The 60948-nt window shown below is 41.4% G+C and overlaps 3 protein-coding genes across 3 annotated transcripts; all 3 read right to left on the bottom strand.

The window, feature by feature from the left end:
* Window positions 1-534: 534 nt before the first annotated feature.
* LOC103701576 (probable cation transporter HKT6) lies at window positions 535-4122 on the bottom strand. Its single transcript, XM_008783698.3, has 3 exons — window positions 2890-4122; window positions 1777-2001; window positions 535-956 (listed from the first exon to the last, which is right to left on the bottom strand). The coding sequence occupies exons 1-3, from the start codon at window positions 4053-4055 to the stop codon at window positions 758-760; spliced, it is 1590 nt and encodes a 529-aa protein (XP_008781920.2). The 5' UTR covers window positions 4056-4122; the 3' UTR covers window positions 535-757.
* A 5122-nt stretch (window positions 4123-9244) lies between these two features.
* On the bottom strand, window positions 9245-14968 carry LOC103701575 (probable cation transporter HKT7). The gene is made up of 3 exons (XM_039128421.1): window positions 13566-14968; window positions 10510-10734; window positions 9245-9709 (listed from the first exon to the last, which is right to left on the bottom strand). The coding sequence occupies exons 1-3, from the start codon at window positions 14759-14761 to the stop codon at window positions 9511-9513; spliced, it is 1620 nt and encodes a 539-aa protein (XP_038984349.1). The 5' UTR covers window positions 14762-14968; the 3' UTR covers window positions 9245-9510.
* A 19142-nt stretch (window positions 14969-34110) lies between these two features.
* On the bottom strand, window positions 34111-37476 carry LOC103701574 (cation transporter HKT8-like). Its single transcript, XM_008783695.2, has 3 exons — window positions 36277-37476; window positions 35434-35658; window positions 34111-34525 (listed from the first exon to the last, which is right to left on the bottom strand). Exons 1-3 carry the CDS (start codon window positions 37437-37439, stop codon window positions 34327-34329), a joined length of 1587 nt encoding a protein of 528 aa, XP_008781917.2. The 5' UTR covers window positions 37440-37476; the 3' UTR covers window positions 34111-34326.
* Window positions 37477-60948: the final 23472 nt, after the last annotated feature.

Genomic DNA, 60948 nt, shown 5'->3' with positions numbered 1-60948 from the left:
GAGTCGGCTACCTTATAAAGCATTTGAATAAATACATCCAATTGCATCAATTATCCTAAAGATGTCCTGAAATCATAAAAAAATCTCTTACCGTACCGAACCAATATCCTCAGCTATATAAAAAACTACCCAATCAGTCGTACCATTGGCCTTTCAGGAAATATATAAAATCTCAACTTTGACAAAGAGAAAATGCCCTAACGTTTGCCGAAGGAAGATTTATGCTAGGTGGGTTGGGATTTGATACAATTGGACGGATCTAATTTTAGAAGTATGGTATTATGTCAGGTTTGAATGTTTGATGGACTTCCCCTGTGTATGGATTCCTGTTGGCCGTGGCTGAATTTGTTCGGTCCAAATCCAAAGCCCAAACAACGAGTGGGCCGGTACACGCTCCCATTAACCTGGAAACCTTTGCACCCTAAACAGTAACTCCAAACTGAAATCTAAACCACAAGACCTTTTTTTTTTTTTTGAATGTCTTACTCACCGATCATTCCCATAATCGGCAATCGTAGTCCAGTACCAACAGTGTTTATCTTTGGTTATTGATTGCATTATTTGTGCCAGAAGGAGCTGGTAACCGGTCTTCTTGTTGCGTAACTTAGTACTACCTTGTAATGCTTTGCTCTTTTTTTCTTTCAGGGTTCAAAGCTATTAATTTTATGGCTACATTTCCCCCCTCCATGTTCCTAGAAACAGAGTGGATATATACATAGGCAATTTAAGTAGGATGCTTGAACGTAGCATGGTTTCGCTAGCTAAGTTTCCAAGCTTTTCCTCCCTCCATATTGAACTTTTTAAGCCTTCCAAAAAGCATGACGAAGAGGAGGATCAGCTTTCCTTGGTTGCTCCATCTTCCCACAAACCCATACCATGCATCCTTGCAGGAGTTGTTGGGTTTCAGTAGCCGCTGGCAGCTGTATCCAATCGAGAACCCGACATTTCCATATGCGCTGCAACATCATGCATGAATCAAATTAGAAATCAGAGAAGTTTCACTTCAATAAATAATTCTTCTTTATCTTCTCCTTCTTCTTCGTCTTTGTTGATCTTTGTCTTGTTTAATATTGAGTTGTCAATTAGTTGTGACTCCTTGTCAAACTAGAATGTTGGGTTATGTTGCATAGACCCAGTTTGTGCATCAGGTGCTTAATGCATGAATGATAAGTGTCAGATTCTTTCAATATCCAACAATTTCTTCCTAGAAAACCATTCGGCTCATTTTGGTCAGGGATTCAGGGATCATAAAAGACATTATCCCCATTAGCTACCCAGATGGAGTGTTTACTATCCATGGGGCTGGAACCAAGTGATCCCTGCTATCTTAGCTTCTGTTATCCTCAGGAGCAGGTGGCTATCCTAACAATTCCATTCAATCCTACCAAAGAAGAGTCGTTATCTTGGGGATAAGAGTTTCAAGAACAGTGTTTCTCATCCCTGGGATACAATCCTACAACCATAATGAGTCCAAACGAGAAGTACTCCGTCATGATTGAAGTTATGTAATTGATATATTTACGACATTATAGTTGATATCATGGCAAAGTTGTAGCTTAAAGATGCAACAATGAAGCTTAATAAAAACAAAATGCTATGCAAGTGAGAATGATGACAAACATGCATGGTGCCAGACTTACATGTACAAATGGTAAACTTTAGGTGTTTGTCAGTGTAGATTTGTTATCTAGTTTAGATATCATCTTTCATGAAAGTTTGAAAGCAATTCATAATAAAGCTCAAGAACATTAGGCAGAAAGAAGTGTAAAAACTTGCCTGATCACTTCAAAGACTATATTGAAGACATTAAAGTTTAGTGGATCTTCTATCATTGCTTTCCTTTCGGTAATGCAGATGAGAGTGATGAAGATGACAAGATAAGAAAGCTGAGAGAAAATCAGACTCTTCAGAAGTTTTCCTCTTTCATTTCCTTCCTTTTCATCCACTGAACGCCACTCAACATCTTTAATAGGAAGAAATGAAGTATATGGAGGAAGGTACCTGAAAATAAGAGGAAGAACTATCATTGAAGAAATGAATGACATGATAAATTTGTTAGCTCAGTTGATTGATTGTTTTTGTTTGCTTAAGCAACCATACCTGTTCAGCATGCTTATGACATAATTTTTTTCACTTCAGTTTATGTCAAATTGTGCACTGTTTAATCAATGCTTAATTTCAGATGCAAAACATGGATTTGGATTTATACGTGGATCTTAAGTTTTTTATTTTTTTGATGAATTCATTGTGATGGAATCCAATTGTGGAAAACTCCTGTTCTTTACGTTCATGCAACATAAAACTTCCTGATGTCATCTAATTGATTTAACATAACCGCTTTGATCTTATGTTATATTTTCATAATCTTGATTAAAGTTTCCTTATAAAGATCACTATCCTAATAGTTATTTAGACCTGTTGGGAGGCCAATATTCCTCTAATAAGCACTTAAATCTTGTTTGATGCTGCTGTATTCAATTTACTGAAATAATATTGATGATCTTAGAGCGAAAGAAAGAGCGTTCTGCATGAACGTATAATTCAGAGTGTTGAAGGCCACTAGATATATTGACCAAGGCCAAGGCCAACGTCAAAGAAAAGGTAAAGATGAGTGTGCATGAGAAAGAATGGGATGGCAAATGGCATGTTGTGAGAGTGGGTGGGGAGCATTCATCTGATGTTTTATATAGTAATTGGTAGGCTTGTAGAAGGCCTTTTAAATTGTGAGTTGCTTTCAGGCGTGATGTCTTTAATTCAACCACGTAAAGGTTCTTCAAACAACTATTGTTTGGCATATTCATTTCTGAAGGTAGAAGATTGATTTATTCTGTGTGTATGTGTGTGTGTGTCAGTAAGTGTGTGTGTGTGAGAGAGAGAAAGAGCTCTGACATCATGACCACATATAGCACCAGGATTGCTGGGGATAGTTTGGAGAGATCAATGATGGATTCCCCGGCATGTCTTGAATTTACCGACTGAAACAAAGCACCTACTAGTTTCTGAAAAGAGTTCAGCCCCTGCAAGGCTTCTGAATTCCACTCTAAAGAGCAAAACAATACCATCTGAACCAGAATAAACCCCAAAACTGTGAAAGCCAGGTAACCAGAATGCTCTGGAGGCAACAGATGTTTATATCTGGTGGCCCTTGGATGCTGGATCATATAGTTCAATTCTTCTCTTTTAGTAAGCTTCTTTACAACCCATATCATGAATCTTAGAAACACAGGAAATAGTGTGTTCCCAGCCAGAACCTGAGGAACAATCAGTAGTAAAAGAATGGAATTCTTCTTAAAGATCATCATATTTTCATTTGCTGGAGTAAATCCACAGTTCCCAAGTGAAGATACAGCTGTGAAAAAGGAGAAAGTTGAAATCCGAATACCTTTGCTCTCCAAAACATCCCTAGCATTTGAGACAAAGCTTAGATATAGCAAGATAAATGAAGAGCCAGACAAAGTCGCGACTATAAGATAACACAGCACAACATAGCCTAGGTATTGGATCGCATCATGCTTTAGATGCTCTCCTTCTGGCAGGTGCATTTTGGACAAAGTGCCAGCCAATATAGTGCACTTGAGCTGGCTTTCATCATCAAGGTTGGTGCAAATAGGGACCTCAAGGTCTGTGCTGAGTGACTCAGCTCTTTTCTTGGTTGGCCCCTCACTCTTGAACCTGGCCTTCATGAATTGAAGACCTAGCATTGACGTGAAAACCTCCCCACCAACAAGCATCAGAAGAATTAATACCCAAAGCTGGGAGTCTGAGAAAACCTCCATTTCAACAGTCCCCATGCTTGAAACGGTCGATGCTGAAACGGAGGTGAAAAACAAGTCTAAGTTCTTGAGCCTGTTCACTTCATTTCCTGGCTCAAGAATCTTCAAAGCCAGAAAACCTGCGAAGGAGATGGAGATGAAGTAGAATAACTGAATCAAGAATGGATTGCTGTGGAAGATGATAAAACGATAGGAGCACTTTACAAAACGCCTAATAACAACGGCCAATAACTTCAAATATGCATGCAGTTGTTGAGCTTTTTTGCTAAAACTGCCAAACATCTCCTCTTTGCTGAGAGATGTATCTTTCAAGGTCTCTAGGAAATGCTTTAGAAGAGCTGCGACTTGTTTCTTTGAGATTGAGTTTATACACTTATAAACCTTAACCACCCCCGTTCTGGCTGTCTTCTATGTCACCATAGTGGCGATGTGGGACCATGATCTCCTCTAGATTTGGCTCCAATTAATTGAGAGCATATGCAGGTTCCAGATTAATCATGGAATAAGAAGGATAAAAGAGAAGCAGTACTGTTTAGTGGTGGGTCGTAATCACTCGGTTAGCTATTTAGCATGTCTATTAGTAGTCACAAACAATGGTACAATTTGGGACCTCAGAATAAGTTCTCATCAGAATAAGTTCTCATTGGTTCCACTTGAGGAGGCCCGATACGATGCGCCTTCTTGATTCTTGCCTTTTGTTTCTTCTTGCGAACCTTTCTCTTGCTCTGTTTATTTGCCATAGTCAAACAGACAACGAGCACTTTCTTTAGCTTATTCTGTGAAATCTAATTCGAACAGCACACATTTCTATTGGAATTTGGCATGCCCTTCTTTACATCCAGAAGTTATAACATCTTAGTTGATTCTTTTTCAACATGATTTTGACTAACACCTTATCTTATTTTGAGTATTCCAAGTAGATTGTGGTGCTGCTCTTGCACGGCTGCTCAAGCAGGGATCCATATGACGCCATGTTGTTATGGTGTGATCTTTTAACCTACTCATTCCCATATATTCGTGTTTCCTTACTGCATGGTGATTGTTGTCCTTGTTTTAGGACCTATTTGGAACGGTCCAACACTGTGTGATCTAGAAAACCTGATCCTACGCCTACTGCGGGACTGTGATTAATTGGGTTCTTATTCGTTTAGCCCCAAAACATATGAGATTCTACTTTATTTGTAAAACGGGATTTTTGTAATCCCTGTTTTCTTGGATGTGTGCTATCTTGAGATTCCTTACATGGGACACATGTAAGCAATAACTTACACACACGTGACAAGCCAGCATAAGCAATATTTCAACCATACATCCATTTACGCAGATCACACTCCACTGTAATTCATTTATGCAAATTCTGTTCCACATATCAAGCCTCATTATATATATTTAGATCCTAGAATCATGTTTGTACAGCTAGCCTCCATAATTAGATCCTAGAATTATGCAATTCATTCATACAGATTTTGCTCCACATATCAAGCCTCCATTGTACATATTTAGATCCTAGAATCATGCTTGTACAACTAGCTTCCATAATTAGATCCTAAAATCATGCAATTCATTTATGCAGATTCTGCTCTACATATGAAATCTCCATTGTACATATTTAGATCCTAGAATCATATTTGTACAGTTAGCCTCCATAATTAGATCCTATAATCATGTTTGTACAGCTCAGTTATACCATATATGCAACTATTTAAAGACATCTAATGCAATGAGATCTGTGTGGTATTCTCGCATAACTTCTTTTACATGGTATCAGAGCTTTCTAGCTCCAATGAGCCGATCCTGCATTCTCCAGCCATGTCCTCTACCACCAATTCAATTGTGATGGAACCCCAGAGTTCGACCCCTCTCATTGCTGTGAATGCTACCTCACAGCTTCCTCATAAATTGACTCCAACAAACTTTCCAATAGAATGCCGACCCCTACTCTCAATGAAAAATATCTGCTTCATACCTTCGGGTGCTTATGCTTTCCATGATTGAAACCCTACTCCTCAAATAAACTTAAACCTAAATCCACACCATGCATTTTTCTTGGGTATTCCCTCACTCAAAGTGCCTACCGATGCCTTGACTTTGCCACAAAAAGACTTTATTTTTCATGACATGTCATGTTTGATGAGTCTGTTTTCCCTTTTTTTCCACATCACCCACCCAAGTTACTTTTCAAGACTGGCAGCCTCTTGTTGAATCCACTAGAGATGATCTTTCTCCTACTCATACCACTGGCAATTCGGATCCAATTCTAGCAGTGCCACTAATGCAACATGTCCCATCATCTCTCCCGCTGCCTGAAAATATCTCAGCCACTGGTTCAGCTTCTTCATCACAAAGTATTAACTCCTCTTCCTTCCTCATCGCATGGTATGTCTTCACCTACACTCTTATCATCTCTCTCACCTTCACCACCACCTAACTTACCTCATCGCACACATCCCATGATCGCCCGTGCAATGAACAACATACACAAACCTAAACAGATGTACCTAGCCACTAAACATCCCATACCTAAAACTACTGAGCCTACATGTGTAACACAAGCCTTGACAGACCCCAATTCGCAATAAGCCATGTTCGAAGAATTCACAACATTTGTTAGACATCGAATGTGGCAGTTGGTGCCTCCTAATTTTTGACAAAATTTAGTTGGGTGCAAATGTGTCTTTAGATTGAAGAGGAAACCCGATGGTAGCATAGATCGTTATAAAGCTCGCCTTGTAGCTAAAGGCTTTTAGCAACATCCTGGCATTGACTTCAAGAAAACCTTTAGCCCCATAGTGAAACCAACTACAATCAGGATTATTCTTTCAATTGCCCTGATGAATAATTGGCAGATACGATAGATGGATATTAATAATGCATTTTTGCATGGCACTCTTGAAGAAGATGTTTTTATGTCCCAACCTCAAGGAATTGTTGATCCTTCCTATCCAAGCTATGCTTGCAGGCTAAAAAAGTCCATCTATGGTCTTAAACAAGCCCCGAGAGCTTGGAATAATGAGCTTGAATCATGTTTGCTTTAGCTTCAATTCAAGCAGTCACAATTAGATTCTTCCTTGTTCATCTATCAATCGGATGGTGAAATTATGTATTTCTTGGTGTATATTGTTGACTTGTTGATCACTGGCAAAAATAATCGATTGATTGGTGAAGTGTTTGAGCAATTGAGTAGGCGGTTTTCCTTAAAAGATATGAGGCCTCTACACTACTTTATTGGAGTCGAAGTAATACCTACTTCAAGTGGACTATTTCTTAGCCAACATAAGTACATTTGTAGTCTGCTTGATCGCGCCAAATGGATGGGTCTAAGGATGTTCAGACTCCATTGAGCACAAATGTTGCTTTGAAGTTGGAAGATGACTCCTCTTTTGTGGATGCCATTGAATATAGATGTGTAATTGGGGCTCTCCAATATCTTTTATTTACACGTCCTGATATCGCATTTGCAGTTAATAAGTTGGCTCAATACATGCACAAACCAAATCTCACACATTGGACAACCACCAAACGTATTCTTTGATATCTCAATAATACAATTTTCTATGGATTGCATCTTATTCGAGCTACCCATTTGATGATTCAAGCATATTCGAATGCCAATTGGGCAGGCAAGTATGATGATCGGTCAAGCATTATAGCCTATTTGGTGTTTTTTGGTACGAACCTAATATTATGGAGTACCCATAAGCAAAAATCCATAGCTCGTTCTTTTATTGAAGCAAAGCATAGAGCCCTTGCTGCCAGCACATCCGAGCTTGCATGGATTAAATCACTTTTATCTGAATTGCATTTATAGTCCACGAAACCACCATTACTTCTATGTGACAACATCAATGCTACCTAGTTAAGCCTCAATCCTATTATGCACTCAAAAATGAAACATATTGCTATTGATTTACACTTTGCAAGGGACTATGTGAACAAAAGGCTTCTTGATGTTTGGCTTGTCAATACTCGATCAATTAGCAGACCTCCTTACCAAAGCATTATCCAAGAATCGATTCAAGCTTTTAAGATCCAAGATTGGCATCATAGATGGTGCCTCCATCTTGCGGGGGTGTGTAAGCAATAACTCACATACGCATGACAAGCCAGCATAAGCAAGATTTCAGCCATACATCCATTCGTGCAGATCACTCTCCATCATAATTCATTCATGCAAATTCTGCTTCACATATCAAGTCTCTATTGTACATATTTAGATTCTATAATGATGCTTGTACAACTAGCCGCCATAATTAGATCCTAGAATTATGCACTTTATTCATACAGATTCTACTCCACATATCAAGCCTCCATTGTACATATTTAGATCCTAGAGTCATGCTTGTACAACTAGCCTCCATAATTAGATTCTAAAATTATACAATTCATTTATGCAGATTCTGCTCCACATATCAAACCATCATTGTACATATTTAGATTCTAGAATCATGTTTATACAGTTAGCCTCTATAATTAGATTCTAGAATCATGTTTGTATAGCTCAGCTATACCGTATACATGTAACTATTTAAAGACATCTAATGCAATGAGATCTGTGTAGTATTCTCACATAACTTTCTTTATAACACATATCTCCTGTCCCCTTCTCACCCCGAGGCTTGAGTCCAAGGTGTGGTTTATCCAACAGATATGGTATGCAACCACCAAAGATACCTTTAATTCTATGATACACTTCTGAAATCTTATTGAACATACAACATCCATGTGTTTCTATCAAATTTTACATCATGTAGATCATACATAGGGAACACTCATTTACTATAATCTACTTAATATAAAGCACCTTAGGGTACTTTTAATGACTTTGAACTTGTTTAAAGTTGAAGGGCATATGGAATTTATAGCTAATGGTATATATCTTCTTTAGGTTGCGTAGTTGAACTATGTATACCTTAGCCTGCAAGCCCCGGTCTATTCATACATGATGTATATAAAAACTTGTTTAGAGTTTAATGAAATATAGATGTAGGGAAAAAATTTATATTAGTCCCCTATTGAAATATACAGTTTGATTTCATAGCATCATATAATAATTCTAAGCCTAAAATAGTATAAAGTTAAGATTACTAATTAAAAAGATATTTCAATAAATTTTATGATTTTGTTTCTGATTTTATCATTTGATTAATGCAATCTTCGTACAAACTGAATGGTTTACTTTGAGATCATTGGTCCACATGATTGTTGCTCATCTAGTAAATTGAGTGCCCTACATGCACAACCAACCTTGACCAAACCTTTTATGATAAGGGACATTAATAACTAAAGATAAACCATTAAAACTTACTTATGATTTCTTTGATTCAGAGGGCTGACCACCGGTAAGGTTGTTTTATTTTGACTTTAGTGTTATGGATTTGAAATATGGAAATAATCTCTCTATATATTTGACCTTTCCTAGATCTTGCGGTAGTAGAAGTCTCGTGCACTTGAACAGTTCTTGTTACTATCTGAATATTTCTTTTTGACGTAACATTTGAATATTTCGTATCAACAAGCTGCATCCAGATTATGAATAGTAGCAATTGAGACAGAGATAGGGGGACTGGTAATTTTAGGGTTTCCCTCCAACTTCCTCATTTTCTTGGTTCTCTAGAGGCCTTAACTTTTAAACCTCCTCTCAAATGTGAAATACACTTTAGTCTGCTACATACAGTGGAACCTTCAAAGGTTTCAATCTCCACCGGAGCACATTGTGTACATGAGACATACTCTGCTTCTAATTCAGCTTCCAAGCTTTCCCTCCTCTCATGTTGTATTTCTTTAGCCTTCCGAAAAACATTACAAAGATGAGAATTAGCTTCCCTTCATTGCTCCATCTCCCTGCAAACCCATACCATACATCTTTGCAGACCCCATCATGCTTCAGTTGCCGATCGCAGCTGTAGCCGGTGGAGAAACCGACATTTCCATATGCACTGCATAGTTGGAGTTTTTGTTCAGACCTAGGATTCATATCGATATGATAGTGTTTTTTTGATGAAATCTGCAAGTATGAACTGATAATCTTAGAAAGAAGTACCCACCCTTTTGCTCTCTCTCTCTCTCTCTATACATACATACATATATATATATATATATATATATATATGTATGTATGTATGTATGTATGTATGTATGTATGTATGTATGTATGTATGTATGTATGTATATAATGAAAGAAAGGAGAGATTTGGTTTGACCTACATAAGCTATGGGAGGGTATGGATTAGTTCAGGACTTGTATATCTCTTGTGACTGGTCAATTTTTGGCCTAGTTTTGTTTCAATAATTTGAATCAGGTTTGGGTCCCATGCACCTCGGCGTCTAAATTTGGTTGGTTGGGTATCAATAGAAATCAATGACATGGGCCAAACTCTCTGGCCTGGAAAATGAGACAGCTACAGCCTGGTGTCATGAGGGTTTAAACTGCAAGGCGTCAGTGAGCCATGCATGAGGGCCCTGAGGTATGGCATGTCCCCAAGTTTTAGCCATGAGTTCTATGCTTGTATCTTGAAAGGATAGTGCATGTGTCCCCTCTGTCTTGGTATCCATCAGACGTGGGGACTGGGGCTTAATTCCCAGGCCATGCATGTGAATGGAAGCTAACTCCAGTACCACCTCACATGGTGTGGGGCTAGAACTCTTGTTGCTACATGAGCTCCATATATACGAACACCAGCTACCTTGCATTAAATATACAGTTTTTGGTACATTAGCATAACTAGAGAGCACTTGCCTGACTACTTCGATGACAATGCTAAAGACACTGAAGTTTAGGGGATCTTCTGACATTTTCTTCCTCTCTGAGATGCAGATGAGGATGACAAAGATGGCTAGATGTGTGAGCTGCGAGACTGTGAGAGTCTTGAGCAGTCCCATGTTGTTCTTAGCTTTGTCTTGATTTGCTGGAGTGAATCCCTCATCTTTGAAAGGCATAAATGATGTATGTGATGGTAGATACCTGAAAAAATTATACGGTAAGCCAGATATCATCTTACTGTAAAATTATAATAATAAAAAAATCATTAACTTGGAAATGATAGTTCAAACTCGGGGGAAAAACAAAAGAAAAACTAGAGGTAGGCTCTACCCTTCTCAAGAAGAGAGGTATCTACTCCACTCAGGTACAAAATTAACAATCAAGCATACAAATCGAAAATCTACATCGTTGTACATCGTTGGTCTTAATCTATTATACCACTAAAAATCAAAAGCCACATATTTTTGTGGCTTTCGGTCTATACATGATATGTAGCATCAAAGATAAATTGTTAAAACGATATAAAACCATATTTGCTATGATTTAAACATTAAAATCTATGCATTTTCAATGTATACATATTTTATTATATTTAAATCATGATTAATAAGACGAATTTTTATTTTAAATTATTTATTATGTATTTTAGTATATTAGTGCAGTGAAAATCATTTATTTTTTTGTCTACCTGATGTATAATTTTGGTTTCTATATACTTTTGATGGTGTAAACCATGAGCAATCATGTAGATCTTTGATTCGAGTGTATATGCTTATTAATTTTGGATCCAAGAAAGATAAATACTTTCTCATCCCGTGAGGAGTGCAGTCCATCCCTAAAAAACTATACATCATACAGAATGTAGCCCATATATACTCTCAGCAAATTTATATGGTGAAGCAGGAAGTGGCACATTTTGTGGTGGTTTGAGTCTCTCTTCGAGAGAAAAAAAAAAGAAAGAAAGAAAGAAAAAGGCCCCCACCTCCGCTTCATGCGACGAAGTAATATGACGTTGCCTTGGACCAATAGAAGCACGAGAGCAGTGAGAAGTAGTAGAAATCAATGCAGATTAAACTATTTTTTTTCCTTTCTTTTTTGAAAGAAGAATTTGATGTGTGAAGAACTACTACTCTCTTAGATGGTCTTCCTTTCACATCAGAATGGGGCTGGCCGACTCAAAGACGAAAGGGAAAGTTTCTAGCGGGTGGCAGGAGAAAGGAATACGTGGCAGGAGAGGAATGCTGAGTGGGACTGAAGGGTCTCGCCGAGCAAAACATGGTCACGTATTCTAGCTGAATGATTGAGGTCGGGAAGAACGCGTCCTAAACGCGTTTGGCTCAGCGTCTGCTGCCCGTCGGTCCAGGCCAATCAAAATCGATCAATCATTCAAGCTGGCGGCCGGACCTTGGGACCCGGCACGTTCCTCTAATGATTTCTCATCAAGATTTGTTCCTATCAAAATACCGCAAAGTTCTTTTCTCTTGGCTGGTTGGTGATGATGATTGGAACGATGAGCATCCAATCAGTGAAATAAGAGGGAGGAAAGATAGACACGAGATCTAAGAAATTATATCCTTACACTGTATGCTCTGTGCGACTATGCACCATATCAATCGCCGCATCTCTTTCACGTAGGCTTCATTCATTGTACACTCATTTTGATGATCAGCTCAGTAAAAGAAGATCTGGTGATTGGCGTGGTGCACGACCATACTGGTGCATATAGCTTGTAGTATAAGCTTTTTATAAAACCAGTCATTTTAATTAGAAATAAATCTGTCGGCATCAAAGGAAAGTAACTCATCTCCAATTTCTAAATTAATTCAGTTGTATATGATATGAGATAGAAAGAAAATAAAGAAATAAAGAAAGACCGCCTAGGTTTACCATGTGTCTTTGTGGTCATTGTTTGAGATGCCCAAGACCAAGATTTTTATGGGTCAACAAAATGAGCTGACCCGCCTGAAGGATGACATATGCTGTCACTATAACTTTTTTTTTTTTTAAAAAAGAAAAAAATTTGGGGGCATCTCTGTAGCTTCAAATTGTCTGAGAAGAATAAAAGTATGCAATCACGCGGTATTGGAATCAAAGAGCTATAAAAAAAAAGGACTAGTGCTGCCAACAAGAATATATGATTAGATTTGTATTCTGACATCGATTCTTACCACTAACTTACAAATAAAATCAACACATAAATATTATTTTAACATAACTATTGAATGCTTGCAGCATTCTCTCCATGTAATCGCACATATACATCCATGCAGACACGTGCACATGGATGTGCCTCCAAGTGGATACTCCTACCAACATTATTTATGCCATGGAGAACCAAGAATAAGAGATCTGACAGAGTGTTAATACCAAAAGTGAAATTGCCAATTCATTTTCATCTTTTTCTTAGTTATTGTCTCTCTAGCTAGTTCGTTATGGTATGCAGCTTTGTATGTGTGTATGTATGAAGTACGAGAACTTATCTCAAAAAAGGTATGAATTATGAAGATATGATTAAGGTTTCCTTGAGAATTATAGTATTCAAATGGCTTATTAACAAATACAAAAACCATTCTGGAAAGCACTTGGAGAAGATTGAAAAACTGAAACATTTAACATTTGCACAATCATGCTTCATAGCCCCATGTTACATCTACCATCCCAACTATTGCCAAGCATAACATCCATTTAATTAAGGTTACATTTTACAATAACTTTATGATATAAATATATATTATAATTAATCATCATATTGAAAATTTCATTATTCTATATGGCTCATGTCATCAGCAAGTTTATCCAGGATGATTTCACTCAAGGAGGGACAGGAGTGATTAATTTGTGAAACAGTTTGACATATAATATTCAGATTGTCATACTAAATGAGCGAACTTCCTAATCTACTTAGAAGTTATGACAACTGCAGCTTTATGCGTTGCATATGTAATAGAATAGAATAGAACTTAATTCCTAATCTAGCTCAAACTAGGAGCAGTCTATGATGGAATAGAATGGAATAGGTAGAGAGAACTAACATCATGATGGCAAACAGAACCAAGATTGCAGGGCTAAGTGTGGAGAGATCGGCAATAGATTCACCGGCATGCCTTGAGTTCACGGACAGAAACAATGCTCCAATAAGCTTCTGATAAAAATTCATCCCACTCAAAGCCTCAGAGCGCCACTCTAGAGCGCAACAAAATATGAGCTGAATCGCCACGAATAGAAGAACGGTAACAAGCAGTAGAAGAGAATGAAGGTGCGGCAGCAAGTGATAGTATCCAATCTCTTGCGAATTTTTCAGCATGTACTCAAACTCTGCTTTTCTAGTCGTACTCTTCAGGACCCATAATAGGAATCTCAAACATGACGGGAACATTGTATTCCCAAGGAGAACCTGAGGAATGATCAGCAGCAGAAGACCTGAATTTTTCTTGAAGACCATCATGTTCTCATTCGTCGGAATAAATCCGCAGTTTGAGAATGAAGAAATCGTAGTGAAGAAGGAAAAGATCAGAACTCCAATCCCCTTATCTTTCAACACAGCTCTTGCACTTCTTACGAGATTAATGTAAACTATAACTGATATAAAACCACCCACATGTATCACTAGGAGATAACCCGTAACAACGCGAGCCAGATATGTTACAGCGTGGTATTTCAGATCCTTAGTGTCTATGGGATGAGATTGAGAGCCCACCATACCTGCTTCGATGCAGTCGGGATCAGGAGCTGCTGCTGAGTCCATCTCAAACTGATCATCTTTCATGTCTGGCGAACTACGAGCAACTGATTCGACGCAGCTTTCGGTCATTGCCTGTTGCTTGAGCTGCTCTTTTCTGAACTGAAGACCAATCATGGAGCTAAACAATTCCCCACCAATTAGCATTAGAATGGCAAGCGCAACAAGCTGGGAATTTGAGAAAACCTCCATCTCTACAGTCGACATGCTAGATACGGTTGCAGCGGATACCGACATGAAGAACATATCGATGTCTCTAGGCGTGTTTGAGGGCTTTTTTAGCTTGAATGATTTCAAAACTAGAAAACCCAGAGATGATATGGAGAAGAAGTAAATTATACGGATGCACAGTGGATTGGAATGGGATAGAAGGAATCGATACAAACATGTCGAGTGCCGCCTAAAAGATTTGCTGAACCGAGAGCACAGTCTTTTGACCCAATGCCAGGTTGCATTTGCCATCCAGAGAGAGTAATATAAACACGCCATGGGAGCCTGAAAGGTTTAGCTAAGCGAGCAAAGATCTATGCCTTGAAGCGTTTGCTAGCGGGGTTTATATAGGGAGAGTCCTGGCAGAACTGGCTGTAGTTTTTTCTTCTGGATACGGAACTCTTTGTTTACTCAAAAACAAGAACCAGAACTCTCCAACTTAGCAAGCAGAAACGCCTTTCTCAAGCCATCAATCAAGAGCCCAATGGTCGTTATGGTCATCAAAATAATGCAACCGCGATGTCTTCTTTGGAGGCTTTTGTGAATGGGACCCAATCGCATCAAATAGGCTGTATGACTCGTATTTTTGCCCGAGCAAAAGGGAAATTCCATCCTGCTAATTATGAGACCAGGCACTTAATTCCGTCGGGGAAAAAAAATGAGACCAGATTCTTCGGGTTGGTTTGGAAATAATTGAGGAATGCGGTTGGGAGGGTGAATGGAGTTGGAGGGGCCCAGATGCATTTTGAATGAAAATCCAAATAGACGGAGGTAATAAATCTAGCTTCTGGGCACTCATGAATATAAATCTAACTTAGTCTGTAATCTTATGATTTTCTAGTTATACCAGCTCAATCCATAAATCTAATAGAATTTTCAGCTTAATCATCCGAACAGCCTCGCGAATTATCATGTGTAGTTGATGGCAAGAGGGAGCCTTCTGTTGTGACTCCACCTTTGGATGGGTATCTTGCAATATATGTGGAATCCAGTTTTTTCATTGAGATTCCACCAGCACAACAGTTGCTTGCAAGTCGTTGATCAATGGAGACCGTGATGCACATTGTACATCGAGTGAGGAATGTCATTGAGATATTCTCTTTAGGTATATTAAATTGGGAAACTTGTATACCACTGTGGTAGGTCAGGACATTGGAGAACTTGGACACTGCCACAATGCTGTTTGATAAAATGCCTACGAGAGTTTTATATTGTAACTTCCACAACCCAGGGTTACGTTCAGATTAGGAATTGAATATTAGTTTCAGGGAGTGTTTTGAGATATGATTTACAAAAAAAGCTTGGATTACCTTCGAGCCATATATGGCATTTTCCCCTTAACCTAAAACAATGATTCATCTCTTATTTTAGATAAATTATATTCAACTAACCCTTGAATATTCCAAATACTATCCTCTATTAAGCAGATAACATGCGATCAAATTAATGGAATTTGTTAAGGCGAATATCCTAATGTTTTCTCTTGGCTGTGTCCCCCCAAAGAAATTGCCAGTTTTTATTATGCATGCCCCCACAACTTTAGCCTGTAAGGAGTTTCTAACAGTTCGGACATTTTTTGGGTACAATTTGAGTTGCTTTGGTTTTTGAGGATAGCAGCGAGTCCAAGCATGGGCCTTAAGGTGTGGCCTACTTCTTTTTCTTTCTTCCTTCTTTTTTTTTTTTTGGCTACAACGGTTGCTCACACTATACGTGTATGAGCACATCCGACAAAATTAAAAAAGAGTACAAAGTGAAGGGGAGCAGAAACCGAGTCTTGATTCACCCAAATAAACTCTCCCTCATGATGTGCCACATAGGAAGCGATCCAGTTCGCCTCCCGATAGACATTGGAAGCCCGGAATGTTCCATACTCTCCTACGAGCTTACAAATATCTCGAAAAAGTGGGTGCCGATCGTCACTGATATACTGCCTTCGAATCCACTCTATCACCGTAGTCAAGTCTTCCTCTAGGTGGATGCTGACTGCAGTGGCCTAAAATCTTTGTATGTTTGGTAGACGGAATGTATGCAGAATAGGGGTTTAATCGATCTTGTTTTAGCTAAACACTTTCTTTCGTACTGGCTGAAATAACACATACCATACTCCATATTAGAGATGGAAAATTTTGATTAGGGGGGAGGGGAATGGAATAGCCATACCTCCGATTTTAGGACCTTGCTTCTTTCTCCCTCCCAATCTACCATCCTCACCCATGCCCTCCCCACTTTCTCCTGCTGCTACTACGTTGGTTTCTAACCATCTGCCGGCATGTTGAACTAACTCAGTGACACCATGGTCCACACTACCTCCAAAAATGTTGGGTGCTTTGCTCTCCCAAAAACCCACCCCTATTGCCTGTATTGCTACTCCTTTGTCGACGAGGATTCTATGCTGATCCAGTGCATTGACACCCCGGTCTACTAGCCCTTTGTGTTTGGAAGCTTCGGTCTCTCACCTTCCTCGTTCCTTCTCTTGCTTGTTGAGCATTCTCTTCTTTGAACCCTATCATCCCTCCCCTTTGGCTGCTAGTGAGCCAATTCGGCCTGGTGATGCCAGGTTAGAAACCTATCAAGAGAGGAAGCATCACTTTCCTAAACCTTGCTAGGTTTCGTCCAACTGTCGATGAGACGATCTAGGTTGGTTCTTTACCTCGGTTTGCTGCTCCATTAGGATTAGGAGCATCACTTTTCCGAACACCGACTCCCTTTCTCTTGCTCCTTTGCTGGTTTTGAGTCCCTCCTACATCTCCGATGGCTATTAGTGCTTCTTCGAGGCCTCCTTTAATCTGATGCTGTGTATGAGGCACCCGTTTCCATCTCAACTATGTCTTCTCTTGCACTTTCCTCCAACACCAAGATAAATAGTGGGCTATTATTCATGAGTTGTTGTTTTTTCATGGTTGTATGAGATATAATTGGAATTATTAGACACATGAAGCAGTATTCGTATGCTTTTTCTTTGCTCGGCAGCATGATTTTGCTCATTTTATATTGAAAGTTGGTTGGCTTATATGTTACATCCATGTGCAGGGTTTTCTTAATTGATACATATGTATATCATCAGAGCGAGTGCATAATGCCCTTCTATGCCTACAACACGCTTGATATCATGTCTGTGAGTGCTGCACATGAGCGTATGTCTTGATTTTGCCTTTAATTTTACTCATGGATGCCTCTCCATGATTTTTGTTTCTCAAAAAACTTTTCATATGCAATTGGATAGCTAGGCAACCATTGCATCCGCACTTGCAACACGATGATGGCATATTGGATGCTGGCTTTTGATGGCTTTGCTAGGTTTGGCATGCATCTAGCATTGCTGTGATCTATTGGCCGAAGCTCGACATGGCATACATTGCATGCAGTCGACATTGTCCTGGTTCACTAGTTGTCACTTGGCATTTCATGCATCCTATTTAAACCTAATAATGATGATGGTTCATAATCTAAGCCTTCATCTTAATTGTAAATCAATTTTCCATGTGTTGATGTAGGGTTGTTTTTTCTTCATTGCTGAGGTCAATTTAGTTATTCACCAACAAATGTGAATGTCAGCTTATTCTCATGCCATGGCTAGATGAGTTTGGTAGGAAGAACAATGTGGACACTATTGGTAATGGTACCATATCAAACATAGGTTATTTGTGTTAACATAATCATCTATACAATTATCAATATCATCCTTTGTGTACAATTGACTCGCTGGTCACAAGATGGACCTGTCTTATGGAGAAGAACCATGACTTCTTGAGAATAGTCATCATCCACATTAACAAGAATTTGAAGATCTCCATCCATAGCTGTTTAGGGTTCCCTAGGGATTGATTTAGAGTTGCAACCTAGCTAAGATGCTTGAAGCCTAACTAAAATGGACAAGCTTATAGATAAGGATCTAGTTTGATGATAGAAAGGGCTCATGAGTGCACCCTCATCATCCTCCTGTTAGGAGGTCATAAAGGTAACAGGTCTCCTAATCTATCATTAGAGTTTATAATTGCATGACAAAAAAAAAAAAAGAGAGAAAAGAAAGAGAGGTAGAAGAGGAGTAAAAAAAGGCAGGGGTTTAGCTGCTTGATGCTTCTTTGAAGCTCAATCTTTCTTCCTTATCAAGTGGCTAGCAAAAAGTTTGGGTCTCTAGGGTTCTCGAACTCTTAGCCTAATTATAAGAGATTCATTGTTGTTAAATTTTAGAAGAAAAAGAGATATTTATAGGGAGAGGTGAGGGATCCTAGGGTTAGGATTTAATAGGCAAAAGGTTTGCTTCATATCTAAGGGTTAGGATAAGGTGATTGAGTTGTTTAATCCTATTGATTAATGGGTATGAGGAGAGGTTAAAGAGATGACACAATAGAGGGTCGAGATGATGGGAGAGTGTGTTTCCTCAGGTTGTGTTTCTTTAGAGGCCAAAACTATGTACAAAAGGGAGGACCTGTTTGAGGACAATGATTCAGTCTAAAGGATTTAAATGTTATGATGAATCTGAGGTGGCAAGGATTTATTGGGTAATGGGTATGAAAAGAGGATTGAAGAAGTAGATGGTGGAGATTTAGGGGTTATTAAAGCTAATGTGCTATGCTTGGCCCTCAAATCCAGATAAATTGGGTTAAAAAAGATGAGATAGGCTACAGAAAGGGCTGGATTAGTTGTGATAGGATTTGATCAAGTACGATCAAGCATGATCGAGCATAGTTAAGATAGATTGGGTGTAATCGAATGTAATTAGTGATCTGATCAGGGGAAAGAAAAGATTTCCTTTAATCTACTTAACTTAAGTCTCTCGAATAAAATAATAAACAATATGAATTTTAGAAAATGGGGCTTCAAGTCTTTTTTTTTATCATCCATAATTGTGGTACATATCATGGATAGAATGTAAAATTTATACTCTCTTTCACCCTCTCTATTTCCACCTGTTGGGTTCTAATAGGAGGAAGCAGAGTCTTGCTTTTGCTTTCTCTGTCTCCATCCCATCTTCCAAGATTATAGCACATCCCTGCCTATTTTCTCTAGAAAGAGAGGACTCTATGCCTCTTTTCTGAGTCTCGTCTCCACTTAGAGTATTAAAGAGATAATTTAGAGATAGGAAGAAATAAGCAGCATATGGGCCAATTTCAGCCTACTCATTTTTCTAGCCCAATATCCATAAGAAGCTAAACTAAACAAATATGTCAAATTTGTGTGCACAACATTAGGAGTGTGTGTATGTGTGTGTAGAGAGAGAGAGAGAGACTTGGCTAGACTTGAGTAGATCTTTACTTAGATTTGTTTAGATCTAAATTGGGCAATGGAATTTCTACATCGGTGATCTGAGCTGTCGGATGTAATTTATTATCTCTAAATTGCATGCATACTAAAATTTATAGGATTTGAAGACTCCTAGCCTTTGCATTAAAGGGTCAAAAAATTGTATAGTCTAGATAACATGACACAATACATTTTGCTTTTGATCACTTGATGCATTGGCTAGAGGTATCCAATCCGTACAATTTGTGGTGTGTAAATATTTAACGATAGTAAATCATATTTAATGGCTTGAATCATCGATGTGAGATCCTCAGTTCGATCTAAATTTGATCGTATTTAAATGAAAATCCATTCGAGTGGAAACAAATCATGCTCTCTCTCCCTCTATTTGTGTATCTATCTATCTTGAGAGAGAGGGTACCATGGAAAGAGGAGAAATATGCCAAGGTGACTTTCCTTGAATTATACTCATGGGACACTTATCCTCAAATGGATTCTTCGAGTCCCTGATTGGGAACTAAGAATGGAGTGCAACTGTTGGCGCTAGTTATGGAGTAGACGACACTAGGAGGGAATGCGATGGTTGTTGAAGAGGCCGCAGGCAACGAAATGCACGTTATGTTTCCTGAGCGTGCACCTCCACCTCTTCATCATCCCTTACATCCATCTATCCAATTGGATATAAAACCATTGATAATTTGGAATACTTGCATATCTTCTTTTTCTTAAGTAAATATCTGCATTTTCTTCTAACCAAATTGCACAACACTTTTGATTTCACAATACCATTATTTCTCATTGTTGGGGGAAAAATGGATTCCCCAAAACACGTGGATATATCGCCGGCACGTGATGACGAGCACAACGACGGCAACCCTCAAGGCGCCCGACCTCAGGGCGCCCGACCTCAAGGCGCCCGACCTCGAGACGCCCGACCTCAGAGCTCACAGCCTTGCAGCTTTAGTCTCAAATTAAGCTGAGCCCAATCGACCTCAAGCCCCAAAAGAGACCCAATCAAAGGACGAAACAGATCCCTCCACTCCGCCGGAAATCAAGTCCTTCTCCTCCTCATCCGGAACCTAATCCTGCGATTTCCGCCCCAGCGACCGTCAACAATTAAATGCGCACAATCTCAACGGACTTCCAGCCAGCCCAAAATCTCGGACCATTCACGGCAACTCATTAATTCACACGATTACGTTCAATCATGACGGTAACTCATTACTTCGCACAGTCACGTCCAGTCACAGGTAACACTTGCACCCCTCTTATAAAAGGGGACTCTTCCTTCTGAGAGAAGAGGATTTTTCTCTCACGCATTCTCTCTTTTCTCTACAAAAAATCCCTCTGACTTAAGCATTGGAGGGCCGGTGCCGGAACTCCCGGCTACCGGCTTCTTGCAGGTCCCCCGGAGAGTGCAGCCCACCACCGCGTCCCCTACCAGAGCTCCTCCTCCTTGGTCCGCGGTCACCCCCGGATCCAGTTTCCAGCAACACTCATCATTCTCAACAACCGAGAATTTGCCAAATAGTCCATAAAGATCTAGGTGACATCAGCCATGGCAACTCAGTGGTGGCATCAACTTGCTTGTTTGCAAGAGCTTAGGTGCTCCAGCGAGATGCGACCTTCAAGAAAATTCTTTCAAAAAAGTACCCGAGTTTGATATCCCCCTTGCGAGGTGGGTGGGATATAGAAATCTCAGATTCTCCAAAGGGAGAAGGGCGGAGACCTGAGCTATCATCCATGGACCTTAAAGTAGATGCTTTAATGTACGTTGCATAGAGTGGGAAAAAAAATAAAAAAAATATCTCACACAGGAGTGCAATTAGTTTGTTAATGAAATTTGAATTGGAATCGAAATATATTGAAATAGAAATCAGAATGACCATATTTCTGATATTTGGTTTGTGACTAAAATTAATGAGATTTGAAATACTAGGAAAGAGTTAGGATTGAATTTTGGAGGATCGAAGCATATTTTCTTTTCCTCTTGAAATTTGAATGGAAATGAAGCTCCTCTCAACTAAATGGCTAGAATGAAAATCATTTATGTTGAGAATTGTTGCTTATCCTACTTATGCTAGGATTCTGTTCCTAGTTTTATTCAACTTAGTTATTTCTTCTAGAGTAGTTATCCTTATCCTTTCATAGTTATCAAATCTTATCTTTTAGTGGGCGTTGATTTTTGAATTTGAATAAAAATCAAACATCTCACCCATATGAACTCTATATAAAGGGACCTTTGGTATCCCTTTAGTATGCCATGAGAAAAGAAAGAGAAAGAGAGAGTGAGAGTTGTCCTTCTCGAGGAGTGTGAGAGAGCTTTTTGTGTGGCACAATTTTTTAATTAAATATTTTTTTCTCTCCTAATTCATTTTATTTCAGCATTTTTTTCTTTTTTTTTATTTGGTGTTTGTTCTAGATCTTGAGTCGACACGGTCGACCTACTCCGCGTAGTGTGATGTTCTACATGGTATCAGAGCCACAAGTTTGGAGATCGGTTATTCGTATATTCGTAGCTCGATGTGGTTGAAGAGTGTTCAGTAATTCGTTGTGCGGCGGTGCAACGTGTGGACTTATATTTGGTGATTAAAAAAATAAATCATCATGGCTGAAGCTACTACCATCTCTAACATTGAGATCAAAAAATTGAAGAATATCAATTATGCATAGTGAAGGCCTGCATTAAATCTTATTTGATTGGGCAAGATTTATGGAATATTATGAATGAGACAGATATGGTGAAGTCACTAGAAACTCCTGACAATGCAGAAGTGAGAAAAAAAGTAGAAGATTAAAGCGGAAAACACTATGTATATTCTCAAAACTAATATAGATGAAGAAAATCATCAGCATATTCAAAATATGAAGGAGCCAAAAATAGTATGGAATATTCTTACTACTCTCCACTCTAAGTCTAAACAAAGTAATCACACAATCTCTCAATATTTTCTTAAAGAATAGAAATTGTTTGATGAGCTTGGTATGCCCAATTCAAACTCTCATTATGATGAAAATATACAGTTTTGATTGCTAGTTCGTGGTTTGAATAAAGAGTATTGTGCTTATATGCTTGCTATTTCTGGATGGGCTCTATAACCTACATTACTAGAGTTAAAAAATATACTTGTTAATCAAGAAGCACTTAATACTTAGATGTATGATTTGACTATATCCTCTCAAAAAGAAGAGGTCTTATTTTCTAGTAGTAAAAATAAAAATAAGAAGTGGAATAACAAATTTACAAATTCAATTATAAAAAAGGCTAATTGGAGAATTTGAGAAGGATAAAAATCCTAACTAGAAGAAAAATTATAAATTCAAGGGAAATTGTCATAAGCATGAAAAATTTGGCCATAAACTTCAAGATTGCCAGGTGAAGCAAGAGAAAAAAAGGACGCCATTGATAGGTGTGGAAATTGAAATTATTCTTCTACTGCCTATTATTATGCTTCTACTATTGTTGATTAGCTAGAACCCACTTCATATGATGGGCCAAAGGCATTTGTGTTTGGGAGGATACCATAAAACAAGAGATTTCAGCTCTTAAGAACTTGATAAATTGAAATATTTCCTTAGCATTGAAGTAGCTAAGCTTAAGAATGGCTATTTTATTTGTTAAAGAAAATATGCTTTTGATTTATTGAATGAGGTTGGATTGGCTAATTGCAATAATATACAGACACCAACTAAATCAAATTTAAAGTTGAGTATACAGCTTGGCAAAGTTCTTGATGATCCAATTATGTATGAACTCTATTTAAAGAACCTTTGGTGCCTCCTTTAGTATGGGGTGAGAAAAGAGAGAAAGAAAGAGTGAGAGTTATTTTTCTTGGTGAGGATTGTGTGGGAGCTTTTTTTGTGTAGCTCAATTTTAAAATTAAATATTTTTTTCTTTTCTAATTAATTTTCTTTCAGCATCATTTTTTTACTTTTTTTTGTTTGATGTTTGTTCTGCTGGTCGATCTACTCTGCATAGTGTAAGTGGAGAAGTCGGAAATGACTCGCTTTTGTTGGCTTCATGTCCTCTCTGTCAAGATGATTGAGGTAGATTAATGATTATAGCTTACTAAACTGGAGAAAAGCCTCGAACCAACTGAACTGCCAAGCAAGATACAATGCACAACGCTTAACTTTCAAAAGAAATCTCCTTCAAGGCATTGATTCTTGGACAACCAAATAGGACCTAAAAATAGGGGCATATTTATCATGTCACATGAACAACGGAAAGAATCCTCAACCAAATAATACTGGATGCAGGCGCCATCTTCTCTCCCTGTCCCAGCTTTACGATAATGGCTAGGGAGTAAGGACGTCCTTTGCCTACCTGGACCATCCATCTACATTGATTGAAAGGAAGGCCGAATAGTCCCATATAAAGAGATCCCAAATTTGGTGGTGCTCAGCACGGTCATGAGTTCGGTCATCTTACATAAGGGTATCTTTTGGACAAAAGAGACGTTCATATTGCATGTTCTTGACCGTATCTTTTTTTTTTTTTTTTTTTGGTAAGAGACCATATCTTTACAGTAGATGGCAGAGGAATATTTAATTTGCTTCAAATATATTGGTAAAGTGCACAGCTTCCTGATAAACTAAACAAAAAAACAAAAAGAACTTGTCTCGCAAGCAAATTAGAATGAAGCAAAAATATTATCGATGGTTATAACTTATTTTTACGGTACACTCAATGAGATTCTCATAGTCATCGTTTGCCAACGTAATCCTAGTGTTTTATGTCTTCTAGGCAAAGAATGCCATAGAACTATTCCTCAACTTTGTTTCTCGGTTACTTTGTCTTATAACTCGGATCTCGTGCCATTCAATAGTCCAATGTGTGTTAACTACGTCATGTGACTTGATTCTATTTTATTTTTCATAGTAGTAATATTAAATCTTTTAAATGGTTGACAACAAACCTGATCTCAGCTATGCATATGCTTTTTCATCGACAATGTAAATGTGCCCTGATACACAGGTGGGGACGATGTCTGTTGTTTCTTATCAGTGGCATTTAAGTGACTAATGGATCACCTTTCACATACATATTAGCAGTCACAAGGCCATGTTGATACTCGTTCCATATATATTCGTTAGCCTTTTGAAAAATTTAGTAATCTTTCTATTACTACCCTCGCCAAATTAGACTTGTTTGGCGTCTCCATCGATTTCACTTTATTATTATTATTATTATTATGTCTAAAAATATAGAAATTGAGATTAGAAATTCTTTAGTTAGCCCGCTATTTTATTTTTCTATTTTAAAAATATTTTTATATAAAAATAAATGTTTTTTTAGAATATATTGTACATTTTTAAAAATAAAAATCATTCATATCCAAAATTATTTTTTTTGTTTCCATCACTAACACCATCCTCATTGGCCTTCGCCACCATCTGTCAACTCACTGCTGCTGCCACCTATCATTGTTGTCGCTTACTACTGCCCTTACATTGCTATTACCTTGTAGTTATCGGATAATCCAAGTAGCCACTAAATAAATTTTCAATTTATTTTTTCAAAAGGAATTTAATTTTGACTTTTATGAAAATTAAAAATTAAAAGTCATGCCAAATAAAATTTTGATAATCCATGTATTACCATACTCACCATAACTTTAAAGTCTCGCGACATCCAGAAGGCTCTGATGCCTTGGAGGATGTGATTTTCATCTCCTCATCTAGAAGTGAAAAGACCGAGCATCCTCCACTTCACCTGAGGGCAGATGTTCTCATGGAACCAAAGCAAATAAATATAATATCTTATAAGAAGGAATTTTGATTCATGATTTAAGGTACGATGGATGGCAATGGAGGTACTGCACCCACCCCGCCATAGAAAATGATATATTTGTTTCAGACCCGTACCGGCCTCGACACCTCGAAGTCTCGGACCTACCCAACGGGTATTTATTTATTTATTTTTTAACAACGGGTATTTATTTTTTTTCTAAAAAAAAAAAGAAAGGGACAAGCCTATCCTGCATAGCAGCCTCCATTGAGCCTCCACTCCGCCAAGAGAATGTTCGATGCATACAAAAATGATCGAGTATTTACTTTGACCACCAAAACTTTCCCTACCCCAGCCTATTTGGAATTAGACGAGTCCGAGTGGATAAAATTGTAAATGTAGTTTTATTTTATTTCAGCATATAAACCAAACAAGCTGGAAGAATGTAAGATTAAAACAGACCAACCCATATAATATTAGGTAAAATAAAATTTTAAAGATATAGAACATAACAAATCAAAATTTTTAGTAGTAATATAAATAAAAAATAATATTTTTTAGAAAATTAAAAATCTCATGAACTAAAAAAATAAATAATTAAAAGGGTATTTTAGTAAGTGCCCATAGAGCTATAATGATTGATAGGGAAATGGGCTTTGGAATTCCTAAATAGAATTAAAGGTTCCGAGGCTACATGGTGGAAGTAGATCTACCCCACCTACTACTTTAAGAGAGGATAAAATATCCAAAAAAGATTGACTTCAATTTGGAAGGATACCTAAAGGATGTGCATCACCTTCGGGCTGGGTAATAAAGGGAACATCGATACCATATTAAAATTACCACTTGTCCCAAAAATTTAAATTTATAGGATGAGATAAATTTATTTATATATTTTATATTTTCTTGCAAAAACCAACATTATATTGGCATCATAATAGAGTTGGAGGGTTTCCAAATATAGAATCAAACTCTGTGAGCTGCTCGCATTATTAGAAGCACACCAATTAGACCTACATGATCTTCTCTCTACAATCATACTCGCAAGAATTGGATATACCCCCTATTTGGAAGCTCTCTAAGAATTGGCGTTGATTCATTCTACGAGTTCATTAAATTCAGGTGATGCACATTGCCCCTACTACAAAGTTATTTGGTAAGCTGAGATACCTGGAAAAATCAAAATGTTTCTTTGGTTGGTGCTCAAAAAATAGGTTATATGATCATGAAGTTCTTGCAAGAAAATGATCGGTGATTGGATTAGGGTGCTCTTTTTGTAGGGCAAGGGTGGAAAATACAGCTCATCTTTTTCTCAGATGTCCTTTTACAAGATCTATATGGACCTCCTTATCTAGATGTCTCTGGTTGAATAGGCTGCCTTCTAATCTTCATGCCCTTTAGACATTTTGAAGATCGAGGAGAATTTGAGAAAAGGTTGGGATCAGCTCTTCATGGCATTGGCTTCGCAAATTTGGCATGGGAGGAACATAAAAATCTTTCTTAGAAGACACTCTTCTACTACTTTAATCCTGCGGAAAAACCTCCATTCATTCATCCTCTAGGAAAACTTGTGCTTTGGAAAATCTTTGGATAGTCGTATCATGCTTGAAGATCTTCTACGATGAAAAATCCTTCCTAGCTTGTCGTACTACCAATGTAATCTCCTTTTATATATGTAATTACCTCTTTGTAAATAGCTTTCTTTAATAATATCAGGTGGAAGTGCCTCACTTTCTCCACATTCCATAGAAAAAAATACGATAGTGCTGCCGCCATATCTGATCGAGGTAGGAGCGCAGCTCGGACGACCCTGAGGTCGGCTGGAGATGGGGTGAGCAAGCTGGTTGAGGCGTTAGACTCTGGACTTCTTCACTGGGTAACATGCAAGAAGTCCACTTGCTGGAGGATTTCTGGTTGGGGGACCCTCCGTGGCTGGCGACTTCTTCGTCGAAGCCAAAGTCGTTCACCTCGGTTTATGTTCGAGGACAGAGACATCGGTCAGGCACGAGGTTGGGGTGTCCAATATTTCTCCCATCACTTGCCCTCACATCCGAGGCCAAACAGTACTCTGGTTCGGGCGATGAAAGTTGAACAGTTGCTTCGATCGAGGATGAAACTTTCGTGTGGTCCTTCACTTTGGTTACCAACTCTTATTCTCCTTTTCAGCATGCCCATGTGGTAAGCGAGATAAAGTGGTTGGCCGAAAGGTCCACGAAGCATATTTTGACGCTCGAGGAAAAATGAAAAACGGCCTTTGAGCAACTCGAGCTAGGCGAGGTGAAGACCATGGCGGCTGAGGCGAAGGCCAAGTCAGCCGGGTCGGCGGAAGCCCACGAGGGTAAAGGAGGCCATCTATCCGCAACCAGAAAGGCCCTTAAAGTTTCCAATCAAAGAGTGGCGGACCTTTCTGCAGAGCTAGCCTAAGCCGAATAGAGGGCCCAAGAGGCTGAACAGTGGGCAGCTGAAGCCGAGCAACGGGTTGACTAGGTCAGGCGGCGGGTTGAGGAGGCCGAGCAGTGGGCCAATGAGGTTGACCGACGGGTTGCTGAGGCTAGAGAGCAGGCTCTTCGCATCAAGGTGAAGGTCGTGGGAGCGGTCAAAGAGTACCATGCCTTGGAGGAGTTTCGAAAGGAGGCCTTGGAGACTGGTGATACCTTTGGGAAGGGCTTAAAAGCATGCCAAGCTCAAGCTCAACGACTATTCCTAGAGATGGACTTCTCCATCCTTGATGTCAATGACGGTGACACTAGTGAATAATGCAATCCTGACAGCGATGAAAGGAGGGATATCGGTTACAATGAAGGCTCCAATGGGGGCGAGGGCGAAGAATGAAGTCTTCTGCCTCATTATTATTTTTTGTTTTTCTTTTTGCTCAAGTGAGCCGAGCTTGATGTGCCTTCTTTTTGTTTGGTCTCTATTGGGTGGTGTAGAAGGATACAACTTTAATGAAAGTGAGAAGTTTTCCAAGTACCTGAATTCGGTCTTGATTCGCATCGTGTTATTATTTGCTCTTAATTTGAGCCCGGATCGTCGTCCCAAGCTTCGACCTTTTGTTGTAGTTCTTTTTGCTTGATTTCTGCTGAAGTTACTATACGTAGTAGAAGATAATGAAAGTAGAGAAATTTTTTGAAGTACCTGGCTTCGATTTTTGCTTGTTGTCGAGCCTTCGGTACGGCGACCAGTTCTCCTGCTCGGGTCAATATGGACCTATAGAGGTTGTTTGACTCACTGAGCCTTTGACGCAGCGGCCGGTTTTCTTGTTCGAGTCATTATGGAACTAAAGATGTTACTTGACTCACTGAGCCTTCAGCACAGTGGCTGGTTCTTCTACTTGAATCGTTATAGACCTAAGGATGTCGCTTGACTCGCCGAGCTTTCGGTGCAATGGCCGGTTTTCCTATCTCGGGAGTATGCTCCTTGAGGTATCTCTAGGATTGGCTACTAGAGGAAATTCGATTGGGCTCGATCTTCGGGAGGTCGGCGGCACCTCCAGTCATTTTTAGAGTATGCTTCCGAAGGCATCTCTAGGTTTGGCTACCAGAAAAAATCCAAGCAGCCTCGGTCTTCGGAAGGTCAGCGCCTCTGTTCGTCTCCAAAGTATACTCTCGGAGGCATTTTTGGGTTAGGCTACTAAAAAAAATTAAGTGGGCTCGGTCTTCTCATCTCAGAAGTATGCTCCCCGAGGCATCAGTAGGGTTGGCTACCGAAGAAAATTCTAATAGGCTCGATCTTCTCGTCTTGGGAGTATGCTCCTCGAGGCATCTCTACAATTGGCTACTAGAGGAAATCCGAATGGGCTCGGTCTTCTTATCTTTTGAGTATGTTTTTTGAGGCATATCTGGGTTGGTTACCAGAGAAAATATGAGTGGGCTCGGTCTTCTCATCTCGAGAGTATGCTTTCTGAGGCATCTCTAGAGTTGTCTACTAGAGAAAATATGAGTGGCCTTTGGTCTTCTCATCTCGGGAGTATGGTCCTCGAGGCATCTCTAGGGTTGGCTACTAAAGGAAATCCGAGTGAGCTTGATCTTTGGGCGATCGATTCCTCCTTTCCTCTCTAAATTGGGGTCTTAGAGGGATCCCGAGAGAGCTCGATTTAGGAAGTCCCCATGCGTCCCTATGGTGTCTCCTTTGTTGGGGCCCAAGTGTCCCCGAGGTATTCCAAGTCGAGTATATTTGGCACATTTGTCCGGTTTGAAAGATAAACACAATGAGATGATTTTTATTGAAAATAAGTTCGGACTTCAATAAGCCTTACTAATAACAGGTGCAGAGGTTGTCATGGTCCTAAGCTTGCAGGATCGGGGTGCTGTCAAGGTCTCCCAACATATACGATGAAGATCCTCAATTGCTAGATTCCAAGATTCTTCAAAGGCTTGAGTCTGGTGATGAGCGTTGTGCACTTAGCTTCGCTATTCGGGGCAGAAGATTTGAACCGGAGGCTGTACTTCGATGGGGTCAATTAGCATGGGACCAGCTTTGCTACCCTTCAGGCTCGATGACCTATCTACATGCATGATTTATGGTGGCTCATTGGTCAGAGTTCGGCTATCCGAGGCACTTGGGGACCTTGGCAAGCCTGTTTGCGATGGTGTTGATGACACCTGCTGTCGGGCGATTGTCGATCGGCTTAGCGGGTGGCAAGCTGAGGATAAAGCAGGTGCTTTTCAGTCATGCCGAGCATGGACATGCCTACCCAAGAGCCCGCGTCTGATGGGTGCCTCAATCTCATCTCTGAGCTAGAGGCACTCTATAGTGTCGTGGTCGTGATCTTAGTGGAAACGACAGTACTTCTTCTTATCCCTGTTGAATGCCAAGATCTTCATTCTACAAGGGGGTGCAGGCAGCCTCGGCCTTCAATTTCTATGAGGACCTAGGTCCTTGGGGTGGTGAGATGGGTGTACCTCTTGAACTTGCGAGGAGGGATTCTTGAGCCATCGCGGGCCCCTCTCGCACTGTGGCAAGATACTCCTCGACTCTCTTTGCTTCTTTGATCTCTTGGTTTCTTAGGAGAGTTTTCCATCAATAGATTCGCGGTAGGAGGCCATGACTTTCTCGACATTGACATGCTTGTCGACTCGTGCCAACATTTTGGCGAGGTCGATGGGGAAGCACTTCTCCAGGGAGAAGAGGAAGCTTGATGGTTGTAGGCCACTCTTCATTGCAAACATCATGACTGACTGATTTAGGTTGCAGACCTCCAGTATTGCCATATTAAAGCGCCTGACATATTCTCTAAGGAATTCCTTCTCCCTTTGTTTGATGCCAAGCAGCATGTTCGAGCCACGACGTTGTCTTTGGCTGGAGATGAAGTGCGCTACAAAAAGGTGGGTGAGTTGCTCGAAAGAGTGGATAGACTCGGGCCGAAGCTCGAAGAACTAGAACTGAGCCACCTTGCGAAGGGTTGTAGAGAATACTTTGCAAAGCACCACGTCAGTGGCTCCGTGCAGCATCATGAGAGTTTTAAAGCTCTCAAGGTGGTCTAAGGGATATGATGTGTCATTGAACAACTCTACTTGAGGCATCTTGAACCGATGTAGGATCGGTTCCTCTATGATCTGCCCGAAGAATGGGGGCTTCGAGGAGAAGTTGAGGTCGTTGCTTACCTCTGGGGCCTGCTCCTTGAGGGCCTAAATTTGGTGGCCCATTTCCTTGATCCTCCTATCGAGGTTGACACCCCGCCGAGGCGGATGGCTCCACGGGATGAATAGGCAAGAGGCTCTAGATGGAGTCTGCACCGAAATGGGGGCTTGGAGTGTGCCGTCTCCCATTTCAGGCAGGGTTGCTTCACCGGGGGTGCTGACTTTGATGCGACAACTCAGGATTCCAGTCCTGAGAGCAGTGGCTATTTGATGAAGATATAAAGAAAGCCATGAGGAATGCAGCAAGGAAAGCAAGAAGAGCTGAAGCAAAGAAAGCCAAACAAATGTATTGCTTGAATGGCGGCTTGCAAGGACCCAATGCAATTGGATTTGATCCCACTTTAAAAGGAGGCATACAAGGCACAAAGGACCAGAAAGGAGGCGTGGCACATGGAGAGGAGCATGGCATGTGGCTTCTTAAATCTTAGAGAGAGCAATCAGCCATTTGAATTTAAATTTAAAGGCATGCGGATGAGCCATTTGAATTTAAATGCCGATGTAGGATTGGTTCCTCTATGATCTGCCCGAAGAATGGGGGCTTCAAGGAGAAGTTGAGGTTGTTGCTTGCCCTCGGGGCCTGTTCCCTGAGGGCCTAAATCTGGTGGCCTTATTTCTTGATCCTTCTATCGAGGTCGACACCCTGCCGAGGCGGGGGGCTCCATGGGATGAATAGGCAAGAGGCTCTAGATGGAGTCTCCACCAAAATGGGGGCTTGGAGTGCGCCGTCTCCCATTTCAGGCAAGGTTGCTTCACCGGGGGTGCCGACTTTGATGCGACTGCTCAAGATCTCGGTCCTAAGAGCGGTGGCTGCCTGATGAAGACATGAAGAAAGTCATGAAGAATGCAGCGAGAAAAGCAAGGAGAGCTGAAGTAAAGAAAGCCAAGCAAATGTATTGCTTGGATGGCGGCTTGCAAGGACCCAATGCAATTGGATTTGAGCCCACTTTGAAAGGAGACATATAAGGCACAAAGGACCAGAAAGGAGGCGTGGCACATGGAGAGGAGCATGTCGTGGAGCATGGCATGTGGCTTTTTAAATCTTAGGGAGAGCAATTAGTCATTTGAATTTAAATTTAAAGGTATGAGGATGATTGAATTTAAAGACATGTGCATGGGCTGGGAGGTTGACTTGGTTCCTTAAAAGAAGGAGGATCTTTAGGCTTTAGAGTTGCTGTTTTGAATTTGAAATTAGAGTTTGAATTGCCTTTCATTTGAAGAGATGGCTGAAATCCTTAGGGGTCCTATAAATAAGCCTCTCATGTAATTTGAAAGGATCTTTTGAATGAATAATAAAAAAAAATGGCATTAGCTCTAAACCGACCCATAGAAATAGGTGTTAACTTGAGCTATTCCTATCTCCAAATCCGCCATCCTTTGATTTTTGGTGCTGCCCGGTGATCCATTAATCTCATCCATCTATTACGACATCAAGCCTCAACCAATCATCCTACCGTGGGCATTCATCCAACACTTTGGTGAATCCTAGCCACCGAACACACCATCAACACATCACCCACCATCGTTTGAGGGCTTCCATTACTATCCTGGGGCACTTGGCGTGCCGGTGACTGAGAATGGGGGCTGTGCTAGTCGAGTTTCGGTTGAGCTGGCAATGCCATTGTCTGCTGCAGGCCCTAGATCGTCACGGTTAACACCTGCACCTCTTGAGTGAGCAGGTTGAACTGCTCCTCATCTACATGCGCAGTGGGCCGCAACAGTGGTTCAGGTTTGGGGCTTTGTAACAACCTTTGGGAGGTCGGAGCGCAGCGTTGCAAAGCATGCAATAAACTGCGGGTTCCTCACGACTTCATGCCGGTCGTGTCTTCCTTCAATTGAGGTTGATGTAGCTGGGGTCTGCACCCTTTCTCTAGTGTCAATTTGTTGCCGCCGTATTCGGACCGAAGTAGGAGTGCAGCTTGGACGACCCTGAAGTTGGCTGAAGATGGGCTGAGCAGGTTAGTTGAGGCATTGGGTGCTAGACTCCTCCGTTGGATGGCCTACAAAAAATCTACTTGCCGGAGAATTTCTAGCTAAGGACCCTCCGATACCTAAGTCAGAGCAACAAGACAATAATATGTAAGGGAGAGAGTTCAACAGAGTGAAGGCTCTGTGAGAAGGGTAGCGTATTGCGTGTATATTGCGTACCTGAAGTCCCCAAGTTACTCCCCTTATATAGGAAAGTCAGTTTGTCATTATCTGGGGCGACATAGCATGCAATGATGACCATATAGTGGCCGATGGTACGGCAGTAGTGTGGGTGCCTATCCACGTGGGCAGTAAAGTGAGCTAGTGGGGCGCAGGATGTGATGCCGCCGCGACTATAGACTGTTAGAATTGTTGGTTGTTGTGGCTGTTAGCCTTTGTCTATGCGTATCGATTGTTCTCTGCTGGCGACTCTTCGGTCAGAATCGAAGTTGTTCGCTTTGGTTTACATCCGAAGACAGAAAGGCCTGTCAGCTCCGAGTTCGTGGCGTCCAGTATTTCTCTCATTAGATAGCTTTTATCAAATTTCTGCTTTATTGAAGAAAAATCTCATGATACTAACAGAGCTAACTTGGAGGAGTGGATATTATCAATTATTTAATTAATAAAAGACTTAGAATTAATTTTCAACTAGGATCTCTATGTGCGGCCGCGCACCGTAAAATATTGTGCATCCCTCGACTGCTGTAAGGAAATGAACTGTGTATGATACGATATGCACTTGTGAATTGCCTTGCTTGATATCTGTCCGATGGCAGCCATCTGTGGCTGCACATCACTCGGTGCGGGGCACCGCAGAGGATCCATGCTCATTAATTTTAGGGTCTCGCAAGTACTTAGGAGGGTATAATGGGCCGGCTGACTGGTTGGCTGTGGGTCCACGGCTTCGCATTCAGGTGACTGCTTGCTCGACTATTTTTGTCAAATGATCTCCTGCAGCTTGTCTCAGCTGGTGCTTCTGGTTTTAGCTTTCTAAGGATACTTGATCTTTTTCTCCTACCAAGACGGTGATGATCATGACGACGATGATTAAGCACTTGAAATCAATCGTTTGATCATTATCGCATTTGGATTTCAAACACCGGTGATCAATTGAAGCACTCAAATGAGCCCTGTGGCATGCTTATATAGCTTTAACTATCTGAGTTGATATCGCTTACAAAAACCAATCCCATCCCCATTGTTTCATGCTTTATATAGCGAGCTATCGACTGTAGTACACTGGAAACGAAGCATGTATACATAGATCAGCCAAGCTTCCAAGCTCTACCGCCCCCCATGCTGAACTTCTTGAGCCTTCCAAACAGCATGACAGCAATGAGAGTGAGCTTTCCTTCAGTACTCCATTTCCCTGAAAACCCAACCCATGTATCCACGCATTGCCCGGTGGGCTTAAGTTGACGTTTGCAGCTATAGCCGGTCGAGAATCCCACATTGCCAAATGCACTGCGATCGATCAATTTGCAAAGGTTTCAGTTGAAATGCTCATTCAAAGATAAAAAAGACAGTATCAGAAACAGGAGAGGGATCATAGGTATGATTAGTACTAACAATTAAATTGTATATGACTTCATTAAAAATGCCTTTGCTCTGACACTACTCGGAAAAAGCATAGAAGACGTAGCTGAGTTTTAGTTGCATGATACCATGCTTGTGAAAAATATCAAAGAAATAGAAAATGAAAGCGGAGAACAAAAATTTTATATATAGTCGACTATTTTTTTTTTTTTTTTTTTGATGTAAAAGGAGGCTGAATGGATTAAACCATGCATCCTCAGCCACAGAATTTGTTGACAAAGAGAAGTTACAGAAAGAATTTACAGAGTGGATAGTTGACTTAAAACTTCGGTTTTGTGGCTCTTCATTTTTTTGCACGTTTTTCTTCCTTCTTTCATTTTTGTTTTTTAACCGAGGAACTGAGCGTAGACATGTGTAGGTCCTCAACCATTAAATGATACACTACTATAGGTCCCTAAAGCACCACCCCACATTATTCACGCAACAAATAATCTCAGGATAAGATTTAACGTGTTTGGCTGGTGTTAGAGCACTAGAGCTTGTCACCTCTACTTTCTGAATGCATTTTGCCAAGTGCAAATCTTTCTTCCATTCCTAATCGTGTTTTTATCTTGCTGTTTGATGGTTAGCAAGACACTTGTGTTAGGCAAAGGTACTACAACGGTCAGTATGGGAAGTTGGGAAGTAGACGACCATCATGATTACAAATAAGTTGTGGTACTTCGCCTTCCTAACCATGAGCGGGCTTGGCAAATTATTTGTCAAACTTTGGACCTAAGCCTTCTTGTAATAGCTACAATATACATGTTGAGGTCATAACTAAGCATGGAACATACCTGATCACCTCGATGACTATGTTTAAGAAGCTAAAGTTCAAGGGATCTTCGGAGAGCTTTTTCCTCTCTGTGATGCAGATGATGATGACGAAGATGGCTAAAATCGAGAGCTGCGAGAGAGTCAGGTTTTGCACAAGGTTTTTTCTCTTGCTGCCACCTTCCTTACGCTCTGAAGGCCCGTTACCATCTCCTAAAGGAATAAAAGAAGTACAAGGAGGAAGGTACCTGAAATGACAATTGGTAATTAAGAATTAGCAAGAATGATTAGCTAAAGTAATTAACATATATATACATCAAGCATTCACTGATCACATTATCTTTCGATAGTGACCAAGTACAGACATATGTGCGCGAGGTAGTGACCCAATCACGCGTGCCATACGTGGTTGACTAGTCCGCACGTTTTGAGCCCCATCTAGAGTACAATAATCGTGCCTCAAGTCTTCCACTACAAACATGTTCCTAGTGGGCACCTCGGTGCCTGACGCGTAACCCATGTTCAAATGAACCCCTCCATTCTAGCTTGTTGATACAAGGTAGGTATCGCACTATCACTATCGGGTTCGAGTTGTATCCTCGGCACCTGATTCAACATCTTTCATGACATCAACCGTCGGATTGCACGGCTTCAAGATCTGTGCAGGTGGATGAAAGAAAAATTTGGAATGCTCTCAGATTTGTGCAAGTTGCGATCTAGTGGTTGACATCATGAAAGAAGATGCAACCTAAACCCATCACTACCTTAGCATAGCTGTTCTCCAATCACCATTGGATGCCATGCTGCTGGCCATGTGGGGTAATAAAGGCAAATAAAAAATGAAAATAGAAGCAAAGAGTAGATACATCATGACCACGTAGAGCACCAAGATGGCCGGCGAGACGGTGGAGATATCAACAATGGACTCGCCGGCGTGCCGCGAGTTGACCGACTGAAAGAGTGAGCCCACGATCTTCCGGTATGGGTTCAGCCCGTCCAAGCCCTCAGACCTCCATTCCAAGCAGCAGAAGAGGATGAGTTGGACCAGGACAAACCCAAGCACGGTGAGGGCTAGCAGCACTGCATGCGGGCCAGGGAGCAAGTGATCAAACCCCATCTCTCCGTGATTCCTCACCATATAATCGTACTCTTGCCTCTTTGTATGCTTCTTGAGGATCCATATGACCAACCTCAAGAATGAAGGGAACATCGTGTTCCCCGCGAGGATCTGCACTACGATCATTAGAAGAAGTCCCGAACAATTCTTAAACACCATCATGTTCTCGTTAGTTGGAATGAACCCGCAGTTGGTGAATGAAGAAACCATAGTGAAGATGGAGAAGGTGTGGAAATGGATCCCCTTGCCCTCAAGCACAGCTCTTGCACTTGGAATGAGGCTTAGATACACCAAGATAAGCACATAGCCAGTGACGTGAAATACTAAGAAATAGCCCAAGACCACAAAGCCCAGGTGCTTTATAGAATTGTACCTCAAGTCCGAGCCACTCTCGGGACTGATTGCACCGGACTCCACTGTCCCGAGCTCAAGTTGGTCGGGGACCTCGGCGAGTACCTTGGAGCTCAGCTCTATGCCAGCTTTATTATATGGAGTTTCCTTCTTCTCGAGCTTGATCATGGTGAACTGAAGGCCAACTATGGAAGTGAACACCTCCCCGCCTACTAGCATTAGAAGAGTTAAGATTACAAGCTGGGAGTTTGAGAAGGACTCCATTTCGACAGCGACCATGCTCGAGACGGTGTTCGCGGACACCGCCATGAAGAACAAGTCAAAGTCCTCCGGCTTACTCGCAGCATCTCGCATCGGCAAAATCTTTAGAAGTAGGAAACCAATGGAAGAAACAAAGAAGAAGTAACAGAGCTGAATCCACAATGGGTTTGCATGGAAGAGTAGAAACTGATAAACAGATACGGCAAAATCACGGAAAGAGCTGATGAAAGAAGGCGGTTGCAGGTGCAGTGGACTGCGAAAATTTATATGACTTTTACTGTGAGCAGGAACGACTTCCATTCGAGTAGGTCGAGCTTGTTTAAGTAGACGGAGTGCTTGTAAAGGAGTTGGGTATATTCTGTGGTATGGGAGGGGAAGGAGTATATATATAGGGCGAGCAATAATGGAAGAGCCATTGCTTCCTTGAGTGCCCATTTCATCTCCAAAGATGGGTCCTCCCTTTTTTATTTTTTTTTGAATAATGGTGGAAGCGAACATCTTTCCCCAAATGATCTGTTACCGCTCTATGATCCAGAAGGATCCGTGGACTATTTTAACCACTTCGAGCAAGACGGGACAGATTCAAGAATGAGATCCGCCATATCAAAAAATCAAGTCACATGCCAAACTTCAGAAAGCCATAATTTAGTCATACATTGTCCGATTGAGATGATTTTTTTAAAAAAATTAGGTATATTTTCGAAATATAGACGAAAAAGTTGAATTGAGTCAAAATTTTATTAATGAATTATTAATTAAATAAACTATTTTTATTTTTTATAAATTTGAGTTGACCGGATTATTTTTATTTTTATTTTATTTTATTTTATTTTATTTTATTTTATTGGGTCGGATCACTCCGCTCCGAAAGGAGGGAAGAATAGGAGCGAGAGGAATAGAAGCCAGATGGTTGGCTATCACGATCACGAAAAGTTATGCAAAGTGACCGCACCTTCCCCTTTCACCAAGTAAATTCTTTTTTTAAGAATCTTTGGATTTGCTTGGAGTACGGGCAACTCATCCGTCGCACCCTTCCCCGCTCAGTTTTGCGTCCTATGTGTCAGGACTCGGTGCAATACAATCAGGTGACGTTGGGCCGCTCTCAGTGTCATCGTTCAATCGAGTGCCGCATGAAGTGACTCTGAACTTTTCGAAATGCTTGTGCGAGAGCAAAGCCAAAACCCACAATTTAGACATCAATAGATGAAGAATATATTAATTATAAAAAAGTACAATAAGAGAGAGAATATGCTTATTTGCAATCCCGTATTTTAACAGTTACAACAATTTAGACATCAATATATATAGGCTAACAATATAGCTAGTAACAAAATATATCAAGACTAATAAAAAAAATCAATTATATTTGGACTAATATAATAGCATAATGGTAAATTTGCTTAACATCCACCCTTAAATTTAAGCTGGTAAAGTAAAACCAGCTTGAGTTTGGAAATCAGGTCTTGAAAGCAGCTTATAAGTGCATGTGCTTTCGTAAAAATATCAGCAATTTGATCAACTAAGATGAATGAAAGGTACCGTATTGTACCATGAATAATGTATCGGCACACAAATTGATGAACATTTTTTATATATTTGTGCATTCATGAAAAACATGATTGTGAGCAATTTGGATAGCATTCCTATTGTTGCAATAAAGAACGACAACATCAAGAGTATTTAACTCTTATATGTTCTAACAACCAATATAACCAAATAGGCCCTTGAGCAGTATCCATACTGGGGCTCAATACTAGATCTGGCAATAACTGTTTTCTTCTTGCTTCACCAGAATATGAGAGAATCTCCCAAAAAGAAACGGTAGCCAGTCGCTGAGTATCTATGAGTAGAATCATCCCCCCAATCAGCATTTGAGTGGGCACATAAGTCATGAGATAAGTGCGCAAAAAAAGGAGATTCGTGAAATAATGTATCCTTAAAGTAATGGAGAATATAGAGTACAACTATATATTAGGTGGTTTGCGAAGCTGATAAAAATAAACTAACTAGATAAACAATATATGCAATGTTAGGATGGATGATAGTCAAATCAATTAAATTCCCAACCAATTGCCAATATAAAGTAGCATCACTAAGTAGTGTTCCATAGATATAAATGAGTTTAACATTAGGTTCACGAGGAGTTGGAGAAGTTTTATTATCAGCTAGATCAGCTTTGAAAATTAAATAATTAAAAGCATACTTAGCTTGGAAAAGATAGTATTCATCAGGACCAGGTGAGACCTCATGTGATACCCCGTATCTGGGCCTGGCATGTTGGACCGGCCCAGAATAATTGTTCCAAAGGAGTTGGCCCAATAAAAAAAATTTTTAGCACGTGCTGCGCACCTGCTTGAGAAGAAGAGGACTCCTCATAGAGTCTTCTTGCTCCTCCTGTTGGTCGGACGGAATCCGACTCTGAGTCGTATTTCGGTTGTGGCCGAGCTTTATTTAGAGCTCTCCCCTCATCCCTTTTCCACTTCACTGGAGAACCCAGCCGTCGCCAGATTTCTCTTCAATCTCTTTCGCGGCTGTCGATCGTGTCAACACTATTGCTGTGGCCAACCGTTGCCAGAAACTAGGTAAGGACTCGGCCTCCCTTGAGCTACTCTTTTCCTCCTTATTCCGAGGTCGTTGAGAACCCCGATTAGGCTGGTGATCACCAAATTTTTGGTGGAAAAGAGTGATGCCATGTTTTTCCTATTTTGGTGGATCAATCACTTTTTCTCTTGATTTCGGCTTGTTTCGCCATGGCGCTTGTCGCCGGGGTCCCCCTCCGGCTCCCTATGGTGGCTTATAGACTTATTTTTGATCTGATGTAGCCGGTTGTCACCGCATGTTGCCACCGGCTGCTTGTTGGCCAGCTGTGAGTTCTTTGACTCGAGACACCACCATAATCACCCTCTCCCTCTCCCTTCTTCTTTCCTTTGCTAGAGAGACTTTGTTCTCTCTTTTCTCTCTCTTCCCCACTTTCTCTCTCTTCTTCTTTCTTATTTTTCTTTCTACAAAGTTTCTCTCTCTTGATTGATCTAGATTGACCCGTGCTATTGACAACCAAACCCAGACCCCTGATTGAACCTGGACTAAGATTCTCTCCCTCCTCTATCTTTTCTCTCTATAAAGTTTCTCTCTCTATCTGCACTTTCTTTCTCTACTCTCTCTAGAGATGATATATCAGTAAAATACTTTTCTTCATAATTTTGGGTCAACCCTAATAAAGAGTCCTGATTTAGGGTCGTCGGGCGGCGTGTTAGCCCCACCCTAGCCCCTGCCAAACACTGTTAGATTTGATCGTCCTAATCTTTGTTGCACCACTTATGTCCTACTCCAAGTGTGATTCAATTTCACTTTGATCAGACTGACTAGAGTGTCGGGCATTCCCGCTAGATCAGTCCTGTAAGGATGTTGGTATTTAGGTTTTTTTTAAAATAACTATAATGAAATTCTAATGAAAAGTATAATTTTGAAATATTAGGCTATGGAAAGAATTTTCAGAATTAATTGGATCTATTAGTTGGATTGCATTCGCAAGGTAAGTAATATAACTTTTTTTTCTATATTTATCGGCAAATTATAAATATTTTCTACTTTTGATTTATGAATTTGATGCATAGTATTTTATTATTATATATTTTTTTTCTAAAATATTATATGATTCTTGGTTGAACGTATGGATTTTGATATGAATTATGTTTGATTGTTTTCGATATTGTAACAACTCAGGACCTCACCCAAAATGGCTGGCCAGAAGGTATTATTTGGGTTCCTTGATCCTGTATAAGTACCCAAGATCTACCCAGCGAATAACTGATGTGGGACTAAACACACGCCCGCACGGATCCTCACATACTCCCTCCGTTCAAGCCCTGACGTCCTCGTCAGGCAAAGGATTCAAATCTATTCAAATCTAATCACAAACACCAAGATCAGCCCGTGATCAACCCCAATAGATCCGTGTTGCAGTATCCCCTAGTTCACATAGGTTATGGGCCGGGTCCGCTCTGATACCATTTGTAACAACTCAGGACCTCACCCAAAATGGCTAGCCAGAAGGTATTATTTGGGTTCCTTGATCCTGTATAAGTACCCAAAATCTACCCAGCGAATAACCGATGTGGGACTAAACACACGCCCGCCGGGTCCTCACAATCGCATCTTACGATTTGGAGCACCAAACATGTTTTGAGAAAAAGAGTTTTGAATTAAAACGAATTTGGACTCGCAGGCAAACTATATTTTGATACTTTGCCAGTAGGGATTGTACGTTGGCACTTTGATACTCTGCCAGTGGAGGTTATACATTGGCACTTCGATACTCTGCCAGTGGTGATTGTACGTTTGCACTTCGATACCCTTCTAGTGGGGGTTATGATGTGGCACTTTGATGTGTTCATAGTTCTGGATCGTCAAGTTGAATTTGATGATTTGAAAGAAATTGATTTATGAACGATATTTAGATTTTGAGAAAAATTGAATTTGGCATACATAATGTTTCGATAATCCTGCATATCTAGATTTGGTTTTAAATTGATGAAATTCATATATTTATTTTTTGTAAATAATTAGTTAATTTATTGTCTGATTTATCTAGCTAAAGTGTTCATTGCTTACTGGGTTGTTTAGCTCATTATACATTTTTTATTTTTTTTCAGATTCAGAAAACTAGCCTACCAGAGTTTTTTAATATAGGAGAGCGACTCTAGAAACTGTGACATAAGTTATCTTAGATTAGAATTTATTTAAATTACGTATTACCTTAGACTAATGTTAGAATTGTGAGACATTATAAGTTGAGTTAATTAATAAAATAAAGATTGCATATTATTAGTTAAATTATTTTCACTCTCTGATTTTGATAATATAATGAGATGCCTTGCATGCTCGTGGAAAAAGTTTCCTATAAGTATACGGTGGTTGCCGCGAACCTCGGCTCGTGATCTCAGGTCAAGGGTGTGAAACCTCAAGGCCAAGAAAATAACCAAATGCACCAAGATCTTTCATTTCAAAATGCTAACTTAGAAACTATTTAAAATAATAAATATCAGCGAGATCACTACCCATGATACTCATATTGCCTACATAAAGTAACAAAAGAACAGTCCCTGAATTCGGCGAACAAAGAGTGCAGAATCATACGAACCGGAAGCGAACCCAAATTGACTAACAATAGTATTGAACGTAGCAAATCATGCTCACAGAGCTTGTCTGAGACTGTACAAAGCTATCTGAAGTCAGCAGGCTTTGTTTGGAAGATGTTCAAACCAAAAGGAGGATGCATATGTCTCTCTTGAGCAAGATCGCCATGTAAAAGAATGTTTTTCACATCCATTTAATACTAGTCCCATTTTCGTGCAACCGCCGCTGCTAGCAATATGCATATTTACCATTGCAGTAATATATACATCAATATAGCCTAACAATATATCTAATAAAGAAAGCATATCAAAATTAATAAAAAAATATTAATTATATTTGGACTAGTACAATATTATATAATGGTAAATATGCTTAACAACATATTACAATATTTAACTTTATTTTTCTCATACTTTCAATTTTTTTTTCTAAACTGTATATTTGAAAGCAATCACTTAGTATATTGGAAAGCTCAATGGGTGACAAGAAGGCGTAGCTATGATCACGATCGAGCAACTACCATCCACTCCTTCGGTATCTTTGGAACGTGGCAGGTTTAATTGAGATTCGCCAACGTTCTTTTTTTTATATTATCTGGAAGGCAATTAATGCACCAGAACATTAGTTGTTGATAAAATGATAGACGTGTTTTTTAAAGCGGGATGTAGAATTTTTCTTTCTAAAGATGCTATCTTCGTTATCTTTGAGAGGAAAAAAAACTGAGGTGCTAAAGTCTTCATGGGGCCTACTCCGAGATCGGGCTTTATACTGTGGGGTGTGGTGGGCAATGGTGCTCGCGAACTGAGGACCTGTGATCAAGTCGCGGCTCAAAGGAGCGGCATACCCTGATATCCTACACCATGTACATGCCGCCAATCATAGCTGCTCGTGTTGGGCATCCCTCCTTATGCATTTAATTATGCTTGGAAGTTGTGAGATATGTTGTCTTCAAATTTGTTGGAAAGACACTTGGTTATTCAATGTTTGCTTGGGTAATTAAAGCTTCTTTGACTACTTGTTTCAAGGCAAACTTGGGAATCATGGTGCTTCTTTGGAAGCTGGTTTTTGGGATTCCAAAGGGCTAATAGGAGTGGAAAAATTCAGATTATTGTGCTGGAATTTAAAGCTGTTAATTGGATTGCATTTTTGTGTCTCTTTGGTGACTTGAAGAGCTTGGTGCCTATTTTCTTCAGTTTTTCCAGCAACCTTTCACTCTTTTGTTTTGGAGCTTTTGTGTAGCTACTTCCTCCTTTGTCAAAAGCTTCATTTTGGCCTAGAAATCCCTTGTTATTTTGTGAGACATTTGTGTCTCTTGTAAATACTTTGTAATCCTGCAAAGTTAGTGAAATTGGACCTCGGTCCCGTGGACGTACCTCAATTGAGGGAACCACGTAAAAATCTCTTGTGTTCTTGTTTTGTTTTTTGTTCTCTTTATTGATCTACACTTGTGGGGAGCCATTTTTTCCAACAACTGGTATTAGAGCCAGCTTTGTAGAGATTGTGTAAATCATGGAGAACAACGTGGGTCACATGGTTAGCTTCAATGGAAGCAATTGGTCAACTTGGAAAATCAAGATGGAGGATCTTCTCTTTTGCAAAGACTTGTATGGATCCATTGAAGGTGATGAGAAGAAGCCCGAAGAGATGAAAGATGAAAAGTGGTCCAAGCTTAATCGAAAAGCCGTTGGTGTCATTCGCCAATGGATTGATGACAGTGTCTTCCACCATGTCTCTACTGAAACTTCGGCTCATAGTCTTTGGATGAAGCTTCAAGGTTTGTATGAAAGAAAAACGGCGACTAACAAAGCTTTCTTGTTTTGGAAATTGGTGAACTTGAAGTATAAGGAAAGTGGATCTATTGTGGAGCGCTTGAATCAAATGAAAGACATTGTGAATCAACTTGCCACCATGAGTATCTCATTTGATGATGAGCTTCATGCTTTGTTGCTCCTTAGTTTGTTGCCCAAAAGTTGGGAGACCTTGGTTGTGACAATTAGTAACTCAACGCTCGATGGCAAAGTCACTATGAGCCAAGTGACTAGTAGTTTGTTTAATGAAGAGGTTAGAAGAAAATCATCCAATTCTTCTAACTCGGAGGCACTTGTTGTTAATAGGCGTGGAAGAGGTAGAAGTAGAACGCCTCACATTCGAGATCAAAGTCGTGATAGCTCCAAGGGAGATTCAAAATCGAAGAAAGATATTGAGTGCCACTATTGTCACAAGAAAGGACATATGAAGAAAGAATGTTGGAAGCTTAAAGCCAAAAATAGCAAGAAAAGTGAAGAAAGAAAGAAGATGCCACGGTGGTGACTTCCGGCAATGAGATGTTGGTTGTTTGTAATGACAATTATGTTAATTTCACTTGTCAAGACTCTAATTGGGTGGTTGACTCCGGTGCTTCATTTCATGTTACCTCACGTGCTGATTTCTTCAATTCCTACACCAAAAGTGACTTTGGGCATGTTCAGATGGGGAATGAAGGTGTTTCTCAAATTGTTGGAATGGATAATATATGCTTGAAAACAAATGTTGGTTGCAAATTATTGCTCAAAGATGTGAGACATGTACCGGATATTCATCTTAATCTAATTTCTACCAAAAAATTAGATGATGAAAGCTACAACAACCAATTTGGTGATGGTAAATGGAAGTTATCCAAGAGTTCTCTAGTGGTGGCTAGAGGTAAAAAGATTTCAACTCTTTATTGGATGCAAGGCAAAATCTGTCCGAGTGTTGTCAACACTCTTGAAAATGATTCTTCCATCGAATTGTGGCATAAAAGGCTTGGCTATATGAGTGAAAAGGGGCTGCAAGTTTTGGCCAAGAAAGAGCTCCTACTCGGCTTGAAAAGTATGTCTCTTAAATATTTGTGTTCATTGCTTAAATGGTAAGCAACATAGAGTTTCATTTCAAAGAAACTTGAGTTCTAGAAAAGAACATGTTTTGGATTTGGTGCATTCGGAGGTTTGTGGCCCTTTGAAAACTAAATCACATGGTGGTGCACTTTACTTTGTTACTTTTATTGATGATTATTCAAGAAAAGTTTGGGCTTATACACTTAAAACTAAAGATCAAGTTCTAGATGTGTTTAAACATTTTCAGGCCAAGGTTGAAAAAGAGAAGGGGAGAAAATTAAAGTGCATTCGGATGGACAATGGAGGTGAATACCTTGGGCCATTTGATGCTTATTGTAGTGCTCAAGGCATCAAACATCAAAAGACAGTGAAGAAAACCCCTCAACAAAATGGCATCGCCGAAAGGATGAATCACACCATTGTTTAACGGATTAGGTGTATGCTTTCGCATGCAAAGCTACCTAAACCATTTTGGGGAGAAGCTTTGCGGACAGCGGTGGACTTGATCAATATGTCCCCTTCGTATCCTTTGCTTGGTGATGTCCCCGAAAAAAATTTGGTGTGGTGAAGATGTTTCTTATGCTCACTTGAAAGTTTTTGGTTGTAGGGTTTTGTGCATATCCCCAAGGATAAAAGATCCAAGCTTGACAACAAGTCAAAGCAATGCATTTTTCTTGGCTACGGGCATGATGATTTTGGCTATAGATTGTGAGATCCGGTGGACAAGAAAATTATTAGAAGTCGTGATGTTGTCTTCCTCGAAGATCAAATCATAGAGGATTTTGACAAAGATGTGCAACACAAGTCAAGTACCAATGATCTTGTGGACTTGGAACCTATTTCTCCATCTTCGGTGCATGGTGAAATTGTGGAAGACTTGCAGCAACCTCATGAGGAAGTCCATGATAACGAGGTTAGTAATGAAAATACAAATGATGTTGATGCGGGGGAGCCGTCAAGTTAAGAAACTCCAACACCACCCACTTTAAGAAGGTCAACTAGAGAGCGAAAACTTTCCAAGAAGTATTCCACTAATGAATATGTCATGGTTAGTGATCAAGGTGAGCCCAAAAGCTACCAAGAAGCCATTGAAGATGCAAACAAAGATGCTTGGCTAAAGGCAATGCAAGAAGAAATGACATCTTTGCTTGAAAACAAAACCTATGATTGGTGAAGCCGCCAAATGGAAAGAAAATATTGAAGAATAAATGGGTCTTTCGGCTGAAAAATGGTGACAAAATCCCAAGGTACAAGGCACGGCTAGTTGTTAAGGTTTTGGACAGAAAATGGGTATTGATTTCGATGAAATTTTCTCACCTGTTGTGAAGATGTCATCTATTCGGGTTGTACTTGGAATGGCTGCAAGTATGAATCTAGAAGTTGAGCAACTTGATGTGAAAACGACATTTCTTCATGGTGATTTGGAAGAAGAAATATACATGGAGCAACCGGAAGGTTTTAAGGTGAAGGGTAAGGAGAATTTAGTTTGCAAATTGCAGAAAAGCTTGTATGGTTTGAAGCAAGCTCCACGGCAATGGTACAAGAAGTTTGATTCCTTTATGGTGAAGCATGGTTACTCAAGAACAACTTCAGACCATTGTGTATTTGTGAAAAAGTTTTCGGATGGGAACTTCATTGTTCTTTTGCTCTATGTTGATGACATGTTAATTGTGGGCCAAGATTCCTCCAAGATCAACCACTTGAAGATGGAGTTGGGCAAGTCTTTTGCCATGAAAGATTTGGGACCCGCAAAACAAATTCTTGGAATAAAAATCATTCGTGATCGCAAACAGGGACTGATTTGGTTATCTCAAGAAAATTATGTCAAGAAGGTGCTTGAAAGATTTAACATGGACAAAGCAAAGCCCGTTGGATGTCCACTTGCTGCACACTTCAAGCTTAGCTCAAAGCAATGTTCTTCTAATGAAGAAGACAAGAGGGAGATGATGAAAATTCCTTATGCTTCAGCTGTTGGTTCGTAGATATACACTATGGTTTGTACTAGGCCCGACATAGCACATGCCGTTGGAGTTGTTAGTCGATTTCTTTTTAACCCCAGAAAGGAACATTGGGCACTGGTTAAGTGGATCTTAAGGTATCTCAGAGGGACTTCTAATATTTGTTTATGCTATGGGAAGGGCAAACCAATGCTTGATGGGTTTACAGATGCCGACATGGCGGATGACATTGATTCTAGGAAGTCCACTTCAGGTTACTTGATGACTTTTGTAGGGGGAGCTGTTTCATGGCAATCTAAATTACAAAAGTGTGTTGCCTTATCAACTACAGAGGCTGAACTCATTGCCATTACAGAAGCATGCAAGGAGGTACTTTGGTTGAAACAATTCTTACATGAATTGGGCTTGAAGCAAGAGAAGTATGTTCTCTTTTGTGATAGTCAAAGTGCTATTTATTTGAGCAAGAATGCTACTTTTCATTCAAGGCATTGCAACTTGAGAAGATTCACACAGATGATAATAGTTCAGACATGATGACTAAAACCTTGTCTAAAGACAAGCATGAGAAGTGTAGAGCTTCGGTAGGAATGGTTGATTTCTCCTCATAAGTCGGGAGGGGGAGAATTGTTGGGCATCCCTCCTTATGCATTTAATTATGCTTGGAAGTTGTGAGATATATTGTTTTCAAATTTGTTGGGAAGATACTTGGTTATTCAATGTTTGCTTGGGTAATTAAAGCTTCTTTGACTACTTGTTTCAAGGCAAACTTGGGTAACATTGGTGCCTCTTTGGAAGCTGGTTTTTGGGATTCCAAAGGGCTAATAGGAGTGGAAAAATTCAGATTACTGTGCTGGAATTTAAAGCTGTTAATTGGACTGCATTTTTGTGTCTCTTCGGTGACTTGAAAAGCTTGGTGTCTATTCTCTTCAGTTTTTCCAGCAACCTTTTACTCTTTTGTTTTGGAGCTTTTTTTTTTTTTTTTGCTAAAGCCGGGTTTTTCAGACAACGCGTGTCTGAATACACCCAATAAAGTCAAAATACACAATCTCACGAAGTGCCAATGGCAACTCTCTCTCTCCCACCCACAGAGCGTTTCCAGAGTGGTGGGCCGCGAATGCAGCCACCCAATCAGCCGCCCCGTTGGCCTCCCTGAATACATGCTTGGCCTCAAAGGCCACGCCATCCCTCACCATCATCCTAATGTCCCGGATCAGAGGATGGTCGATGCTCTCACCACTCAGTCCCCGCCGGATCCAGCCAATAACTGTAGCCGAGTCACCCTCCAGGATGATCGAGCTGGCCTGCAGCACCTGCCGAGCATGGCGAAGACCTGCCCAGGCAGCTCGCAGCTCTGCCCCTGGAACTGATGTGACGAACAACTGGCAGCCACCTGCTGCCACAACCCTAGAGTGAGGGTCCCGTATGACGAAGCCTGCCCCGCCTCGCGTACCTCTGTCCAACACCGACCCATCAAAGTTTACCTTGAGGAAGCTCGGGGGTGGGGGCTCCCAGGTGAAAAACACCGTCCGAGGAGCTGCCTGAGCAGTAGAGGAACCCCAGGTGTCCCAAGCTGTCAAGGGTGTGTCTGAGGGGGTAGGAAGTCTGGACTCCATCGCTAGTGCTCGAGCAGACTCCGCAACAAACCTCGGCGACATCCTGCGCCCACTGAAAATGCGAGCGTTCCTTGCCAGCCAGATCTGATGGGCTGTGCAAGTCGCTCGGATGGCCTCCTGGCATGACCCGGGACTGGCCAACCCCTGTCGTATCAAATGCAGGAAGAGGCTCCTCTCCTGCCACACCTCCTCCGGGATACCTGTCCACAGCCATGTCGATCTCGCCCAAGTGCACTGAAATAGAACATGATCCACAGTCTCATCAACACTGCAAACCCCGCACTCCGCGGGGATCCCCAAAGCACGCCGGCTCAACACTGCTCTCGTCGGAAGGCGATCCCACATCACATTCCATAAGAAGAGTGCTGCCCTCGGCTGGAGGCCGGACCTCCAAATCCAGGCGCAGTCTGGTCCTCGCTCATGCTCCTGCTAGATGACCCGGGATAGATCACCCAGCCTGACACTGGCCCTGCATGAGGTGCCCCAGACCCTAACGTCTGGCCCCTCGCAATCTGGTACTGGAAGGGACCGTACCCTCGCAGCAAGATGTGTCCCAAACAGCTGATGTAGTCTGGTATCATCCCACTCTGTCCTCCCTGGTGCTAGGAGGTCACACACCCGAAGCCCCTCTGCTGCCTCAGTATCCACCATCGTCGGCCAACATCTCAGAGGCAAAGTGTCCACCCATGGATCATCGGTCACATCGACGCTCCGCCCATCGCCTATCAGCCACCTGGTGTTAGCCGACACAGTCGGCAAATACCTCGCAATCTCGCGCCACATAAAGGAAGTTCGGCGGCCACCTCAGAGCCCCCTCGGCCAAATCTGGCTGCCATCACCCTGCTCCAAAGCCCCTGCGGCTCCAGCAAGAAGCGAGCTGCGTGTCGAGCAACAAGGGCCTCACGCCGCTCCAAGAGGGAATGCACTCCCAGACCACCCTCACTGATGGGGAGGCAGACGTGCTCCCAAGCCACCAGATGTACCCCATGGCCCCCACTATGAGACCTCCACAAGAAGCTCCGAAGAAGACGTTCAATCTTCAGCAGAGTCGTCTTTGGGACCACAGTGTTGGCCATGAGATATACCGGCATAGATCCTAACACCGATCTGACCAGTGTCAATCTCCCCATCATGGATAGAGATGATGCCCTCCATCCCTCCAGCCTGGCCTCGACCCGCTGTACCAGCCCGGAGCACTCTGTCACCCGCAGTCTCCGGCCTGTGATAGGGACTCCCAGGTAGACCAATGTCCCCTCCTGCTTTGGTATCTGCAGAATCCTCCTGATCTCCAGTCTGACTCTAATCTCCGTGCTAGGGCTGAACCGAATGGCTGACTTCATGAAGTTAACTCTCTGTCCGGACGCCGCGCAGTAACCTGCCAGCACTCTAGCGAGTACCCGTGCATCAGAAGCATGCGCCCTGGTCAAAAGAAGACAGTCGTCAGCAAACAATAAATGAGAGATAGGTCCCACCCCCGGTGCTGGGACATAGGCCTCCAGCTCCCGACTAGTGCACGCACCCTGCAATGAACGAGACAAGATATCAGAACAAATAATGAATAAGGGGATAGGGGACATCCTTGCCGCAGTCCCATAGTGGACTCGAAAAAACTCGTCGGTGTGCCGTTGACCAAAATGGAGAATTTTGGCCTCTGGACGCACCCTAGGACCCAACCAATCCATCTCCTATGGAAACCGTAGGTCTCTAAAGCCTTCCGCAGAAAGCTCCACCTGATCCTATCATATGCCCTCTCCATATCTAGCTTGACTACCATCAAGCTGCGCCGCTTCGATGCACGCTGAAGATCCCACATCATCTCCTGAGCCAACATAACATTGTGGGAAATGTTTCTCCCCGCCACAAAGGCCCCCTGCTCTTGGCTGATAATGCCCGGCAATAGAGGCTTGATCCTGCCCACCATTATTCTCGCCACAACCTTATACAAGGTTGTGCACAAACTGATGGGCCTAAAGTGTCCCGGCTCTACCGCCTCCTGGCGCTTCGGAATGAGCGTGATGAAGGTGGCCTTCCAATCCTCAGGCATAGCTGCCTGAGTGAAGAAGCACTGCACAGCCTCAACCACTGAAGCCCGAATGATACCCCAATATTTCCGAAAAAAGAAAGGGGGGGAACCCATCGGGTCCCGGAGCCTTATCCGCTGCCAGGGCCCAGACTGCCTCCTCCACCTCCCGCGCCGACACCGGTCGAACCAGTGTCATATTCTCATCATCAGCAATACCCACATCAGGCCTCGGAAGGAGGCCATCAACATCAGGGCCTCCATCCTCCGTCCATCTGGTGCGGAAAAAATCAAGTAAAGCCTGTCTGACGGCAGGCTCACCCTCCACACGCTGACCGGACCCATCTCGCAATGAGTGAATCATACTCCGCTGTCTCCGGATAACCGTCGTCCGATGAAAGAACCTAGTGTTGCGATCACCCTCACGTACCCACTGGACCCGAGATTTCTGTCGCCAAAAAATCTCATGCTGCCGTAGCAGTGAATGGTGGGTCGCTAGAAGTCCCCGGAGATCGGTCATGTCTTCCGCCGAAAGTTCACCTCCTAGATCCTCTCTCCTCTGTAGATCAGCAATCGCAGTCTCGACCCCCTCCACTCTCCGAAAGATATCGCCCACTTCCTCGCGATTCCAACGACGAAGCCGCCGTTTGGTAATCTCAAGTTTGCGGGAGACCCGTTGCATCGCATTTTTCCGTACCGGGACACGCCATGCATCGCGAACGATGTCCCAAGACTGAGGGTACGATAGCCAAATCTTCTCGAAGCGGAAGGGACTATGATGACCAGGTCCCGATGAAGTGGAAATCAGCAGAGGGCAGTGGTCAGATGCAATCCGGGGTAAGTGACTAACACAGCAGGTAGGGAACCGGAGGATCCAATCTGGGGTCGCAAAGGCCCTATCTAATCGCTCCCAAATCCTAGCACTACCGGATTGATTGTTACACCAGGTAAACCGCGGTCCCGAAAAACCTAGGTCCACCAGACCGTTCCGCATTACGAAGTCGCGAAACTCCCTCCTATCCACTCTATCCGTGAACTCCGCACCTCCCCTCTTATCACCCGCACTCTGGATACAATTGAAGTCACCAACTAACACCGTCGGGATACCCTGGGCAGTCAGGTTGGCGATCTCTTGCCAAAGAGCTCTCCTAACCCTGTAGTCCGTGCTCGCATACACACCGCACAACACCCACGGGTCAGTATCAGGTTCCGATACAACCATGACTACCTGTTGAGGGCAGTAGTGGAAGACATCAATCGTCGCCACCCCTCGCCTCCACAGGACCAAAAGGCCACCAGACAGCCCCTGGGACTCAACTGCATAGGTCTCCCAGTCCCTTCCCAGGCGCCGCCTCAGTCGAACCAGTCCATCGCCCGATAATCGCGTCTCGCAAAGAAAACAGATCTCTGGACAATGGACCTGCACTAGCCGCTTAAAGGAAGACATGAAGGCCGGCTTGGCCGCCCCCCTACAATTCCAGGCTAGAACCTTCATGGATCACAGTCCGCAGGGTCGACCTCAGGCTCATCCTCCCCCTGGGTCGTGGGAGCTATGTCAAGCTGGCGACCTAGGTCGCCCTGCTGCTCTACCACACCAGATGCATCGCCAGATGCATCGCGCATGACCGCCGCCCTAATGAGTCGCACGACAGCTGGGTGGTCCCCCTCTGCCATAGCTATACCCATGGAACCATGGCCCCCGTCACCACTGTAAGAGGGCCCCTCACAGGGTGCCCCTCCGGGCGGCACCCCAACCACACCCTCTCGTGGCGTCAGTGGCTCGGTCGGACTCTCCTCCAAATGCAGTCCAAGATGAGCCCTGGACTCGCATCCCTCAGGAGCAGCCTCCAGCCGCTCACCCAAGGCTGGGGTCGGAGAGCCAAACCGATAGACCCCATCTGGGCCTCTCCCAAGGCCCTCCAGTGTATCCCAGGGGGCCCGCACGAGGGGGGTCTGACCAACAGTCAGAGGGGTCCCCTGCACTGAGGCCAATCCCCCACCCGGGGACCTATACTGAAACGGGCCTACTAGCATCCCGGGGTCCTCCGTCGAATCTCCCTGGAACTGCAGGTCCCGCTCATCCTGGGTGCCCATGCATGCAGCTAACTGAGCTTGTGGGCCCCCCCCAAGCTGGGCTTGAGTAGCCCCCCCAGGCTGGACCCGCGGACCCTGTCCCTGTAGCAGGGCCCGCTGTCCATGAGTAGCCCCCCCCCCCGCGGTCCACGCTGGGCCCGCGTGGTGAACGAACCCGGACTTTTGTGTAGCTACTTTCTCCTTTGTCAAAAGCTTCATTTTGGCCTAAAAATCTCTTGTCATTTTGTGAGACATTTATGTCTCTTTTAAACACTTTGTAATCCTGCAAAGTTAGTGAAATTGGACCTCGGTCCCGTGGATGTACCTCAATTGAGGGAACCACGTAAAAATCTCTTGTGTTCTTGTTTTATTTTTTGTTCTCTTTATTGATCTACACTTGTGGGGAGCCATTTTTCCCAACAGCTCGTTTCTATAATAATGAAGAGGATCCGTCCATAGAAATGAGGGGCTGTAATTGGCAGCATATACGACCACGTGGTGCATGCCTTGTGGGATATAATTTCTCCAATCCAAGATGATCGTATGATAAATAGGGCTTATAGAATGAATGGCATGGTGCGTCGCCACCTATTTTATATGGTGTAGGGTATAATTTCCCCATCGGCTCGTCGTACTTCACAATGAGATAGAGTTGGTAGTGGAGGAAAAATTGTTGCCTACACTGGGGCTTTTGTGGCGGGCTAAAACCATAGGATACACCTGTTGACCAGTGTTGACCTACGTGCCTAACTTGTTTAGAAGGTTGACTAATGTGTGCACGTCGGCTCGTGCGTGGGGTACTGTAGTTGGCTTCCCATCAAGTGCTCTAAAAGGGTAACGACACATTCCTCGCTTCCAGATAGGGTAAGCCAAAGGAATTAAGATATAATATAAGTGGCGCATGAGGCTTTGTTGTTGTCCCACAAGCACTTTAGCGAGCGAGGCACAACCTTGCACTCTAGCCTCGTCCACTAGAAAATACTGGCAGGCAACCTTGTAGGTAATTGTTGCCATCTTCCCATCTTTTAGGAAATATAAGATATCTTAAAGTTGATGCACTGAAATTAGCCAGAAAAATTTATGGTTTTTTTTTGTCGATAATCACTTTGAATTACGAAAATAATGGCGTTAATGCTATAAATATATATATATAATATTGATGATTGTTTAACCGCTTAAGCTTTTGAGTCTAACGGTTGGTTAATATGATATTAGAGTCAAGGACCCTTATTTTGCTCGATTTTCTTAAGTCTTTTCTTTTCATCATGACTTGATCTTGGCTCGTTCTTGAATTATCCCCGACTCATTTGTGCCTTCGCCTACATGATCCAAGCTACACATGAGAGAGATGTTAAGGCCTAACATCATTGGTTAACCTGCTATTTTGTTCCTTGTTGATCTTTGCATCCAAGTTTCTTACAACAAGATCCATAAATTAAATTGAATAAATACTTAAAAGAACAAATTGTTTATAATTTGCATGATGAATGCTCCCCAATGGATTGAAGAAGTTAATATTTTGAGATAAACCTAATTACTCATCAACAATGATTCTATCCTATGAAATTAATCTTCTTGCACTTCTTGGATACTTAAATGATTTTTTCTTTTTTGAGAAACTATGATGGGAGGGCCATATCCCAAGTTGTAGCAGGACCTCTCCGCTAGGAAGTTGCCCGTTTATTTTTCTTTTTGACTTATTCCCGATTGAGTCATTCTTGATTTGCTCTTATCGAGTTATTCTTTGCTCGTTAATACGGCTCAAGCCAACCTTGAGGAGGATATTAAGACCTAATATCCTTTATTGATCCCTTTCTTAATGGTTTAAGTTGTTAGGATCTAGTGGTTTATTAACATATGGAAACTATATGATTGATCTGCTAAGGGCTTGCAGCCCAAGCAACATTGGATAATTAGTCAACCTACCACTTTGTTTCTTCACGATCTTTGCATCCAAGTTTCATATAACAATATCTATAAGAAAGAATTTGAGTAATTTTTGTTTAAGAACAAATTGTTCCGGATTTCTTGACAAATACTTTATAATAGATTGAAGAAGTTCCTATTTTGGGATGCGTACTGAATATATTTTCTTTTAGGAAACATGGTGGGAACGCCACCATCCCAAGTTGAATTGGGGACCCCTCCACCAGGAAGAGCGGAACAAAGCAACTGAAATAAGTAGGACCTGTCATTCTTAGATGTGCACAAGATTATCTTCATTAAAATATGACACAAATGGACTTTCTCCGTTTATCTCTTTCCGGACGGAATTTCAAAAAGGACAGAGCTTTATAATAGGAGAGTGCATGTACTCATCCCCAAAAGATGATTGATTCGGCAAAGGAAAGAAATGACGTTTAGAAACAAGCTTGCCCTATACATATATTTGCTTGTCTTTGTCTCTCTAGATAATGTTCTTAAGGGAAAGAGTAATCATAGTGCATGAATGAGGGTAAACGGACCCATTCACGAATTTTAGAAATATGATGGATAAAACAGTGTGAGCAAATTTTAGTGGCATCATGTTATATTACTTAATAGACAATTGTTCCACTAATCCACATCCTACATGCCGAATAGCAGTGCCCATCACTTTCGGACTTAATAGTTTTTTTGTTGCAATACTTGTTCTTACGACCTTGAGTTGCCTGTCCGTGAGTTCCCTTGTAACCACACTTCATTCCTCAGCCCAGTATACACTTACATGCTCCAGTTTTTCAGTGAACTCTCGTACTCTTCGCCCATAAAAAAAGAAAAGCAGCACAGCAAAAAGTGAAAGACATTAATGAATTGCAAGAGCGGATATGTCAATTCCCCCAGCATTCGCCCCGGACTGTACCAAAAGTGAACTGGCATGGAGGGAGAGAGAGAGGAGCCAAGAAATACTCTCCACTACTGCTTGAAAAGCAGGAAAGAAGGCCCCAAAATCCATCTATTTTCATGTAAAATAAAATACAGGCATCCATACATACATACCTATATATATATTATTTATTAATTGAAGTTAGTAAATAATTTGCCAACTTGTTATAACGAAGTTGGTGCTTCCCTTGGTATTTACTATCAAAACTGAGAAAATAGCTGAAATATTTACCTATTTCAGCTAAAAAATTCAAAAAAAAAAAAAACTGGTTTGTTTCAAAACTGTACCGTCTGAATTTTTATCATACTTTTCCGATTGCCGATCAGCATGGGTTGACAAATCTTGATTCCCACTATATCTTTCATATATATGAATTAATCAATCATACGCATTATAAGTGCAGAGTGTTTTTTTTTTATATGAATTAATCTTGATTCCCCTCTCCTTCAGTGATCTCTAGGATGTTTTGATAGTTCCATCCATTTTCATATTGCAACCATCCAACTGTTTATGATGAAAGAAATTGCAAGCCACTACTTATTTTAAGCTTGCTGGTGCTTCCATCGTTGATCCCTCAAATGTTTTGATAGTTCCACCGGCCATTTTCATATCATCTAACTGTTCAGGATGAAAGGGATTGCAAGCTACAACTTAGTTTGAGCTCCCTGGTGCCTCGAATTTCATTTGGTTATCAAACGTATTTGCTGGATTACCATCACTTTTCAATTGAGGTTCTGAAGACGATTGTTACTATTTGATTCCCCTCGCATGACCGCTCCAATATATTCCTTGACTAAGATAATGCTGAACATAAATAAAGCAAGACCTATTAGATTCTAAAGCAGGGTTGTTTTTTTTTTTCGTTTTATTGAATGGAATTTTGGAGCAATGATGAAGTCAATATATTAAAAATCAAATTGCTGCCAGTTAAGAGATACTGAGAAGACATGACATTCTCCATCATGTTGAGAAAAGATGGTGACCGGGATAAGCGGGCTTCGTACATTGTGGACCCAAAAAAATAAAAATACGGTACTATACGGTCGTTTCCGTGAATTCTATTAAGCTGATGCTAGCTTGGTATTGCTTGCTGAATTTGCCCATTTTGGATTTGCGCTGAACTTTCGAAGGCCGTTTTAAGTGGGTTCAGCACTCGTACTGCGTTGCCCAACTCCCGTGGTGCTTTAGGATGGGAGTGACACTGGCATCCGCTCGATATACCTAGCGTCAAATTTAGGCCAAGCCAAGGTAGCTTTGCACGTTTGTGGATAAACTTCTCCAATGGAAGGGTGGCCACAAAAGCACCGTTGGTATGAAATTATCAAATGCTCATGTTGATCTCTCATCGCTTTTGTGAAGGCCTTTTTTTAAGTAATCGACCAAATTGGTAATGGTTGAGAACTAATGCTTGATGACATTACGTGTTGCAACAATGATCGTATACGTGTTGGAATAATCTTCGTTAGGGCTCGCTTCAAGTGGAGAGTCTTGCATATTTAATTTAGTTGGTGGTCTTCGACAGGCATAAATAGGAAAGACCAATTCATAAAGCAAGACCAAGTTGACAGGAGAGTGATAAGGTTTGTTACTTATGGTTCATGACTTCAACTCCTTTTGGGTACTTGAAACATTGTCTGAATATATAATAGTTTATCCACCGGCTGTGTGAAAACTGAAAGGTGAGCCGCTCCATGACAAGCTCAACATGAATGCCTGAATAAATGTACTCAACTTGCACAAAATGCCGCTTTTGATTCAAGGATTAAAATAATAATGACCATTGATTTTGAATAAAAATTGTAACCATGATACCTTTAGTATTTGTTTTAATAGACATGTATTGCATGCATACGTCTGTTGGTTGCACCAATACCATAACAGGAGCGTTTTGATCCACTCATACCATACACGCTCGCCGCCCCACTCTTCCCATCCAAATTCCCAGTCTAATACTTCGATTTCACGAATTCCTTTTTCTTTTTTCTTGAACTAGAGTTAGAGCCTCACTTTAAGGACCATATATGGAGCCGGCATGCATGATGATGCTTTACAAAGGAGTGCTTTGGCTGCAGCAAAAAAAAGGAGGAGTGCTTTGGATCTCTCCATGCTGCGTTGTCCCTTCTGGTGTGTGCTGGGAAACGGCTTATAAAGCACTAGAAGCTGGGAGAACCGGGAAAGATTATAACGAGAAGGTGGATTCTCCACTCTGGTTGTTGATGGAAATGCACCACACAAAGCCTGCTCCTTTTTCTGGTGCTCATGAGCCTGGCTTGAGGAGATCGAGGGGATGCTCCCACTGTCGTGGCAAGCCGGGGGCCCGCACGTAGAACCATTGGTCTCGATTACCCGAAGCCAACGAGACGAGATGGTGGTGGGGGTGTTTTGGTAGGGACTAAAGAACTCGATAGAGTTCGATGCTTATATCCACGCTTATATCCACACTAGCCAAAGAACTCGATAGAGTTCGACGCTTATATCCACACTAGCCAAAGAACTCGATAGAGTTCGACGCCAGCATGATGGCCCTTCAGGTGCCATGTGACGGGAGGATGAACACTTGGTTCCAAATGCTTCTGGCTTCCAAGAATTGAAATACCAACGCAAAATATGACATGCACCAGTTTATTTTGGCCTTTCACAAATGCTTGGTGGATGCCTCCTCGGAATGCATACGTGACAATCAAATCTATGGTCATCATGGATCGGCAAATGCAAGGAGGAAAATAGCAAGCAAGAAAAGAGCACGCACAACCATGAGAGGACATTAAATTTAACGTGGTTTGGCCAAATGCAAGATCTACCTCAAATTTAGGTGTGGCAATCGAATCAGGTCAAATCGGATATGGGTCGGGTCAAAATTCGTTAATCCAAATCCGACCTATTTATTAAATAGGTCAAAAAATTTATATTTGAATCCATCCAAATAGATAATCCGATCTAACCCACATAATCCATTTATTTAATAGGTTAAGTCAGGTTAAACAGATTAAGTTAATCTTAAATATATCAGATGAAATTAAATATATTAAATATGTTAAGTGAATCCGATTATATAAGTTAAGCAGATTTTAAATAGATTAAACAGATTTTAAATGGGTTAAATAAATCAGTTCGTCCGACTTAATTATTGAACAGATCAAAATAGGTTAAATGAAATAAAGATCTAAATCTGAATCTTACTTATTTGATAAACAGATTTGGACAGATTGATCCATATATATTCGAACATACTTATATCAAATTCAAACCTACTTAAAGCAGATTATTTGCTAGATTGAGTTGATGGATCAGACTATAAATTGCCACCTTTATATTTCAGGGTCCAGGTGGAAACGCCTACAAATGCTGAGGGAGAGACACCTAGCATCCAACGTAATGGTAATGCTATGGCTGGCTAAGTGTTTAAAAAGGTTTGGGCAACCTGAAAGAATTCCAGCCAGTGCAGACTTCCATGTTTGATTTTCCATCCTAGACATTCGAAGTGTACTTCGCTTCAGAAGGTGACATTGATTATACCCCACGAAATTCCAATTTTACCCTTCTTTCCATATATTATCTTGCTTCTTGTCACCAATAGAACATTTTCCTGCAGCAAGATTTGCAGAGGCCCACATTTCAGTGTGCTTGGGCTAGCCTCTGAGCAACGGTGCCAGCCCAACCCATGAGAAAGGGGGAGGGAGACTCCTGATCGGAGTCTTCCCTCCCCCCCGCGAATCCACTGAAAGGAGGAAAACGGGAGATCAAATCCTACCTAATTTGGGACTATTCTCGCCAATAAAAGGACCCCTTCCCTTCTTCCTTGGCTTCAATCGTGAGAGCCCTTCCATTGGAGGATTGACCACCAAGCATTCTGTGAGAGGAGATTGGGGTGTTCGCCATCAATTTGGCTGGAGAAGCTCACCAGAGGCAAGGTGGGAACCCTCTTCTTCTTCTTTTTTGTGTTTGGGCCACTGTCCCCTTGGAATTCGGTCGGCAAGCCGCCAGACTGATGGAGAAAACTGAGCCTCTGTTTGGTCTTATTTCTTCTTTCATTTGGCTGACCATCGCTGGAGGTGGTGCGTGGCCGGCACCACCTTGGGCCATCGACCGCTGGGGTCGTCGACCACGGGCGGCTATTGCCACCGAGCATGCCATGGGGGGAAGGTAGAAAGAGAGAGAGAGAGAGAGAGAGAGAGAGGGAGAGCAACTCGGTTCTCTACTCTTTCTTTGTCCTTCTCCTCCTCTCTCTAGTTTTTCTCTCTAGTTGGGGTTCTCTTTCTCTAGCTTGATCCAGAGAGATTATGGTTTGAGGACTGTTGGATAGTCCTGGAGTGCTAGATGTTGGTGGACCCTTTAGGTGATCAATAGAGGATTTTGGGTTATCAGATATTTTGGATAATTTTTAATGTTGACTTGATTTTGTAGGAAAATAATCTGTTGAACGAGAGGACGTTGAGTAAGGTTCTGCACACCCCTGTTTATAGATCACGGTGTGGGCAGGTGATTGGTTTGTTTGTTCGTCAGCAAAGAGATAAGAATCTATGTACGCCGACCTGCATAATATAAATATTTTTGCACCTATATATGAATGATATGCTATGATCCAGATAAGTAAAAGCAAAAATAATTTGTATTAATATTGTATTTTGATTGTATTTGATTGTGATTGGTATTATGATGAATATATGTATGTGCATAACCTACACTTGCGTAATCCAGAACCTCACCCAAAATGGTTAGCCGGAAGAAATTTTTTTAGGTTTCTTAGTCCTATATAAGTACCTAAGATCTTCTTGGCGAATAACAGATATGAGACTAAACACATGCCCACACGGGTCCTCACATACTCTCTCCGTTCAAGCCTTGACATCCTTGTCAGGCTAAGGATTCAAATCTATTCAAATCTAATCATAAGCACCACGATCGGTCCATGGTCAGCCTCTATGAATTTGTGTTGCAGCCTTGACATCCTTGTCAGACTAAGGGTTTAAATCCATTCAAATATCTAATCATAAGCACCATGTTCGGCCCCTAGTCAGCCTCCATGAACTCGTGTTGTAGTGTTCCCTGGTTCACATAAGCTATGAGCCGAATTTGTGCAAGAAATAGGTTATACAATTATGAAGTTCTTGCAAGAAAATGATGGGTGATTGGATTAGGGTGCCCTTTTTGTGGGATAGGGGTGGAAAATATAGCTAATCTTTTTCTCAGATGTCCTTTTACAAGATCTATATGGACCTCCTTATCTAGATGTCTCTGGTTGAATGGGTTGCCTTCTAATTAATCTTCATGCCCTTTAGATGTCTTGA

This window comes from Phoenix dactylifera, chromosome 1, assembly GCF_009389715.1.
Source record: "Phoenix dactylifera cultivar Barhee BC4 chromosome 1, palm_55x_up_171113_PBpolish2nd_filt_p, whole genome shotgun sequence".
Taxonomy (NCBI): Eukaryota; Viridiplantae; Streptophyta; class Magnoliopsida; order Arecales; family Arecaceae; genus Phoenix; species Phoenix dactylifera.
The sequence above is the reverse complement of the archived record's forward strand: the minus strand, read 5'-3'. Positions and strand labels throughout refer to the sequence as shown.

Coding starts and splice junctions, on each gene's coding strand:
- LOC103701575 (XM_039128421.1), bottom strand. CDS start 14,761: ATGGCGTGTTTATATTACTCTCTCTGGATGGCAAATGCAACCTGGCAT. Junction 10,735..13,565: donor GTTCTGTTTGCCATCATGAT/GTTAGTTCTCTC, acceptor TAATTTTTTCAG/GTATCTACCATCACATACAT. Junction 9,710..10,509: donor ATTGTCATCGAAGTAGTCAG/GCAAGTGCTCTC, acceptor CCAACTATGCAG/TGCATATGGAAATGTCGGTT.
- LOC103701576 (XM_008783698.3), bottom strand. CDS start 4,055: ATGTTTGGCAGTTTTAGCAAAAAAGCTCAACAACTGCATGCATATTTG. Junction 2,002..2,889: donor GTGCTATATGTGGTCATGAT/GTCAGAGCTCTT, acceptor TCTTATTTTCAG/GTACCTTCCTCCATATACTT. Junction 957..1,776: donor ATAGTCTTTGAAGTGATCAG/GCAAGTTTTTAC, acceptor ATGATGTTGCAG/CGCATATGGAAATGTCGGGT.
- LOC103701574 (XM_008783695.2), bottom strand. CDS start 37,439: ATGGAAGTCGTTCCTGCTCACAGTAAAAGTCATATAAATTTTCGCAGT. Junction 35,659..36,276: donor GTGCTCTACGTGGTCATGAT/GTATCTACTCTT, acceptor TTGTCATTTCAG/GTACCTTCCTCCTTGTACTT. Junction 34,526..35,433: donor ATAGTCATCGAGGTGATCAG/GTATGTTCCATG, acceptor GATCGATCGCAG/TGCATTTGGCAATGTGGGAT.